The 72,089-nt window shown below is 39.5% G+C and overlaps 1 long non-coding RNA gene across 1 annotated transcript; it reads right to left on the bottom strand.

Annotated features, from left to right (window-relative positions):
• Positions 1 to 35,695: 35,695 nt before the first annotated feature.
• LOC148216643 (uncharacterized) lies at positions 35,696 to 69,217 on the bottom strand. Its single transcript, XR_015795053.1, has 3 exons — positions 68,991 to 69,217; positions 40,169 to 40,487; positions 35,696 to 37,097 (listed from the first exon to the last, which is right to left on the bottom strand). It is a non-coding gene; the product is annotated as an uncharacterized LOC148216643 (long non-coding RNA).
• Between the last annotated feature and the right edge of the window lie 2,872 nt (positions 69,218 to 72,089).

Genomic DNA, 72,089 nt, shown 5'->3' with positions numbered 1-72,089 from the left:
TGGAAAGGCAGAGAAACAGGGAAATAAAACAGCTTAACAGGTCAGGACAAGTGTCACACTGTGCCACTGGGTAGATTTATTGGGTCAGTGGAATAATTTGATCAAATCACCCTTAAACAAAATCACCCACTGACGCTTTGCACAGCCCTCGTAGGCTACTCTGACTGAGGCCAAGACTCCTGGATTTAATTTTTTTTTAAATAATTTTTATTAAAAGAAGATTTTACATAGATTTAGAAAACTACAGAAATATAAAAGGAAAAGTAGGAAAGGAAAGAAAATATAAAAAGGTGAAAGGAAAAGTGAAAGATAATAGAAACGAAGAAAAAGAGACAAGTGACTTCCAAACTTCTTTGCAGCAGTTATGAACCTAGCAATTACCATCCCCACCATCCGAAGTTCCATAACATGGTTCCTTTCTTCCCTTCAACAAACCTTTTTAATCAATAAATCTTGAAATCAACAAGTCTCCTGGATTTCAGTCAGGAATGTTTTCCATGCCTACCAACAATTGCCAGGGCCTGATGTCAGGGCTTTAGCATGGACGGCATTAAGCTATCATTGAGAAACATAAATCTTATAAAAGCCTCTGAAGCATTGAAGTGCCAATGCATGCCACTTTCTCATTTATTACTTAGCACCACTTGGAATATTTTTAAAGCAGGACGTTGTGTGTAACACTGCAATGGAAGGTCTGTAGTTAGGAAGCCTTCTAATTGAGAACCAAGCCAAGGTTGGTGTTTAGCTCCCATTCACATAAATATTTAAGAATACAGCACCTAATACAACTCATAGTGACTACTCCATTTAGTGACTCACTGGTAACCAGAAGGGGAAGTTGCTATATCAAAATACAGGGAAGGTGCAGGACACCAGAAGACAGAAATGCGTAGTATTTTAAAATCTTGGAATAGGTGAAATGTTGAGCAGCAAAAGCCTTGCAGACCTTCACTCCAATCAATTAGGAAATATCCCAAGTGAACTATGTAAGCTGAATAAAGCATTAATTCTTTATAGAGCTGGCAATAGTGCTAAGGCTCAAGTTTAATTCACTCTGCTGCTCTGTCTAATTTTAAGAAAAGACTCTAACCCCTTCCTTATTACCAGGGCTGGTTGCTAGTGGGATCATCTGAGTTTCTAAAAAGTTCGGTGCAACATTCCTGAAGCAAAGGAAGCATATGAACTTCCTAGCAAGAAGAAGAAATGTATTTTGGGTTGGAATCAGACTTACTACTTTACTGACTTCATTGGGTGTAATTCAAGGATAGCTAAGTCTGAATCCAACCCATAATATTTAGTAGAACTTCACACCTCTAAAACACTATCCCTATATATAAGATGGTGGCTGTAACCTCCCTAGTTCTTTCAGGTCCAGGCCTCATACACTTCCTTTTTTGCTACTATCTATTGCAAGTATTGTTCCCTTCCGTTCAAGAAACCCAAATATTTATGCTGCTATTCTTCCAAGAAACACGCAGCAATGTCATCCCACTTTCCTTCAGAATAGCCCAGAGTTATTTTATGGCTGCAAGGGTTTTAACCCAGATCTCCCACAGTTTAATGCTAGCCACCAAACACATGATCCTATCAAGAGAGCTGTTTGGTTAAGTTTGGAGACTGAACTCTGTCTCCTTATGCACACTTCTGATTGAGAGGAACTAAATCAATACAGAGAAGAAATTTAAATAAATGCACACCTATGCACACACGTTTTGTTATTAGTTACTAAGAGAAGACTGAAAAAAATGTTCAAAATGCCTGCCTCTAAAATTTGCATACTTACATATTTTTTATGTGTATGTATCTCATCACAAGTTATTCTATCCTATAAACCATTCACAAGACAGGTCTGTTAAATCTCACTTATAATAGCTTTGAAAATGCTTAACATCTTGATGTAAGAGTATATATTTGTATAGTGGTCCAGGAACTCCCTTAATTTATAATATAGTCCACTGATTTCCAATAGACCATAGCTAGATCTTAACTGGATTAAAAACTGGGGGTTTATTTTATGTTACTTTTATAAAAGAGTTAAGCTATCTAAAGCATGTAATGTCACTTTCAGTTATATTAAGTTGGACATGCTATACTATATATGCAAATGAGGAAAGGTTGATTAATCAGCACCCGGAAAGGAAAAGTCAGTATAATGGATTTGGGAGGCAAACATTAAAAAGGCGGAAAATGTATGGCAATGTTTCTCAACCTTGGCAACTTTAAGATGTGTGTGGACTTCAACCCCCAAGGTTGAGAAACACTGCTGTATGGGGTTGAGAGAGCTCCTTGGGTCCATAAGTCTGAGTACACTTTGCAAATTATCCAGATGAAGTGCTTGTGACCTTACCCAACCTCAGCACCTCTCTAATGCTCATTAATACAGCTTGACTTTTTCCCATGTAATCCTAAAAAGAAGGGTGATGCTGCTTTAAAAATTTCACTAATTTTAATGGGTGGGTTTCGTAACAAGCAGCCCCTTCTTTTCAGGTTCCTGTGAAAATCTAAAAAAAAAAAAAAAAAAGACCAGCTGCTTTATTAAGGAGCAGAGAGGTACTGCATTTATGCAAGTTCACGTTTGAAGGATGCACACCTCTAATAGACCTCCCTACATATATGTGAAGTCTCCAAGTACTTTAAGCACTTGGGAATTGCCAGCCACCTTACTATCCTCTACTCATATTCAAAGCAGAACCCAGGAGAGTTTTCCCTCTTAACAATTCAGGTTTTTTTTAATGAATCTGTGTATAAAGTTATTTGTTCTGGTTTCACTAGTACCTACCAGAATTGCCAGTTCTAACATCTTGACTTCATTACAAATGAGTCTATGGATTTCCTCAAACAGATGCACCAAACGGTTAAGATGACTAGCTGCCAGATACGCACAGGCTTTAAAAAGAATCAAGAATAGTTTGATCCCTGAACCTGAACAAGTTCTGAGTCCCAGGACTGCCCATGGGAACCAGGCAAAATTCAAGACCTTTGCCCTTGTTGTCCTTTTTTGGATTCAGAGAAAAGGGAGTGAGTGAGAGGAGCCGGTTGGTTTTGGAAAAGTCAGACTTCATTGCGGGGGACTTAATGCTTGAGGAGGAAGGTGCATTTATTACGGGGGGACTGATACGACAGCAGAAAAAAATCATAGCAAGAACACTTCCAGTGAGGTAGAGCCATGCTCTTTTTAAGCTAAATAAATTGTTGTGCTGGGAAAAATGCAAAGGAAAGTGGCTATACAAACACACGTGTGGATACAGCCAGGAACAGCTTCCAAAGACTTCATGTGAACTTGGAAGAAGTCAAAGCTGCTTTAATGATTTGAGAAGAGGTATAGTGTATATATATATTGTAGACTGTGAAACACACCAAACTAGGTATATTAGTGCTTGCTAAAATATTACCATATTTTGTAAATGAGAAAATTGAACATTTAATCATTTAGAAAGTTTCTGCCCCAAAGTTCCGTTTCAAGAATGCTCAAGGAGGCTTACATTAAGCAAACATGTACAATAAAAGCAATTTTAGGAAACAAAGGGACTAAAATTAAGAATAAGAGCAGCACTAAAAGACATCAGTGGTAGCTGCAGGCAAAATTAATATAAGCAAGCTTCCAAAGTTGGGATTTAAACTTGGGGACCACTATTGAAAAGGCCTTTAGAGACAAGCAATATCCCCAAGTAAGGACTCCAATTACTATTAGAGAGAGTGAGTGGGTTTAGGTGAGAAAAAGTGACCCTTCAAATTATTCCAGTCAAAAATCAAATCAGTCTTTGGAGGGAGTCCCATGCAATGGAGAGGGAAAATCTTAAATTACAGCATGCTGGCTGGGGAATTCTGGGAGTTGAAGTCCACACAATTTAAAGTTGCCAAGTTTAAAAAAACATTGCTCTAGAATAATCAGCTCTCCATACTATGCAAAAAGCAAGGATGCTGGAAAGGGGACAATGAAGTTAAAGTAGGTGGATATTGCCAGCATATTTATACCCCACCTTGTGTGTTTCCTATTTATTTGACCAGCACTCCCAAAATAATCAGACCATTTAGGGACTTTTCTAGGCATAAGATGGGATCACCCAGTGCTTCTCCACTTGAAAAACTATAGCTGTAATTCACCCTTGCAGCAGGTAGTGGATATTTGCTGGGTTGAGGGGGGAACAGGATGCTGAAGCCAGCTGAGTCCCTGCTGATGAATTAATCACTGGGCACTTGGCAGTATGATTTAACCTGCTTTCTTCTGCAATTTTGAGGTATGTCCAAAGATCAGACTGGCCCTGACCTTACTGGCCTTAAAGATGCGGCTTTGCCACCGGGTCTGGGGATCTGGGTGTATGGCTGAGCCCACACAGTGGTTAGATTGAATGTTTTTATACTTCAACTGTGGAGTCCCTTATATGGTGTTCATGTATGGTTTTATAAGCTTTTTATATGTTCTTGATATTGTATCCTGTTTTTTATATTGTTTTTAATTGATGCAAAGCTGCCCAGAGTCATAATTTGAGATGGGCAGTTATATAAATTGAAATAATAAATAAATGCTGCAAATGGGAATGTAGGCTTTTAGGCAAAGAGTGTTATGTACTTGTCAGAAGTACGACATTGTGCATTGTATGTTTTCACTGCAAAATCATACTGTTTAGACAACGTTTGATTTCATCTGTTAATCTGTTAATCACTTGGACATAATTCGTTATATCTGAAATTTCCATTCTATAAGTGAAGTCAAGTCTTCCTTAAGTCAAGATTGACTCCTGATCACTTTGTGGATGTGACCATGTTCTTTTCTTAGCAACCCCCTGGAATGGTTTGAAGATGCTTTTTTGAAGTTCCCCCATTAGATTGTCGCCCACCTAGTATTCACCATCCTGTTTAGCTTTTTCAACAGTAGCAAAAATCAGCTAAGTAGTGTCATTTCTGGGATTCTGAAACTGGATCTAAATGTAGCCCCTGTGTCTATAAGGGCTTCCTGTTGTTGTTGTTTGGGTTGTAGTTTTCTGCCCTTTTGGATCTCTTTCTCCCAGTCTCTCTTTTGATATCATCCAGTCTGAAGCAAAGCACAGAAGAACTCCAATGTTTATAAGTAATTGCTGGACATTTTGGTTGAGTCTGTACAAGTATTACCTAACAGTGGTTGGGTAGTAATTATTATTTCACACATGCAGAGAGAGAGAGAGAGAACATCAGACTAAAGTAACCTGAACCCTTGTTTCAACTCTGGCTTGAACTGACTTTATTTTAGCTTTGGTTGGTGACTATGAAAAAAATAAATCAAAATAAAAGAAGCTCACACTTTTCTGTTCTATAACCTTGAGGAGTTATAGTCTCCAGGCTATGTGAACAACCCATAAACTGGCTTCTACTAATTAATCCTCTGAAAGATGTATGAAATTGTTTGGGTACTGGGGCTATTTATTTCTTCTCTTGGCTGAAACCATAATTTTTCATATAACCATTAACCCAAGTTAAATGAATTTGTTATTTGTACCATAACAGACCTGCCTGCTCTTATTTCTGCCAACTTTCCAGAGCTAGGATTTGGGTGTTTTGATTTGTATTGGTGTTTTTGCACAAAGATCTGGCGACTCCAATCAGTTTTTGGAGGTTAATAAGGAGCCATCTTAAGATTTAAAATAAAGCATGCATGCTATACAGCCTATGATTATGGAATAAAGATTTTCAAAAGTGATAAATACATAAATATGTAATCTCTTTACAGCAGAGGCCTCAATATGGTTTTTAAAGATTTGGTTGCAGCTGCTTAAGATTCTTTGAATGTTGCTGCAAGTTGTAATGTTGAACATAAGAGAAGGGAGAAATTATTAAACACATAGAAAAACAATCCTATTACTGTAACTACTTAATAGGATGTAATTGTGTTAATTAAATTAAAATTAATATTTTCTCTGGCTTCCGTCTCTCCACTTAGTAGTGCAGCCAGTTGTGCCCGCAAAATGAGAACTCCTGCCTCCTTACTGTTTCTGAAATGTTTTATGTATTGTGGGTCTCCATCCCTGGTCTTTTTAAAGCATGTTCAGATGTGCTTTCTACATCATATAATCTGTGGTCTTGTTTTAAGGCAAAGAGAGAGATTTAATGCGCAGAGAGATTTCTGGTGGCTATTCCAGTATTTCTCTTGCAGATGTCACAAAGTGAAAGTCCTAATAATACTTTGGGAGTGATATAAACCAATATTTGCCTGTTTCTTTTAATCTATTATTCACTTCATCATACAAACATGGGTTAAAGCAGACTTATTCCAACTTTTTTTCTTTGTTAGCATATTTGGAATTTTGAAAAAAAAAGAAAGAAAGCAAATGGTTGTCATGGGGGATGCCTATTTACCACATGGAGAATCAGGACACTTCCATACTTGGAGTTTGTGGTGTTCTTGAACTGGCTCCCCACTCCTGTGATTGCATGCCTTTTCTCTTTAGCAACTAAGCTATTTTACTTCTAGCTCAGCTGTGGTACAAGAGGCACTACTCCAAAATGCAATGTTCAGCCGGAAATGCTAGAGCTCTGCCAAGCCGGAAGGTGAGCCATTTCCCCACTGGAAAACAATTGTCTCCTCCCTACCTGCCCTGAGTTCAGTTACCCCAGATGGTCCTGAAAGGGGAATGCTGGGTTGGCAGCTTTGCATCTCTTCTCTTCTCTTCTCTTCTCTTCTCTTCTCTTCTCTTCTCTTCTCTTCTCTTCTCTTCTCTTCTCTTCTCTTCTCTTCTCTTCTCTTCTCTTCTCTTCTCTTCTCTTCTCTTCTCTTCTCTTCTCTTCTCTTCCCTTCCCTTCCCTTCCCTTCCCTTCTCTTCTTTTTTTTCACAGGGAATCAGCTGAGGGCAAGACCCCAAGTTGCTTTGTTTGTTTTCTTTTCATTTCTGTTCTTTGTGCTTTGCTCTCAGTGTTTCTGATCAGCATAAGGCAAAACAATCAAATGTTGTTTTCAAGCTTTGGAGAGTTTGAGGAATGGAGATGGCGTTGTAGAAGTACCCACAGCACACTCACCTCACAAAAAAGCAACTGCTCAGGCTAAAAAAACTACATATCTTGAAATCCTTGACCAAGAATGGGAATGCAAGACAGAGAGCCTGAGCCTTAGAACTTAAAACCGAAGACACAGTTTTTGTTCCTACAAAAGTCCATTTCATAGAAAAACAAAGGGTTGAGCCTAAATGGTAATTTCCTCATAGGTGGCAAAAGTGGTCTTTGAACTGCTTCTCGGTAGACTGTGGAATCTGGGGGAAGCAGAATGTCTTGTAGATATTTACCAGGAGTAATTTCATTAAAAGCACCTCTATCAAGTAATTGGGGGCCTATTATGGCCATTTCTTGGTTTCCAGAAACGTGACTGAAAATTGATTATGGGATTAGCATGCCATTATTAAAAGCAGCGGCTTAATGACGCTGAAAGTTGCTGGCCAGAAATGGTCAACGCTTCAGCGGTTCGAGTCCAGCCTTCGCGTTAGCAGGGTGAGCTCCTGTTTCCTCCCCAGTTCCTGTCAACCCAACAGTTCGAAAACTCACATGAGTAGATAAATGGGTACTCTCACTCCTGTGGGAGGAAAAATGCTGGCGGTGCCTTGCAAAAAGGAGTTGGGAGCAGTTGCCGTAAGCGCGAAAAACCGTGCACGCCCGCAAAGGGCGCGAAGCAACGGAAACCCCGCCACCTGCGCTCGCCAGCTGGGCTCTGCCCTAGGAAGGAGGCTCTGGCAAACCACTTCCGAAACAATTGCCTTGAAAACTGCAAAGGACTCGTCCAAGCAGTCACTGCAGAGTCGGTAACAATTGAGCGCAGATTATAAAAAAAAAAAAAAAATAACCCCAGTATGTCATGACCAGAAAGATAAAGAAAAACATCACCAGGTCCATGTAATGTGAGGTCTTCTCTTTTCTTTTTAAACCAAACCCATCCCCTATGCTAGTGTTGTCCAAACTTGGCCACTTTAAGGTGAGTGGACTTCAACTCCCAGAATTCCCCAGCCAGCATGTCATCAAAAGGATAAAATGGCTGGCTGGGGAATTCTGGGAGTTGAAGTCCACTCATCTTAAAGTGACCAAGTTTGGACAACACTGCCCTAAACAGAAGTTGTCGGTTCCCCCATCCCCCAGAGGGCAACAGCACAATTTTGGGAAAAGTTGAAGCAGACAGATGCTATATGAGCATCCCTGCACATTCTGAAAATACCATCTTGCCTTTTGAGTTCAGTCTGGGAAGGAGAGTTAGCCTGAAACATTTTGAAATGTTCACCATAGCGTGCTAGAGAGTGTGTGTCTTCATCCTCTTGCAGGGTTGTTGTTATGGGGAAAATAGGAAGTAGTGTATTTGGTACGTTTACTGCCTTGAGTTACATATGAGAAAGGTGGGATAAAAATCTAATAATAATAATTTGCTTCTACATGTACATGAAGAATTAGAAATGTTTGCAAACGGTTCTTTCCTTACAGTATTCCAAGCCTTTTTTTCATTTAAAATTGCAGTTGGCTGGGAACATCTAGAAGTTTAAATAGCCAGAAGTTAAAGTAAATATATATAAGCCCTTCCTAAAATTGTGTGCCAGTGAGACTATTGGGTGGTGGATGTTAAAATACCATCTTTGAGACAAATACCATCTTTGAGACAAATCTCTACCCAACTTCAAATTTCATTAACCTAAAAATTTATAAATTTTATGAGCAATGAATTTTGAGATGAAGATGGTTGTTGTTGTTGTTTAGTCGTTAAGTCGTGTCCGACTCTTCGTGACCCCATGAACCATATTGCGCCAGGCCTTCCTGTCCTTCACTGCCTCCCTGAGTTTGCTCAGTTTCATGCTCATTGCTTCAGTGATGCTATCTAACCATCTCATCCTCTGCCGTCCTCTTCTCCTTTTGCCTTCAATCTTTCCCAGCATCAGGGTCTTCTCCAAAGAGATCTCTCTTCGCATTAGGTGACCAAAATATCTGAGCTTGAGCTTCATTATCGATCCTTCCAATGAGCAATCAGGGTTGATTTCCTTTAAGATTGACTTGTTTGACCTCCTAGCAGTCCAGGGGACTATCAAGAGTCTTCTCCAGCACCACAGTTCAAAGGCATCAATTCTTCGGCGCTCGGCCTTCTTTATGGTCCAGCTCTCACAGCCATACATTACTACTGGAAAAACCATAGCTTTGACTATGCGGATCTTTGTCGGCAAGGTGACGTCTCTGCTTTTTAATATGCTATCTAGGCTTGCCATAGCTTTCCTCCCAAGAAGCAAGCGTCTTTTAATTTCATGGCTGAAGTCTCCGTCTGCGGTGATCTTGGAGCCCAAATAAATGAAGTCTGTTACTGCTTCCATTTCTACTCCTTCTATTTGCCAGGAATTGATGGGTCCAGATGCCATGATCTTAGTTTTTTTAATGTTGAGTTTCAAGCCAGCTTTTGCACTCTCCTCTTTCACCCTCATCAAGAGGCTCTTTAGTTCTTCTTCACTTTCTGCCATTAGCGTGGTATCGTCCGCATATCTGAGGTTGTTGATGATTCTCCCTGCAATCTTGATTCCGGCTTGTGATTCTTCCAGCCTGGCATTTCTCATGATGTACTCTGCATATAGGTTAAATAAGCAGGGTGACAGTATACAGCCTTGTCGTACACCTTTCCCTATTTTGAACCAATCGGTTGTTCCGTGACTGGTTCTAACTGTTGCTTCTTGGCCCGCATACAGATTTCTCAGGAGACAGGTAAGGTGGTCTGGTACTCCCATCTCTTTAAGAATTTGCCACAGTTTGTTGTGATCCACACAATCAAAGGCTTTTGCATAGTCAATGAAGCAGAAGTAGATATTTTTCTGGAACTCTCGTGCTTTCTCCATGATCCAGCGAATGTTGGCGATTTGATCTCTAGTTCCTCTGCCTCTTCGAAACCCAGCTTGTACATCCGGTAGTTCTCGTTTCATGTATTGCTGAAGCCTAGCTTGTAGGATTTTGAGCATAACCTTGCTAGCATGTGAAATGAGTGCAATTGTGCGATAGTTTGAGCATTCTTTGGCGTTGCCCTTCTTTGGAATTGGAACGTAAACTGACCTTTTCCAATCCCGTGGCCACTGTTGCGTTTTCCAAACTTGCTGGCATATTGAGTGCAGCACTTTAACACCATCATCTTTTAGTATTTTAAATAACTCAGCTGGAATACTGTCATCTCCACTAGCTTTGTTGTTAGCAATGCTTCCTAAGGCCCACTTGACTTCACTCTCTAGGATGTCTGGCTCAAGGTCAGTGATCACACCAGCGTGGACATCAGTGACATTAAGATCTTTCTTGTATAGTTCTTCTGTGTATTCTTGCCACCGCTTCTTAATCTCTTCTGCTTCTGTTAGGTCCCTGCCTTTTTTGTCCTTTATCATGCCCATCTTTGCACTAAACGTTCCTTTCATATCTCCAATTTTCTTGTAGAGATCTCTAGTCTTCCCCATTCTATTGTTTTCCTCAATTTCTTTGCATTGTTCATTTAAGAAGGCCTTCTTATCTCTCCTTGCTATTCTCTGGAAATCTGCATTCAGTTGCTTATATCTTTCCCTTTCACCCTTGCTTTTCGCATTCCTTCTTTCCACAGCTATTTGTAAAGCCTCATCAGACAGCCATTTTGCTTTCTTGCATTTCTTTTTCTTTGGGATGGTTTTAGTTGCTGCCTCCTGTACAATGTTACGGACCTCCGTCCATAGTTCTTCAGGCACTCTGTCTACCAAATCTAATCCTCTAAATCTATTCATCACCTTCACTGTGTACTCACAAGGAATATGATCTAAGTCATACCTGAGTGGTCTAGTGGTTTTCCCTACATTCTTCAATTTAAGCCTAAATTTTGCAGTAAGAAGCTCATGATCTGAGCCACAGTCAGCTCCTGGTCTTGCTTTTGCTGTCTGTATAGAGCTTCTCCATCTTTGGCTGCAAAGTATATAATCAATCTGGTTTCGGTATTGACCATCTGGTGATGTCCATGTGTAGAGTCGTCTCTTGTGTTGTTGGAAAAGAGTGTTTGCTATGACTAGCTTGTTCTCTTGACAGAACTCTATTAGCCTTTGCCCTGCTTCATTTTGTACTCCAAGGCCAAACTTGCCTGTTATTCCGATTACTCCTTGACTTCCTACTTTAGCATTCCAATCCCCTATGATGAAAAGGACATCTTTTTGGTGCTAGTTCTAGAAGGTGTTGTAGGTCTTCATAGAAGCGGTCAACTTCAGCTTCTTCAGCATCAGTGGTTGGGGCATAGACTTGGATGACTGTGATATTGAATGGTTTGCCTTGGATACGCACTGAGATCATTCTGTCGTTTTTGAGGTTGTACCCCATTACTGCCTTTCCCACTCTCTTATTGACTATGAGTGCAACTCCATTTCTTCTAAGGGTTTCTTGCCCACAGTAGTAGATATAATGGTCACCCGAATTAAATTCACCCATTCCCATCCATTTCAGTTCGCTGATTCCCAAGATGTCGATGTTCAATCTTGTCATCTCATGTTTGACCACATCCAGCTTGCCTTGGTTCATAGATCTTACATTCCAGGTACCTATACAATATTGTTCTTTACAGCATTGGACCTTCTTTTCGCTTCCAGATACATCCACAGCTGAACGTCCTTTTGGCTTTGGCCCAGCCGCTTCACTACTATTATATTGTAAAATATCTCCAGATTTGCTGTGACATATCTCAAAGTTATTACTGGAACAAAACAGTAATATTAAATGCATTTTTCATATTTCGAGCATATTAAATATATTGCTCTTATTCATCAACCAACAATAATCACATGAAGAAATAAAAAACTATTGCCCAATAGTAGGAGATACTACAAAATAAGTTCCATTTTATCATTTTGTTTTAGATTCAAATATTGCTTATTATTGTTATTTGGGATGAATGATTTAAGCAAAATTTAATGATTTAAGCAAAATTGATCACATGTTTTATTTAAGAAATGTAGATGGGGAAATGTTAAAAAATATGATTTGTACCAAAATCAAAGTCTAAATGAAGCACTTTTTTGAGCCAGCCAAGGTCACCAATCCGATGACCAGCTCATGTCTTCTGATTTCACAATTAAAGCAAAGTAGGACTTGATAGAGCCCTTCTGGCTGTTTCTGGATCTGTAATGATAGTAGAATGCTATGGGGTGGGTTACTTGTTTGTGAATCTAAAGCCAATCAAAACCTGTATCCTTGACCAATGGATGAACACAGAGATGCTTCAGCCAATCAGTACTTGTTTCCCAGCCAGCAAGGAATGCCTTGACACACTTTCTCAGTTTTGCTCTGAAAAAAATATGTTCCCATCTGTAAAACAGTAATAAACAAGTGTCTTGTTTGCATGCTGTTGGGGCCATCAGCCAAGCTCCTTATGCTGTTGTGAACTTAAGCCTCTTTACCAGTCATGGTATTCAGCCGTCACACTGGGAGACCAAGAGCTGAGGTTCCAGTGACGGCATAGAATGTCCCTTGCAACAGAACCCAGCAAAACACTGTTTTCAAACAGTGAGAGTTGCTACAGAAACAAGATTTCTCATAAAGCAGTATATTTACCAGTCAAATTGGGATTACAGCATCTGAAGCTTATCTGAATAAGTATTTGCCGATAGCCAAATCTGCACCACTGTCTGGAAGTGGCCTTAATTAATACAAATTTTTACTGGGACGGCCTAGTATAGAAATAAAAAATAGAATTAATATCTGTGCAGGAGTGAACATATTCTCCTTTCTGCCATCTTACAACACAGCTTTATAAAGTTTGCTGATGTCAAAAAAGTTTGATGTGGATCCCAGCTCTTTCCTTTGTTTGATGGTTGTTTGTGGCAAATTTTGTGAGCGTACAATTTCCCACTGAAATGCATCACAGCCTATAATTTTTATTTCCTGTTCTGATGCAGTATGCTCTTACCAACAGCAAAGAGTATGCAAGTCACAAGGATAATAAACCATGTAAGATCCTGAAGGGTGTGCAACCCGTTCAAACATGCTGGAGGGAGCAGTTCAGGCTGCCCTAAGACACATGGTTTTCCATGGGCAACAGCCCATTTTATGAGTCATGAGACATAATGGTGTATTGTTGAAAGTTTTGGGCCCATGAGAAATTATCTATGGCTGGACATGGAAGTGGTATAAACTGGCAAGAGACTAGGGTTACATTCTTCTGCAGAAATGAAATGAGACAGCTCTGGCCCCATTTCCAGTATACAATGCTACAAATCATGGAGACCTGTTTTTAATTAAAAGTAATTTATTTTAAAGAGCTGCCATCATGATTCAAGCAGGTAAGGAAATTCACCTTTTCTCTGTCGTGAGAGCTGAGGTTGTGTGGTAAAAACAGCAGGGAATAAACTTATGAACCTGAAGCCCTTCTTCCCTTTGCAACATTCTTGTTTCTAAGATGTTATTTGGGCTAATCTTACAAGGCTTTTACTAAGAAGGGTGAATGTATAATTACACATCAAAAAGAGGCATCGATTTTTCAACTCCCAGAATGAAATGAGAAAAAGTGGGTCTTCAAAAGTAATATGGAAAAACAGATAGTTAATGGGAAAGAATATGGAGGTTAGACATAGGATAATATCTGAAGATTTGTCTTTAATTTATTTCATGTGTTAACTAACATCCAAATTCAGGAAGTATGGAAAGTATTTTTCCAAAAAAAAAATCTGTATTTTGCTTCCCCTGCCTCCCCCCGCCCCACCTTATAAATCACAGTAGCCCTGCAATTCTTCAGAAAGCCACCTTCTGCTCAAATAAGTAAATAATTTTCAGGAACCGTCATTTGGTAGGGATTAGCCAGCTGCAGTTAACACTGACATTGGTAAGAGATGGAAGCAGCTGGACCAAACATTAGCAGTGCGTGCAAGAGGGTTGTGCATGCTTCCCAAATGATCTGAAGAAGTGCTTCAGTCCTCATGTAAGTGCAACACTTCTTTCTTACTTATTAAAGTAGCCAGTCTTTTTTCAAGTTTCGACATGGAAAGAATTAGGTTAAGTATAATGAGTGGACTTGAAGATTCCAGTCATTCAAATTAACACAGTGCTTAAAGCAATTGTACCTTTTTCCCAAATTCATGTAGAAATTTGAAAAAAAAGTGGGGCTGCTTCAGTGAATAACAGGGAGGTACTGCCTGTGCACTCATGTAAAGTCTGAAGTATATATTTTGAATTGTTTATGAAGCATGCACAACTGTATTACCCTCAGGCTATTCTGTTGCAGCTCTTTGGAACAGCAACACTATGGAACATGAGACCATCTTTCTGGAAAAGTGAAAGTCTGTTACATATACTGGCAGATTTTTAGAACTATCTTAGTAGATCTTTACACATTTGTTGATTCCCATCAGTGAATCTTATTTATTTTTACCTCCGTTGTACTTTGGAAATATTAGATACTTTCTTTGTGATTTAAAACTAATTTTTTTGGTAATCCTGTCTTTGGCTCTAGATCAGATGAATCTTGATTCAGGCAGATAGCATGGCCAAGGGCTCCATCATTTTATTTAGCTCATGCACTGTCATACTGCAATGTGGTATATTTGACAGTTCACTCCCTGTGGCTGACTGGGTTATCGAACAAGTGGCAGAATAGCTAAATTGCCATTTTGTCAGAAGGCCAGATTGGATAAACATTTGCACAGCTATCATCTTGATGCCCAAACTAACACATTAGTAATAATGGACAAGTTGTCTCTATTTTTAGCAGTTGGTCAAACTAAATGAGAAAGGTTGTACACGGCTGTCTGGGTTTTTTCCTTTGGTTGTTTTTTTTTTCTCTTTGTTAAAAGTAAGAACAACTGAAAAGACTGAGTTTTAGTAGAGGAATGAGTAGAAGTACAGCTGTGTAATGCTTACACTTCTCTTGCTCAGACTTGCTTCACGGTAGGTCCCATAAGAAAAGTTTGTAATTTGGGGCAAAAGGAGAAGGCCAGGATTATCTTTGCTGAAATTATCAAGCGAACATACTGCTAGGTAAGAAAAATAAGAATTCTGTGGCTGAAGAAAGACTGGCTGGGTTCATATAACATGCTTCCCCATGATTAAGTTACCCATGGTTTTCTTAATTAAGCTGATTTTCTGGGTTCATGGGATCTCCTGAAACCATAACACACATTGTGCACACAACACATTAGGTTCTGGCTGAGTCTCCACTTGCGTCTTAGCACAGCACAACCACTCCCTGGCTGAAATCATCAATTTTCTGCCTTGTTCCCACAGTATTGCCTTCATCTCTTCCCCAGCCCATGAATGAGACAGACTTAAGTCACCCTAGGTTGTACTAATATTAAATTAGCATTTTCCCCTTATTTCAATACCATCCAAGGATAGCTTCAAGGTATTTAAACCTATTACAGTTCAAAGCCATTATCATGAAGATGAAGTCAGGTACCCAGTTGTGGACAGAGAAGTACTTCTTGAATGTTCAGGCTGCTGTTGGCACACTTCCTCCCCTCTGGTCATCCTCATCTCCCACAGTTCTGTTCTTCTGTCCTTCAAGAGCTAGACATAGCTTCATGTATGTAACATTATGATGCGCTCCAGAATTTTTTGCTTTGATTTGAAGTTCTCCCCTACCTATAAGCTGCTGAACTGTTCATTTAATTTCTAACAGACCTCCATATTATTGCCAAGAAACTTAGACAGCCACATCCAGGTGGGCACCCGACGTCAAGCTTGAATGGTGCTTTCACTTTTTAAACACATATTACTGCTTGGAGATGGGGCTGCCCTTGTGCTGACATCTGTAGAACATGATAGACTGATCTTCTTTACTTAAATTTAGGACTGGTACATATGAAATAATGCCTTTAGTATCTGTCTTTGTATGTCACTCTGTCAATGTGTAATTGCTTGCCATAGAGATAAAGGGTTCCTCCACACCTTGAACATTTCCAGATGACCAGCAGTTCTTTTTCTTTCAGAACTGAAATGAAGCTGGGCTTAAGGGGACAGTTTTTACCACTTAGTTTCTAAGTTGCTTCAGGTATTTTTGTGCTGTGCACCTGTAACGCTCACTGAATACCAACAGACAATCATAAGGTGTGCTTCAAGGCCAATCAGTGAGTGAGCAATTATGCCTCAGCTAATCAATGCTCAGCTATTGACCTGCCTTGCCCTGATCCTCAGTATCATGCCCTAAAATAAACCAATTTCCCCAAGGCAGCTCACCTGCCCACCATAGCAGAATATATCCTGGCGGGACAGTCTTATGTTTTGGTCCCTCTACCCAGTCCTGCTGTCCTGCCACTATGTCAAAAGATCACAATCTAGGAAGTAGATGAGTCCAGCATCTTTTACAATGGCAACACAGATTGCCTACTGAAATGAAATCCAGCCCCTTCTGCATTTCACTGCTACAAAAGTAAGCTTCCTTTTTACAAAACATCCCTTGCAACTTGCTGGATATTATTATTATTATTATTATTATTATTATTATTATTATTATTATTATTATTATTATTATTTTAAGAATGACATGGACAAAGCTTCCTCTAGAATTGTTTTCATTGCATCCATGAGATGCTGTCAGCATCTTTCCTTTTCCATCCATCTATGCCCCACTGCATTCTTCTGGGAATTTTCTTCTCTACTTTAAAACAATATTTTAAAAGATCACTGATCAAATCACCCATGAAAGCCAAGACAGCCTGATTTGCCTGTATCACCCTTTTGGTGAACTTTATCACAAAACCATTCATGTATAACATTTGCAGCCTCAACCAAGTCTGCTCACCTGGAAAGATTCATATACTATGCCTCCCACTCTGTCAGAGCATAGTGCTAAGGAGTGGTGTATGTATCAAAAAGTCTCCTATTCATCTTTCATCTCTGCCATGATTTTATGAGGAATCTATTCCCTCTCCTCTTCAAATCCCTGTCCCCACTGCAATTAGGAAAGTTTGATTATTTTATTTATAGCTTAGATTTATAAGGCTGCCCAACTCACAACCACTTGAGAAACCAAATCCCAATACATTAAACCAATAAAAAAACAAAAGGTGGCCATAACCAGGAGGAACAAACAACACAAACATACCAGACGCAGTCCAATTCGGTGGACGCATACCCCGATCTAACTCAGAACCTGGGTAAGAAGCCAAGTCTTTAAGACTGCTTTAAAGAAGTGTTGGGCGAAGATGGTTCAAAACTCCGGGGGGGGGGTGCTAATCCAGCAGCAGGTACCACAACAGAGAAGGTGTGCTGCCTAGGCCACACCAGACGGTACTGCTTAACAAATGGGAGCTGCAGCACACCCACTCTGTCAGATCTTACAGGACAGGCAGAAACAATGCGACAAAGGTGGAGAAATGACTGTCAAGCTGACCAACTTGACAGAGCTGCTGTAAAACCTGTATGTGGAGTACTTGAAGTACTACATATATAATATTAATATTAGGGTGTACATAGAGAGAGAGGACTTTTAGCTGAGATAGTATTTTGACATGGGTGACACAGGAATACTTCTTTTGTGAATCAAATAAATAACCTTTATTTCATACATACCAGCTCAGGGTTAGGCACTCCTATTATCCCTATCCATAAGATGCCAACTCTCATAGGTGATCATAGGTTAGCTGGGTCTCATACTGTTTCCAGGAGCCAATGAAATCTATTTTATCAGCAGTGATGGGGGGCTGGTGGGGGGAAGTAAGGGTAACAAATGGGAGGGGTGTCATAATACATCTGTATCACCCTGCTTTCATTTCTTTAAAAACTATAATCTACCTCAAGCCTGTGAGAGGATTGCAGAGATGAAGAATGTCTGAATGTCTTCGACAATACAATGTCTGAATTGCTCACTGAATGAGAGCCATAGAACTCGTTTGTATGCGGGGGGAGGGCAGAACACTATATCAATTTTTATATTTGCCCAAGCCATTAAGCCATCAAGAAGAATTGCTGTCATGTCAGCATAATTTCTGGAAACCTAAAATGTCACATTCACCTACATACTCTTACATGACTGCCCTCATTCTTCACCCATTACAGTGATTATTATGAGGCAAGATTTCAAACCCTCAGATTTTAATCATATCATATCCTTAACTCTTGGCATATCTCTGGTATTTATTCAGTATTAAAAAGCCATCTTCCAGTCAGGGCATGAGGATTCAGCTAAGGCACCTCCCTTTTAAGAAGGATCCTGGAGAAGGCCTGAATTAAAACCACCAAATCAGGTACTCAGAAATTCAGTGTCTTCTAATTTCATATATTTCTGGAAAGAAGACAACATTGGCCAAAGTAAGCAATCAAAAAGTTGAAGTCAAAGCAAACATTATCCTTTATTCCTTGAGGAATTTTAATTTTTTAAAAGCAAATAAATGTCAAAACTGGAATTAGGGAAAGAGAAAGCTACAGCAGTCAGGAAAGAAATATAGCATGCATTGTTGAATACTTGCCTGGGCTCTAAATAACATGAAATTAAGCCCTTGCATTCCCATCCCCCCAAATTTTAGTTTCTTGAAGATCTCATTTTTCACTGGGTGAGTTATTTTATTTGGGAGAAGATTATTTCACTTTTCTTCCCTGTCATATACCTATCTCCCTCCAGGTTGGCTGCACTTGGAACCATGTTTGCTGAATGAGAACCCTTGGGTCAGTTCTATAACAGGGGGAGAGGAGAGGAGAGGAGCCTTTCTTTCATGTTGAGACAGATTTGTCTATGTGTCATTCCTATTCTGCAACTCTGATATACTCCATTTATCTTCACCAGTCATTGGCACCATTCAGCAACTTACATTGTTTTAAGTAGAACTAAATTTATATCAAGAACAAATGAAGGTGTTCTATGAAGGTCATTCCAGAAAGACACGAAATTTTTCTCAGCTTCAAGCTGCCCAGGCCAAGGATTCAACATCAGACAAAAAGATACGCCCTGCCATTAAGGACAAGATCATATAGGAAGAACCCTATCAACACTATATTCCTTTAGTCTTGTCCTGCATGATCCTGCCACTCCCACTCTGTTTTTATATTCTCCATGCGTGTATTATCTATTAGGTACAATAGTCTAGAGCAGTGTTGTCCAAACGTGGCCACTTTAAGATGAGTGGACTTCAACTCCCAGAATTCCCCAGCCAGCATGGCTGGCTGGGGAATTCTGGGAGTTGAAGTCCACTCATCTTAAAGTGGCCACGTTTGGACAACACTGCTCTAGAGAGAGCCAGTTTGGTGTAGCGGCTAAGGCATCAGGCTAGAAACTGGGAGACGTAAGTTCTAGTCCCACCTTAGTCATGAAGCCAGCTGGGTGACCTTGGGTCAGTCATTCTCTTTCAGCTCTAGAAGCAGGCAATGGCAAAACACTTCTGAAATCTTGCCAAGAAAACTGCAGGTTGCAGGGACTAGTCTAGGCAATCGCCAGGAGTCAAGACTGACTCAAAGATACCCCCCGCTCAAAAAAAGTCTAGGGCCTACAAAACTTTTGGGCCCTGTGAAAATGTTATGTGTGTGTATGAAGAGAGAGAGAGAGAGAGAGATAACAGTAACAGTTTAAAAATCATATATCCTAAAATTAAATATATTTAAGATTTTTATTTTATTTTTTGATTCCTTTGAGTCAACCTTGACTCCTGGTGATATGTCCAAGTAATTTTCTTGACATTTTTGGAGTTAGTTTGCCATTGCCTTCTTCCTAGGTCTGAGAAAAATGACCGACCAAAATCATCCAAATGGCTTTCATGCCTAAAGCAGGATTACAGCTGGAGGTTCCCCACTCTTAGTCCAGCACCTTAACCACTAGACCAAGTTTATTATGTATATTCTTACTGTAACTTATTCCCTGCAACTTGCTGAACAATTACAGTAGGTCCTGGGAATACCTTTATAAGCCTGAGCATCTGGATTATTATCACAAAGAGAGCCTACAAAGACAAAGGTCTTCATGCAGGCCTGATGTTTTCTTTATGTTGACAGGACGGTGTGGGACAATGCCACTAGAGCAGCGCTCTCTGTGTCTCTCCTGCAGCATAAGATTCCAATGATTTGAATAGAGTTTAAATTCTCTGTTTCCTTTCCTAGCTAAGAAAGCCTCTGTCTTCCAAGTCACCCTGCTAGCATGACTGGCTTGCAAGTTTCAAGGTTTGCTTGGTTAAAGCAGGAGTCTGTCCACTATGTCTTCAGGTCCTAGTTGAAGAAAGTGCTCAGACACAATAATTAGTTTAAGTGCCTATTTACATACATACAGCTTTGTACAGAAGTTCTGACAAAGAGCATACAGCAGTTCCACAGCGGTCCAATGAGACAATATAACAGTATCCAATCCAAAGTTCAATGTAGAATAGCGAGAGGGAGAGAGAGAGAGAGACAGTTCACAGATACAAGTTTACATTTATACATCCAATGACCAATAGGAACATACATTGCATCATCCAGTAAGTATAATACATGTTTCATCATCTACTTACATCATCTTCCTTTCCTTCTTACATCAGTTTCCGTTCCTTCTTACATCAGCTTCCTTTCAGCTACAATGACACAGCATTATTTCTGCTAATTAATGTTCTGTATTGTAAATTCTGATGTGTATTCTACAAACATCAACAGCAAGGACTTCTTTCCTGAAGGCCCCTATGTGCTGGTCAACTGCTAGTTGAGATCCGGTAAGTATGCCTGGACCTTAGCATTTAGTCTGAGACTGGGACCAGGGCTGGCTTCTCTCTGAATGCTCATGCACGCACAAAATACAAGTGGCCCTCAGTTAACGACCACTAGTTCAGTGACTGTTCTGACTTACGATGGCACTGAACGAGTGGCACTTATGACCGGTCCTTGAAGTTGTGGCTGTTGCAGCACCCCCACAGTCACGATATTGCAATTTACGGCCTTCCCTGCCAGCTTCCCACAAGCAAAGTCAGTGGGGAAGCTGGCAGGAAGTTGGAAGTCGCAGTCACATGAGGCCCTTGCTTAATGACCCATGATGATTCGCTTAATGGCAGTAACCAGGGACTGCCAGAACTGCCATCACTAAGCAGCGCAGTCACATGACGTTGTGCTTTATGACCGTGTTGCTTAGCAATAGAAATTACCATTGTTAAGCAAGGACTACCAGTATTTCCAAATATTCTTTCACACTTACTTTCAACCATCACTTCACAGTGATATTCCTACCTAGGAACATAACCAATAATTCACCCTTCTCACATGCCATCCTGCCCATCACAATCATATTGTCCATATTCTGACATGGCAAATGGGTATAACATGAGTGACTTAAAAAGGAGAATGGGAGAGTGCCCCTTTGTATATCCTTAGGTACCCTCCTTGGATTACAAGGAGAGATGGCAACATTCAGCTGCAAGGAAGTGATTTTGTTTGGACTACGTAGCAGCTCAGGCACCTTCACAGGATCCCCTGGAGATCTGCAAAGATCCCATATGGCTCCTCACCATCTGCAGGTGGCCTACAGAAGATGTTAAACCTGAAACAAAGATCAGGCTGCTCCCAGCAGTTTGCTCTTATGTTCCTCCTAGAGAGAACTTGCTCTCTGTGTGTCTGTATAGGTCAGGCACCCAGCCTAAGGAAGAATTGTTTATATCCTCAAAAATGGACACCAGTTGGTGATTTTGCTGCACTGGGAAATTTTGCTGTAATACATGTTAATCACCATTGAGGTCTGTGATGATGGTAGAGTGGGATAGTAGAGTGGATAGCTCTTGTTAAACAGCCATTATCAATTTCACATTAGTAACTTTAAATACAGTTTCAACCTTGTGGAAGCTAATGAACCCAGCAGGTCAGTCGCATACCTCTGGCTGCCTCATATGCTGTGTCTACTTGTCTGGCAGTAATATTTAATCTTCTGTTTCAACAGCCAGCCTCCTTCGGGGAACTGGCCTAAAAATGCCATTTTTGCAAAGCATAATTGATTCAGCTGTTCCAAGAACAATGCACTCTACAAATATATTATCCATTCTAAAGTTCTGTCCATGCATATTTATTGATAGAGATAAAAGCAATTCCTAGCATTAGTAGCTGATTTAAAAAAAAAAAAAATCCCAGAGAAACAATACATCGCTCAGCCAGGTTACAGTTCTCAATTTATTTTCCATGAATACACAAAATGGGTTTCATGGTGCCTTTTGTTTTAGAGCCACAACTGGGCAAATGACAATAGTAGTGAACTATGAAGGTTATTTTTTAAAAAGTGCAAATTTACCCTTGGATTCCAAACCTGTCAGTTCTTCAACACTCTTATAGATGTATGCATCTGAGTTCCCTGCATCCATCTGTCCAGACAGAACAGTAAACCTGCAGAAATGTTATGGTTATTTTAGCAAAGCACACTCTCTGTGTCCATGCAGAAGAGACTGAATGGATGTGCAAAGTGTTTAATAGTGTTGAGGAGGAGAGAGTTTTGTGTAACTCAATCCTTTAGAGGAAAAAAAACATGCCAGATGCAAACCATGTGCCAGAATGCTACAGTTTGCTGAGCTAAAGCCATCCCCCCGCCATATCTCCAGCTGTTGAATGGTCCACTTGCTTACAAGGTCCCTTGTATTCCCACAGATTGATACACAGACCAGATGCCAATAGTCCCACATCATAAATGATTTCAATCTATGCTTAGCCCCTATTCCCTGTTCAGCTGTCACAACCACTGCTTGTGACAAACCAGACCGGAGGCCAGTTGTTAAATCAGGACAGCTTTAAAAGCTTGGGTTTAATATAACTAATACAATTGTTTTTCTAACACAGCAAACATTTATCTGATGAAACCATAAATGAAGAGTAGGGAACCCTTGTAGTTGTATGTATGCAAGGAAGCAAGCCACATCTTCTGTTTTCTTTTCTCTTGAAGACCAGTGAGATGTAATGGCCAGATCCCCAATCTTTGAGGCCAGTGCATATATTTGGAATTTGGGAAAGAGGATGTCTGCACTCTCATAAAATAACTGTTATGGGAAAGCTCGCATATTCAGAAAAAGCCTGCCTTGGTAGCACAGGAAGCCTCCAAAAAATCTCCTTACCCCAAGCAATCCTGTAAGGAAGCCACCCACTTAATTCTCCAGGACATTCCCTACATCTCCCAGATTTCTTGTTTTCTGCTCAGATGGTTATATTTTCAAACACTGAACTGTAGCCACCCACATTTCCTATTTTCTAAAGAAAATTCATGGCCAGGCAGCAAGAAATATTTCTGAGCCAGAAAGTTTATGTGGAAATTAATATCTGCCTTTGAAGCATGCTAAAGTAAGAAACTACTTTATTATTTTTTTTAATTTACAACATCTAAGCAAAAAACTCAAGGGGGCGAGGAATTCGTCAGGCACCAAGGCCAAGGATACATTATTTAATGTGACAAAAGGGGCAAGCCATGAGGGCGCCCTATCCTTACTATCCAGCCATGCAATCTGGGGGAAAAGGCGTGGCTGCTTTAAGGTATTGCAGAGAGGTATCATGTTTGTGCTCCTTTATACTTAAAGTGCTGCCCATCCCTACAAGACAATGGGGTCAGTGGTTGCTCAGCCAGAAGATCTCTCCTCCTCTCTTTCCCTGCACAAGTAAAACGGGATTGCTTTAAAACATTTGTCATTCATGTAAAATAGGCTATATCAAAGGATGCAGAGGCTTAGCAAGGCTGTCCTTCAGTCTTTTTATGATCATTGCTCTCAAACATACCATCTTTATTCTTGGTCAGAACTATTATAAAACAGATTGTTACTGTTTATACTGTTATAAAACAGATTGAGTATATTCTTACTGTATGTGTGAAGGAAAGGCCAAACTGTTTTTAAGTGGGATAATCTGTTTGTTTTTTTTAAGGGAAAACAATGTATTATACATTCGTGAACAAAAGATTCCTTTTCTCCTTCCTCTCTATCCCCCACCCCACCCCACATTTGAAAATACTGCCTTTCAGAAGTTGCCATCATGTCCTGGTAGGAGTCTCAGTAGTTTTAATAACTCTGCGAGCAAGGCCAGCATGAATGTAATGGTAGGGCCACTTTTGCTAACAAGATCAAAATGGGATGGGTGAAGCTAAGAGTAATTTGCAACAAGGATAAGAACAAATGGGATCTGTGACCATGAGCTAAGCCAACCTATCTAGGAGAAGGAATTCCGAAATCAAACCTGGGAGAAGAAATTTTGATAGAATTCCAAACCTGATGGCAAATGACTTGTTGCAAAGAAAACTGTATGGACATTTCTAAAATAATTAAACAAGCTTAGATGCCAGATAATGAGACATTCCCTCCCGCCCCCAAAGTTAGAAGAGATTCCTGAAGTTATTGGGGAAGAATGTCAGACTTCCACAAGTAGATCTGGAGGTGATGACATGGGCTGACAAAGTCACGAGATATTTTGGTCATGAATGGCACCCATACTGAAAGAGGAAATCTTCATTTCACATGGATATACAGGTGCTCCTTGCTTAATAACCATTTGCTCAGTAACTATTCAAACTTATGACACCGCTGAACAAGTGGTACTTGTATTTACATTGGTCATGGTGTGCCCATGGTCATGTGATCACTAGTTGCAACCGTCTTTGCCAGTTTCCTACAAGCAAAGGCAATGGAGAAGCCAACAAGAGGTCACAAATGTTGACCACATGATGTCTTCACTTAATGACCTGTGGGGATTTGCTTAACAACAGCAACTGGAAATTCCAGAATTTCTGTCACTAAGCAGTGACGTCACATGACATCACGCTTTACAACTGCGTCAGTGATGGAAATTTTGGTCCCAATTACTGTCATTAAGTGAGAACTACCTGTATACAATTGGAACAGTCACTGTGGTATGTATAAATGAAGAAAAATATGAACTTTTCAAATGAAGCATGCAAAATTGGAGGTTGAAGTAAACTGATGGACTGTAATGGGCCATTTTAAATCAGACCCATTAGTGTCTAGGGCATCATGTTGCCTTCTCTGGTTTGGGGGAGTGAAGTTCAACATATCTAAGCTTCCATGTTGGAGAAGCTGCTAAACCTATGTCATTCAGATATGAAATGGGCATGTGTTTTTTCTGCATTTTTTCTTTAGTATAGTCAGTTTTTCAGCCCATTCTGCAGGGAGACTGAAATTGTTCCTACTCATCCCATTAGCTTGCGCAGGGTCCCATTGATTAGATAATGTCATCTTGTGGGACCCAGGAGGCACGCCTTTTCTGTCATGGTCCTTGCCCTTTAGAACACCATACCACCTAAGGTTAGGTTGGCCCCAACCCTGCTAGCCTTTCAGAAACCCCTTAAGACCTGGATGTTTTTCCAGGCATGGGGGTCAGGAGAATAGCTGAGGCCATAGTATTTGTGGGTTGCATGGTTTCCTCGGCCCACATTGTGTTTGTTGCTCTTGTGGTTTCTTAGATATTGTACTGTTTTTAATTTTTGTTAGCTGCCCAGAGTCATGTTGAGCAAAATGGCCAGCCATATACATTTATTTATTATTTTAAATAAATAAAGACATGTTGGGCATAACATCAGTTAAATCAGGGAGAGAGAGAACAGAAATAGCATCACTAAAGCACACTGGGGATGCTCTTCAGTAGGTGCCCCTGAACATATTCCCAAACACGTTCTATTAAATAATGATTCTGGTAGATAGAAAACAAATTTCTCATACATTGCATTTTGAAGACTAGCAAAATAAAAGCCATGTAGGTTTCACATGACTGCTGGGAAAGATAACATTTGCTACACTTCTAATTGAATATCTCAAGAAGCCAATAACTGAGCAATTTTGCATTAGATGGATTGATACCAAAAAGTTTAGCCATTGTATTTATTTCTTTTTCTGTTACAGTTTTTCTTTCAACTTCCTTTTCCTTTTGATAATTCATTTTGAGACTGTTTGGTTAGTGTTATTCATTTTATGATTATCCTTGTGAGACCTCTGTTCATTTCTTTAACTATATTAGAGTTCCCCAACCCGATGCTCTCCAAATGTATTGGAGCGACTGGGATTCTTTTAGTTGGAGTGTTCCATTGGCTGGAAATCCTGGAAATTGTAATCCAACACACCTGGCAAACCCCCGGTTGGAGATGTCTGACCTAGATTATTGCAAGTGTCTCTGAACTGCTTCTTTTACACTCCCCTCATTCTCACTATATCACCCTTCTTTTAAAGTCCTTACATTGATGTCCTGCATGTTGTACATCTCCTGCGAGCTTCTAGCATCCACTTGATCATTTGCTGTTTTAGTTCCATTGACTATCCCTCAGCAATCTCTCTGTCCAGGGATGGCTTCTAAAACTAGCCTCCACGGGGCAAGCAATTAATGCTCAGCCTAGAGAGCATTAGGAAAAGAATGACTAACCCTAATGAAAGGTCTAAATCAGTCTTCTCCATCCTGTCCCCCCCCCCCCAGTTGTGTCAGTTAATAAATACAGTTTTAAAAATATGTATTCATCTTCTCATTGGGATAAAATTTCAGAATGGTATGAAAACTTCTATCTCAAAATTCTATAAATAGCAAATTTATTTATTTATTTATTATTTACATTTATTATAGCCACCCAATTCCAATGGACTCTGGGTGGCATACACCCCCCCAAAAAAAATATCCATAAAAGGAGACAAAACCTAAAACCATACATATACCCCAGACTAAAACAATCTGCAACTGACAGAAATCAAACAAAACAAGACAGAGGCCCTAGACAAGCAATAATATATCAGCTGGGACCAAAGCCAGCTTTTCAGAGCTTTCTGGAACTCCAGGAGAGAAAGCACCATCCTTATCTCTGGGAGGATGCTGTTCCAGAGGGTGGGGGCCACGACAGAGAAGGCACGCTTCCTCAGTCCCACAAGGTGACAACATTTAATAGAAGGGATCTGGAGTGCACCCATTCTGCTGGAACATACTGGGTGGGCAGAAACAATTAGAGACAAGCAGTCCCTCAGATATCCAGGTCCTATGCCAAACTGGGGAAGGCTGGTTTAAATAAAAGGATGTGCATAAATATTTGTATGTCATGTTACAAATGCATGGAAAGAGAGAGAAAGAGAAATGGAGAGAGAAGGTCTTTGTTACTAAGGGAAGAAGTATTGGACAAAACTGATGAAGAAAATTATTAGTTTATCATCCTGACGAACCCTACAGTTCAGGTATGATGACTGACAGAGGTTAATTTCAAGTAGTGATGTGGATTAACTTCATCTTTTGAAGGAGGAAAAAAAAAGTGGAATTGTATGAGCTATCTTTTGCATATGTTGATGTTTCATAAAGGATTAATACCTTGAATCTGCCTAACAAAAATGTGGCAACAACTGTGGATTACAACAGCATCTGTGTCCAGGAACTCTTCCATGTTGTTCTAAATGTGTATTAAATAATTCTCAACAAATGCCCATAAGCTTTCACAAGCATTAGAAAGTTGGCTACCACCTAACAATAAGCAATACTGTAACTACGGTTTATCTAATATTAGGTAGTAACATTGTGCCATTTCTGGGTTATCCCTTTAATTGCTGTCAGATTCTTTGGGGTGTGGGATAGTCACAATTATAGTGTGAAACCCCTATTTGCCTGCATATTTTCATTATAATAAATTACCTAAAATATTAACCCAATTCAGCTGTTGTGAAACTGGTGACAAGCATCTACTGATAGGCGGGATTCAAATTTTAGCTGCATGTAGCATCTGCCAATCATGTCAGATAACAAATCCATCAAATTCTCACAACTATTAACATACGACACATCATGTCCAAGTTTTTCACAGGGTCACTGTGTACCCATAGGTTTTTGCCAAGAGAGTAGTAGTTAATGCAGTGCTTGAGTTCAGTGGCACCAGTCTGTTAATGTAGAGGTAGCTTTTCCACAGATGGCATCCATGACTTTAAAGGGGGATAAGGGGAGAAATCGACCATAAGGTTATCAATATGAATCATTATCTCTCATTATGAATTCATATTATCTCCACTAACAGGAGGAGTCGGCCTCTCGATTCCCATTTGCAAGTGAACTTGAGAGGGAAAGTACAACTGCTTGTCAGTTTTCCTTTGGCTGGCCTTTATAGGAACAAGATGCTAGATGAAATAGACCTTTTTTTCTTATTTCACACACCATATTTTATCAAAAAAAATATTTTTAAAACACTTCATCTGCAAGTTGCTTGTGTATTCATTGCCATGCTATACTTCAGTACATTTTATATGAGTGTCTGTTGTTGATGCAGAAATTCACACATTTCCTATATCCATGTGCTTCCACTTATCCAGAATTGAATTTAGGCATCCATAAAGCCTGAATGGAATGGATTTGTGGCACCCACCCAGCTACATACCATAGAATAACTGTTGATTTAATCTGAAAAAAATAGCAAGTTTTCAAGGCAAAGATGCCAAATTGGAAACTTTCAGGTTCCCTGTAACCTTGTCCCAGTCTCACTTCTCTTTGTCTCAAGAGTGGGAATGTATTTTTATCCTACAAAGTGATAAGCAGCCTAGCACCCCACATTCTTACTTTGATGCAGAGAAAGTTTGTAGAGAGCATGAGAATACTCCCAGAATCTCACAGAGGCTTTCAAGATCTGTCTGGAAAGGCTACATGCCAGATACGAGTGTCTAAATATCCTTTCAACTTGTGTCCTTGGCTAGAGGCCACAGGACCAAATTCCCCATCAGCATTTGCAGCCAGTCTCTGGTCTGAGCAACAACCCTCAACTTCTCCCCCCCCCCCCGCCCCACCATAGAGTTTGTCTTGCTATCCTCTCACTCTGCAATATTTTTGCTAAGGTCACTTGTTCCTTGAGTCTCATCTTTGTTGACTAGCAGGAATTGAGTCTGATAAGCTAGGAAATTAAAGTGTTATTCAAGACTTTCTTAAATAGATATACAGCTATAGAGAAAAAGGCAGAGAGATCCAGGATCTAGTCCATCTTCAGCCTCAAACACTCACTGGGTGACTATAAGAACAATACTCAGTCTCAGCCCAATCTATCCCGTAGGGTGTTTGGGGAAGAAATAGGTACAGGGCCTACTATGTAAGCTCCCTGCAGGAAAAGTGAGATATAAATAAATATTTTGCCAGTACTCCATGGCTATCAATTCCTGGGCAAGGGGGCTATCAATTCACATGTGCGGGGGGGGGGTCCCTGCTACCTTTGTTCTAATATCAGCAAGCCTTAATGTTGAAAATTGCCTTTAACCTGGCATTCACTTAGTCTTACTTCCATCCTGGTGAGTTAAATATGGATTTGCATCAATATACATGAGTATAAAGCCACTGTATTCCTAAGCCAATATGCAGTGATTTCTTTGCAGCCACACTGAAATGGAATAGTAAACACCTATCATTCCATCTATGGTTACCACCAACTTTTGTCCACAAGAATGACTTAACTGATACATATATTATTTTTAGTATTATTTCTGGTTTGTTTTATTTTGTTGTACGGAGTTGTAAAATTGGGGTGGTTAACAAATATATTAAATAAATATAAAAATAATAAATGCCAATAAAATAATAGAAGCATCCAATACAGGCTCAGTGTTAGCAACTACAACTTGCAGTCTGTAAGCCTCTTTCAGAAGTCTAGTTGCCAAAATATCTTAAACTTCCAAGCCATTAAACAAAATTTGTTTCATGCATATTTTTTTTAAAAAAAGCTTTAAAAAGAATATAAAAACACACATGATGAACTGGAACATGAAAAAAGAGCTTAGATGTTGATTTATTCAACAGCTGAAAATACTTTTAAGATTTGAAAGATTTCTGGCCAGCAAAAGCAACGTTTTTACTACTGCCTGAGATTTACAACAGCTAAAGGTTAAACTTTTATAAAAATCTGTTTCCTTTTTAAAACCACTTAATGATACATTTTTGTTTCCTAGAAATGCAACAGCCTACAAAAGGCAGTATCAGTGATAGAGTTTCTTCTGAATATCTCACACTGAGTTTTTGAACTCTTATACCTGGCGTAGGTCTTGGTTACTTAAGGGACTGCCTGTCTCCCATAACACCTGCCCAGCTGATTCAATCTTGCAGGGCTGGTCTACTCCAGATTCCTTCAGTTAAACAATGTCATCTATCAGGATCCTGGAAGTGCACCTTCTCTGTAGCAGCACCTGCCCTCTAGAATGAGGTTTTCCCCCAAGCTCCAGATGGCCCTGTCAGTCTTACCAGGCAGACCAGACAGTAAACACAACCACATAAGCTAATTCTACTTTATTGTACAGCTACATTAACAGAATCTTGCAAGTCTGAAAGTACAGTTCTCCCCCTGTCTCCTTTACACCCCAGAGACTAGGGAAGGTCCCTTCTGAGCCTCTTGCTTAACCCACTATGCAGCTGCAGGCTAGGCTTTCTCTTATCTGACATTCCCTAGGCAGCATCTCTTTGCCCCATCTCCCAAGGTCATTCCCACATACCATTACTGGCCCCCAACCTGCTGTTGTTTATAAAAGCCATGAAGACCTGCCTCTTCACCCAGACCTTCACCCAGACTCCTCACTTCTTTGCACTTGCTGCTTATCTTTATTTTTTATGTTTTATTGATGTTATTGTACAGTAATTTCTTTGATTATTGTAAGACTCCCAGAGTCACTGAGTCAGGAAGCATGAAAGTTTAATAAATTTATTATTATTGTTATTATTATTATGCTTTCTCTGTTACTCAATAGTTATAGGATTGATCTTGACTAGTCTTCCATTAAGCAATTGCAAAGAATTATCAGTTTGAAGCATATTTTAAGTCTTATGGAGGCTTCTGTAAAGTTATGTTATAATGGGCAAGTTGCCCAAATGATCTATTAATCTATGCTTCATCTTGCTCCCCTTAGGACTAGTGGATTTCAACAGGACTGCTCCAAGTTCATCCAGTCCAATAACCAATAAAAATTTCATCTTAATTTTAGAAAATCCCTCAGAGTGTACTACAATGCAGTTGTTTTCACAAGTCTAGAAATCCATGAAAAAGGAATTAGAAGCAATCTGAAAGCAATGTTCATTAAAAAAAATTCCTGATCTGGTATAATTGCCATGCCATTTTTATTTATTTTGCTCATGTGATGCTGCACTATAGAATAATCTGAGCAAATACAGGTTCCAACCATCTGTAAGTTCCCAACCCAGAAGAACCATTTTTCTCTCAATATAAGGATTTAGTGAAGGTTTCTCTTACTATCTTGAGCCAAAAAGAAACTCAGTCCCATAATCTTTAAGAATGTACAGTGAGTCGTAATGGAACCTCTGCCAAACAGTGATCTGAGAACTATTGGTGGATCACAGAAAGCTTATAGCGGAGACTTGGAATACTGAGTCACACAAAATTTCATTTCAATGGAAATGAAAGATTCAGACCATTCAGCTTGGTATAATCTTCCTCATTCATTTTCAGGCTCAAATTATCCTACTTTTGGACACATTATGCAAAGACTTGACTCTCTACAAAAGGCTGTAATGCTGGGAAGGGAGGAAGGAAAGAGAAGAAGAGGACGATCAGCAGCAAGGAAGATGGATTCAGTTACACTGGTGATGGGTGCACATTAAAAGTCTTGGAAGTCAGGCTAGGGACAGATTGTCATGGAGAATATTTATCTATGTGGTCACTAAGAGTCGACATCGACTTGATGACTTGATCAATCAATTAATCGTATTTCTGACAAACTACTGGCAAAAATTGGTTACCATTGTAACAGGGCTGGCAGGGAGAGCATGAGTGTGTTGTTGGTGTCACCATGACATAACAAAGGGCAGAACCAGAGTTGAAGAGAGTGAAATTTCTGGCCTTTAAAAAAAAACAATGCCAAGTTGGGTAAGGTTTTGAGGAGTGAAGCCCCCCCCCCCCATATTTCCCAGAGGTTTCAGGCACCTATATTGCCTTTTAAAATACACAAAACAGGGAAATGGAAGGGGTGGGATGGGATGGGATGGGATGGGATGGGATGGGATGGGGTGGGGTGGGGTGGGGTGGGGTGGGTTGCTCAGGGTTTATAAATATCTTAAGCCTCTACCATTGTGCCTAATCCAATAATTGTAAAATGCACACACACACATACACACAAATTATTCTAGAACTGTTGGTCCTCTCATTCCAAATGGCTGTGGGGACACAAATAGGACAGTGTAGGGTTGCTTGCTTTAGGGTCTTGTGCATAATCTATCTCATTTTAACAAAACGTTGCTTCAGGCACTACCCTTCAAAACATGGAGCCAGGGCAAACAAATATGCAGCCCAAGAAACAGCCCTTTTCATTAAATTTAATTAAGTAAAATTAATATAATTACTCTCTGCATATTTAATCATTTCTCCCTTCTGCTACATTTAAAATTACTCTTTGGAGTTAAAGGATAAGCACCTCTAGTTTTCAGTGGACGATCACTCAGCGACATGAATTACAGGCAGTTGGAAAACTGCCTTCTAAAACGTGAAAGTATATTGTCCGTCTAGCACATTGTTACATTGATTGATAGGTCTCTGCAGAATTTCAGAAATGGGTCTTTCTACTTGTAGAAGCTAAGAGCTGATTCTGGGACCTTCTGCAAGCAGATCATAGTTTATAGTACAGGGCAATGGATCTTTGGGGGTTTCCTTTTCCCCCTAATATCCTTGCCCTTATTAAACTTAAGTGTAAATACTCCAAGACACTGTGTCCAAGTACTTCTGCTGGTAGCTTTGTGTTTCAGCTCTGATAGATGCTTTGGTAGTGTTGATCATCATGTAAAGCAGGGAGTAGAAGGAATTCAGATGTATTTTTAGACATTAAATACAATAACTGACTTGCAGCAAAAACATCCACAATCCTCAAATGAGCATAACATGGCAAAGATGACTTAGAACCACTAATGTATCAAAGTTTACATGAGGGCCTTGATCCAGATGATATGGTCCACATGTGGAAGAGATTTCTGCAAGACCAATCTGATCTGATCGTGCATATTTTTATCCTCAGAATATGGAGAAAAGTTTTAAATCCTCTTCAGTGATTTGGTAATCAGACATGCATATATAAGCTGTTGGTGGAGAGTCACCTAGTAAGGCCAGAGAAGGTATAAGGTTACTCTTCTCTGAATATTTTGAACTATGAATCCTGTGGCCCATTAAATGACTATTACTCATGCCTTTGAAAAAGATTTTGCTGAAGCATATTTGGCAAATATGAATGGAAGCTACACCAAGTGTATCTGAATGCAGCGGCTCTTGCTTATTTCAAAGGGCACCCCATGCATTCCAAGTTGGTATTCAAAGCAGTGTTTATCAACAGGTACATCTGACACATGTTGCCTTTCCAGCTCTTTGGGTCTGAACCAGCCTTTTATTTTTCTCACTACAATCCCTGCTTAGCATTACAAATATAATGGATTTCTGTATACAGATAGTCTTCGCTTAATGACCGTTTAACAACAGTTCAAAGTTACGATGGTCTCAAAGAAGTGCTTTACAATCTGTACTCGCACTTACGACCAAGGCAAACTGTCACACCACCCCCATGGTCACATGATTGTAATTTGCTACCTTTTTTAAAACAGTTGTAAAGCAAATCGCCATGTAGTTAAGTGAATCACGTGGTCATTAAGTGAAACACATGGTCATTAAGCAAATTCTGGCAAAAAACATCCAATGGGGAAGCTGTATTTGCTTTTTGCCCCAGTTCATTTCTATGACATTTTTGTCTTTCTACCTCCTCCATCCTCTCTCAACGCTGGTGAGCTTCTAAGGGCTTGCCCAGATATTCAGTACAAAGCAGTTTTTGCTGCATTTTCCTTTTTCCTTTTCTTTTTTTTAGTTCCAGTTCAACAATAAGACAATATCCAGTCAACATATGAAGCAAAATACTCTTGCTTTAAAGTTCTAAGCAGCCTGAGACTAGAATATCTTAAGAATTGCTTTCCCTATTCTGTAATGTTTTTCATGGATTGAGCTTTCCCAAGGAAAAGCTATTTCAGATTTATATGTATGTATGTATGTATGTATGTATGTATGTATGTGTATATATATATATATATATATATTCATAATTTTATGAATGGCCAGAACTGAATTAAACTAAGGAGATCTATGTAGCAATTAGAGTTGTAAAATAAATTTGTTATGGTTCTCTTTAAGACAAATTTGTGCTATCTATTAGCATGACTCCATCTGAGCACAATATATATATATATATATATATATTGTGCTCAGATGGAGTCATGCTAATAGATATATATATATATATATATATATATATATATATATATATATATTGTGCTCAGATGGAGTCATGCTAATAGATAGCACAAATTTGTCTTAAAGAAAACCATAACAAATTTATTTTACAACTCTAATTGCTACATAGATCTCCTTAGTTTAATTCAGTTCTGGCCATTCATAAAATTATGAGGTTACCGGTTATTCTATTGATCTGAAACAGCTCTTATTTATACACACACAGTACAAACTGCAAGGAGTCGATAAAAGATGAGCAAAGACTTTGCACAGGGCAAAGACATCAGATCCAGAGCTAGCCTCAATGACAAACAAGTGACAGTACCCATGATGATGTCACAATGCAAGCCCCACCCCTTGGTACTTGGGTCTCGATATCAGACACAAGCACGTAAGCCACAGGGTTTGTGTCATTAAGTCTCGAAACACGGTTTGTCACTCCCTCCCGTGCCCCCCCCCCCAGATAGCTACAGACAGAGCACATTAGGACAAACAACAACAAAAATCTTCAAATGTATTTGGAATTGGAAGCCAGCCAGGAAGCATTAAAGGTATGCTAAAGGAGGATAGGGAAAGAGCAGGCAAACAAAATAAATTCTTTGTTTCTGTTTTTACTGCTAAGAACATAGAACATAGGCCCATATCCAAGCTGGCTTTTTCAGGCGGAAGATCAGTTGAACAGAGACAAACAGAGCTGATAAGAAATGAAGTTATAAGGCAAACTGACAAGCTAAAAATAATTTAGTCCCTGGGTCGAAACAGTATCTACCCCAGAGTTCTTAAAAACTTAAATATACGATTGCTATTCTTTTCTCCAAAATATGCAACTTTTTAAAAAATTGTCGTTTGTTCCCAAGGGATGGAGAATAGCCAATATGACCTCAATTTTTCTGAAAAGGATCAAGGGGCAATGAAGGCATTGTTGCGTGCTGATTCTTAACTCAGTCCTGGGGAAGGGCCTGTAACGAGCATGAATCTGTCAAAATAAAGTGTGAATTCTGTTTATTCCAATGGGAGTATGAAGGGAGAAGCCTAAATCTCTTCCTCTGAAATCAGTGCAATTTTTACCAAATGCTTAAGTTTGGCTAGATCTTCATGCTCAGTTTTATGTTTGTTCTAGTTTGTGGATTAAATGCATAATTTATGCCAAGGATTCTTCCTGCTCCCACCTCTCACCACCCCATGATCTTTAGCTAATTTTCAAGAAATATAGAAAAATTATTAAATTTATTCTTAAGCATGATTGTGACGTTGGAGAGCAGTTTTAAAGGAACTTCTGGCCATATACGTAAGAAGGTAGCAAACATCTCTTTCTCACTGACAAATAATTTCAACTTCCCTTCCCGGCTTCCTTGGGCCATAGTTTGAAATGTTGCAGCCTCCTGAGGAATTAGATTACAAGGCAACAATGCCAGTGGTGTTTTGGTGCTCCTTTATCAGGGGGGTGCACCTCCTTGCTAAAAAATATATACCCAAGGAGCACATGCCAAAGAGTCTGCTTACATGTGACCCTCTGGTATGTTCAGCAGGGAAAGATAAGGTCAAAGGTGAGGATGGTAAAGATGGAATGGTATTCAGCTCTTATGAAGGCTAACATTTTCCTGGAAATGTGCTTCTTAGGAAGTCTCAAGGCTATTATTAAATGGAACTGATACATTAGATATAAGGTTGGAAAGACTCATAATATTATAAAAGAAGATAAACAACTCCAGGTTATAAATCTCCAACCATGTCTACAGTTTCAAAGCTTTATAAAAGCTGTGCAAGATTAAAGAACATAAATCCTACAGCTAACTGGGCTCTGAGGTATCACAACAGCCTGTGTGCTAGAGTGGATTCGGATCCTCAGACAAAGAAGCTGACTGGGTAACTGGGGGCTGGTTGTTCTCGCTCAGCCCAGCCCAACCTATCTCACAGGGCTCTTGTTGGGTTGTGGGGGGCGGAGGGGGGAGAATGTTAGAGAAGGTGTGCTCTACACTTCTACTGTGCATTCCAGAAGGAAAGACAAGTCATACATATAGGAATGAAAACAGAAATAAATAAATGTTCCCAAGAAAATGTTCCAGTGTTACAGCTTGATGACTTAATGAACTACTGTCCAATTTAATCACCCCAAAACTCAAAGGGAAGGTATCCTTTTCTGTATCTACCTAATTTGCCTATCCTGGAGTCAGCAGAAAATTATACCATCCAGAAACTGGTGGCCCCTGTTGATGATCCCTACCCTGCCTCTATTGCCTCTATTCAAAGTCACTGCCAAATGGTGCTGAACTGTGCCCCAAAGTGTTTGCCCATCCTTCAGTTTTGATATTGTTTCATTCAGTGACTTATGGAAGCCATGCTTTAGAGAATGCGATATGACTCAACCAGCTTCAGTGGATGTAATTTGATTCTAAGGGTCTTTCCCCACTTGTACCTAAATACTTGGAGGAGTTATGACCACTGTTTGTCCTTGGGGCCATTAAAAAAAGTAAGTATCACAAGAGTAGAAAGGTAGGAGGGACAGAAGAAAAACCTAATCGTTAGAGCACTGCACCAATCTGGAATCAGCTCTGCATCTCTGCAGCCCCATGATTTTCTCTTTGTTCAGCAGCTCAGCAACTTTATTTCTGACTCAGCTTCAGGGGACTTGCAATTGCTGCAAAGTTGGGGTTTTTTTTTTACAACACAGCAGTATTGTGGGTGGCTTTTTTCCCCATTTGTGGAAACTCTGGCCTCATCCAGTCTCTGGGGATTAGCTGCAGTCAAGCCAGGAGATCTTAAAAGATGAAAGGTAGCATCACAGCTTCTCCGTTCCTCGTCCCTTCTCTTTATGAAACACTTTGGCAGCTAAAGAAATGCAACAGAAAAGAAGGAGGAGGGTTGCACATTTATGTGAGCTCCTCTTAGCATGGAAAGGAAGTGAGGATTTTTGGTTGCTGGTAGACCAGTGGCATTTTTTGGAAGAGGTCAGTGCAAGAATTTTAGCTCCTTTTCTTAACACTGCCAGGTGGGCTGAAGCAAAAGTAAGTATGATCGTGGATTTATCATCTTCAAAGATCTGGGGAATGAAAATGGTTAATATTGCAGAAAAGACTAGAAATTAAGAATAACTTCCCCTTCCTGCCCCTAACCCCAAAAAACTCCTTTATGCATAAAGCAGTGGTTCCCAACCTTTTCTATGCCCCACACCCCTAGGAAATGTTTGATTAATTTCGCACCCCCTACAAAAGTAATATCACATTTGAAGATGTGGTGCTCAAGGCACACTGGCAGCTGGCTGAGTGATGACTTGTGACTTGTCACTAAGGGACACAAACCACACTCTTTGTCACACCCCCTGAAACTCCATCTCACACCTCCTAGGGTGCAGGCACCCCAGGTTGGGAACTCCTGGCATTAAGAAAATTAGGATCCTAAAAGGAAACTTAGTGTCTAGAGGAGGAAGGGACTGAAAATGAGCATCATTAAAGGTTCTAAGAAGCACAATTTGTGAATTCAATGATATGTAATTTCTTGCAACTCTCCCTTTTTATGTGTTGAAAACAAAGGCCCTGGCCTCAAATAATCTAACTGCCTATGGATATGGTACAGCCAATGTGGTGTAGTGGTTGAGGCATCAGACTAGAAACTGGGAGACCATGAGTTCTAGTCCCACCTTAGGCACAAAGCCAGCTGGGTGCCCTTGGGCCAGTCACCCTCTCTCAGCCCTAAGAAGGAGGCAGTGGAAAACCACTTCTGAAAAATGTTGCCAAGAAAACTGCAGGGACTAGTCCAGGCAGTTGCCAGGAGTCAACAGTGACTCAAAGGCACATGCACACACATAGCTATGGTGACCAGCCTTCTCCAACTTGGCTGAGAGTGATGGGAGTTATAATCCACCAGGCACTGGGTTAGGTAAGAAAGAAAGTTTCCACAAATCTTGAGGGAGATTTTTCTTGCTTGGCTTTCAGATGCCGTTTCAAGCCTGAGGATGCTCTGATGGCTACTTTGGCTAGAACACAGAATGTCTCTTGCAGTTCTTTATTTTCAAGTTGTCTCCTGCGTTAATGCCCTAGGCAAACAAGCAATAACATAAGCCCCCAGGAATTCATAACTATCTTGAGGATTTGGGGCTGGGAAGCATCTCTCAAGCCATCTGTTTCCAGTCATTTGGAGAATGAGTTCTGAAGAGTCAATTGTTTTCTTCAAGCAAAAATAAACAGGCAGGCTGCTACCCTCCTGATTTCCAGAAATTTTCTGCTGGGCATAGATGCAGGAGAGGATTTTAGAATGTAAGCCTTGGACTGGTCCAAAATGTTTGGTAATATAATTACCTCATTTTTACTAACCACTGTCCTTCAAAGGGGAGGGGGAAAATGTGTATGTATGTTGATCATTTTCTTTCTTTTTGTTAAAGGAGATAATGCTTCTTGACTGTTACTTGTCTTCCTTAATATATCTTAGATCTTTCTTTTTTTTTGGTATATTAAAATATTTAGTAATTTACCAAATGTATTTATTTTGTGCTATCTATCTAAAGATAACATTGTGATATAAAATTAAAAGAAAAAAAAGGATTAAAATATAAACTAAACAAACTATTCCCCCCCTCAAAAAATTGAGCAAACTGTTCAAAAGTCGTCTTCCTATACTCCAGATGCACTGGACTTTCCCCAGCCACTGGCTGGGGAAAACAACTATATGAAATGATCATTCATTTCTCAGGCTAATGGCCAGGACTTGGATTCAGCTCAGCAGCTGCACATAAAGCTTCTAGGCTGGTGATTATTTCTCAGCCACTAAAGATCCATTCTGGTACAGACTTTCCCAAAATATTGTCCTTTTGATATATTGGGGCTGTAACTCCCCAAATTCTAAGATAGAATATCCTTATATTGATTCTATTGCCTTATACTGTGCTTCAGTCATATTAAATAGGAATTCTGGAAGCATTCCCAGTGCTTTAGGAAGACTCCAGAGAACATTTGATCTGATGGGGAAGAGATAGAGAAGAACCAGAAGTAGAGTTTCTTCTGGGCTACCTGGTTATCTGTTTCTCCAATATGTCTTGCGGTAGAGTATCAGCCATGCTGGCAGGAACTGCTTCTATTCCACATTTTTATGTGGGTGAAAGCCAAAAAACACATTGAATGGAAAAGGGTACTTCTACAGAAAGGCTGGTTTAGAATCAGTATGGGACCTATGCATTCACATGATGTCAGCTGATTTTGAGGTCAGTTTTGAGGACACCGCTGTGGTTTATCTGAAACTGAAGCAAAGCTGATGTTTTTATTTCCAGCGCTTCAGCTTTGTTGATATTTTATGTGGTCCGTTTTTCCATTGATGGGAATGGTTGTCTCTCTGTGCCCCCTAGCTCCTATGCAAAGGGTAACCCTTATGTTCCTCCACAAGCCCTAAGCTTCAGCATCCTATTATTAGTGCCTATGTACAGACATTGTTGAATATATCTGCCCCTCTCCACTATTCCAGCTGTTGCAGAAACATGTCACTATGGTTACAGTGATTGGGGAAAACACCTGGTTACAAAACTGCAGCCATGCTACCATTTTATCATCCCCTTGCAAAAGGCTTTTGAATACAGGAGAAGAGGTGGCTTTGCATCCAAAAGGCACTCCTTCCTACCCACAGCTCAGATCTTTCTTCACAAATGATTAGAACATACAACCGATCTAAAACTATGAAGGGGGAAACTAGCCATTTATTTTTATTTCCCTTTCATTATTCCAGGACCAATAGTGGCTCAGAACCAAGCAGTGTGAAATATGAATACCAGTTAGCTTCAAATTGCTTTGGAGAGATTGGAGAATAGAAATGGTGGTATGGAAGTGGCCTGAGGGTATGGGGATACTGACCTCAAATTTCAAAGGAAGTTTATTGAATGACTTATGACTTATTCTTAAGTAGGCTTTAGGGCAGGGGTCGGGAACCTTTTTGTCTGAGAGAGCCATGAACGCCACATATTTTAAAATGTAATTCCGTGAGAGCCATACAATATGTTTAAAACTAAATACAAGTAAATGTGTGCATTTTATGTAAGACCAACACTTTTAAAGTACAATAAGTCTCTGAATTCTTTTTAATAACGTTGTTATGCTGTTGCTAACCAATGATGAATAAAGTACTTCTTACCATTAATACGACTTCTGGTGCTGCATGGTTTTGCTGATGGCTTTATAGTCTGGTTGATACGTGGTGAGGTTAAGCTTCATGCAGGTGTTGAGACTCACCCAACAGAGCAGGGGCAGTGGAAGCAGGATGCAAAGCGGTGCACCCGGATCGCATTCGCGTGGGCCGCCGACGGGAGCTAGGCCAAAGCCGGGGCCTCGATTTGCGGTTGCCAGTGGAGGACGATGTGGCTCCAGGTCCGTTCGGCCGCGGATGCTGCGGGGCAAGGTAGGGTGAGTCCCAAGGATGCTGGATGCGGATGCGATGCGGAGGAGGGCGTGGCCTGCGCTCGGAGGATAGAAGACATGTTCTAAGCCTTACCCCGTTATTTTTTTTATTAAAGATTTGGCAGCGAGCCAGATGCAGCCATCAAAAGAGCCACATCTGGCTCACGAGCCATAGGTTCCCGACCCCTGCTTTAGGGCCTCAGATATACCCAATCTACCATTACAAACAACTATCATGTTTTCAAGAGTACAAGGGTATACGTATGTGTGTATAATCATATCTTCAATTAATATATTCGTTATTTGTGTCAATAGGCCCAAGGAATACAAGGCTGATGACAAAGAAAATGCTGTTTCCATGTGAATATAAGCAGAATCCAATATAATAGGTTTGTGCAAACTGGTCGCGATTTGCCTCATGGAGGTTCAGAGTAACAGCATTTGTCTTTTCAAGGCGCTTTACTCAAATGCCTCCTCCGGCATACCCACCAGCAGACGAGTCTTTTGCATATACGTTGCAGATACGCATGAGTAGAAGCCATTTCTAGCATTTCTAATCACTCCGTGGAATGACTGGAAGTGGCTTCTGTGCATGCACTGCTGAACATACTGGAAATGTCGTTTTGAAAGGCATGAAGGAAAACAGCACGGCAACTTTAGATACAGGTTAGTGTTCCTTTATTACGCAGCTTCAAAGAGATGCCTTGTTCAAGACATGTTTTCAAAGTTAGGCACCCCCGGAAGCTTTGCACAGCCCTATAATACAAAATTAATCTTTAAAATAGGAGCAGAAGAAGAAACAAAAAGGTTTTGCATTCTTTAGCCTCAACAAACTGTTACGAGTATCAGTGATACCAACAGATCATAAAAATATTTTGAACTGGGCCTCTCCTCTTTTGACTTTTTGCAGGTGAGCTGTTTGGACCATAAACAAAGTATTCTTGTGGCTTGCCACAGTTTGCTGGGTGTCTTTAACTGGGACTGTCTTCATTTATGACATTCTGGAATCAATCAAAAGAATAGCCAAGTAAGCAGATCCATTGTGCTCTCCTATTCTGGCTCTAGCAGGACCTAGTAAAGGGTATTTGTTTCAACTCTGATACATCTGGGAAGAATTGGGCAATCTTCAGAATCTTGCACCTGGCCAATTGAGCAATGCCATACCACAATCATATAAAATTGTGCAACCGTATAACAAAAAAAGAATTATAGTTAAATCTCTTTAACATATGAGCTACTGATGGGTTCTTGCCCTAAAGCATTCAGATTGGATAGTGCAGCCCAAAATAATATGTTTTCTTAAGGATCACCTGCTGCTTTTGGCAATCACCCCGGCCCTGTTAGGTCTCATGTGCCTGCCGTGGCTCTTGCCAAGCCAGTTAAAATTGCTACCATCTCATAGGCATGTTCAGACAGCACCCATTCTCCAATAGAATAGGGGTGCTTACACAGCTTCTGGTTTGACAGTAGTAAAATAAGAACTAGCATTCATGCTGCCTGGTAGATGGGTTGTTGGATAGCGAGTGAAATCCTTTTGTTGTTGCATGCCATCATTAACCAGTGCTATGTGACCTTTCCAACCTGCTTCAAAGATAGCTCTGTGGTATGCAAAGGCAGAAGCTGAAGTAGCAAGGAAACAGAGTACAGGTAAAGTTCATTAGCAAGCTTATGCTATTGCAAAAACTGCTACTAAAGGGGTGGAGGGGGACAGTTTATAGATGTATTGCATCTGCAAGCACACAGCCTTCTGTTTTCTTTGGGGTTGTAAGGAGTTGATTCATAACCTTACCACTTTTTCCTTGAATTTGACTACAGAATCCTCAGGGGCTGGTTGTGATTTTTTTTTTTTTAAATGGATAAAGTCTTTTGCATTTAAGCTGGTTTGGATGACACCACTGATGCAAAGTTAATTATGAGGATGCCTACTAATTCCTCTTGTTTCAATTTGTGGCACCCAGGGGTGTGGTCAGATTGTTTAGAAAGGTATGTTCCACTACTTGTCCTCTGGATCCTTGCCCTGCTTAGCTTGTTTAAAGGAAGCAATTGTTAAACCACTTCTAAAATAGACTGCATTGCATCTCTTGAAGATGTACAATTATAGTCTAGTCTCTAACATTATATGGTTGGGGAAGGTGATCAAAAGAGCTATAGTTTCTCAGATGAAGGAGGAAGTAGATTACCACAACCCATTTCTAGTTGGCCCCAAAATGGGCCATGAGATTGAGATTATCTTAGTCACATGATGGATATTGGTTTGGAGATCAAGAGAGGACTTGAGATTCTAATAGTTCTTGATTTCTCAATAACTTTTGATACAATCAACCATGATATCCTTCTGACTCACTGAAGAGATCAGGGATTAGGAGACATTCCTCTTGTAGTGGTTCCATTCCTATCTCTCCATTTTTCTTTTCAATATGTATATGAAATCATTGGGAAAGATCATAGGAAATTTGAAGCTGGATGCTATCAGTTAGCTATTGACATCTTGTGACAAATTCCTAGTTTTGATATGGCATTACAGTGCCCCCTGAAGCATCTGGTAAATTCAGACTAACAAGCCTAAATAAAATGGAATTCTAACTGGGTGAAAACTAAATTGTTCCTTTATCATTCTACTCAAGATCATTAAGAAAACAGGGTTAGCCCCTAAATAATTTCTGATTGGCTGGCTAAACCCAAGACGTCAGTGATGTAGCATTTTCCTTGAGTAAATAAAGCAACAGTCAATGTCTCCAAAGACACTTTCAGTTTTCTACCATAGTCTATCATGCTGAAGATAATGCTCAGAAGAAAAAAAAAAGATGAATAAGAAAAAAGGTTAATTAGTGGGCTTCAATTATCTCTTTCCAAATGACATGTGCTGAAACTCAACAGCATATTCAAGGAGGGAAATGATAAGTAGTTTAGCTAAGTTGACTGTTGACTGAATTTGTAATTCTGCTATCATCCTTTATTTTTTGTATTATGCCTCTTTTCCCAATAGAGTACTTTTTATATGTAGAGATTTGCTTCACTGGTTTAATAAGAGGATTTCTCATTAAATTCCTTATATACAAAACTGCAGTTACACAGCTACCCCTTGTGTTTCAGGATTGGCAGAAGATCTGGTAAGTTCTGTATTCCTGGATAGAAAGATCTGGAATATCTTAGTTTCTGTTTTTTTTTTTCCTGAAACTCATTTGAAGGGATAATAGAAAGGCTAATCATTCCTTAGCTGGACACACTTGCATCAAGAGGTTCAGTGGGTGAGTATTTTTTGAGTAATGGCTCCACTGGGAGAGGGATAATGAATTAAAATTGAATCCAGGCAAGACAAAAGTGCTCATTGTGAGGAGTCACAACTCCCTCTAAATACCTCTGTTCTGAATGGGGTCACACTCTCTAAGAAGGAGCAAATATAAGGTTTTTTCCATCTGAATCTCTCTCAGGTTTCCCAATTTGAGCAATAGCCAGGAAAACATTTTATCAGCTTTAGTTGCTATGCTACTTGTATAATCTTCCTCGATGAAATGACATTCAAATGATGGTGTTGGTAACCTCTGGATTTGACTAATAGACATGGAAAAAAAGGGAAAGCCTTCCAAAAGGTCTCCAAACTCAGAAGGAGGTTCCAACCATGAATTGGTATGCTAAATTATACCTATGGACTGATTCAAAGGAGATCAAACAAAGATGGAAACAGTATCTGAAATTCTGTACAGTAGAGATGTCAATATCCAAGAATATATTCTTTATTTACAAGAACTTCTAGTATTAGGAGATGAAATTAGATCAGCACTCTGGTCATTACCAAGTCAGAAAGCTATATCTTTATTTCCCTTTATTTCCTTTCCTTTCTTTTTCTTTTCTTCCTTACTTATTTACTTACCACTTTTCTTTACTTCTCTTTTTCTTTAAATATGTATTATTTTTACTCTGTAAAAAAATTCTTCCGTAAAAATTAATACTAAAAAAAAGAAGGCAGCTGTGGGAACTGATGGAATATCTAGAGAAATATGGCTAGCAACACAAGAAGAATCTTTAGGTTTCTAAGCAAACTATGCCACCAAATCTGGAGAATGACATAGTGGTCAACACAATAGAAGACGTCAATCTACATACCAATACCAAAGAAAGGAGGATTAACAGATTGTGCAAACTACTACTCAATATCCTTATTTTAACATGCTAGTTTACAGTCATCCAATGCAAATTACAGGTAGTCTTCATTTAGCAACTGCCTTGTTTAGTGACCATTCACAGTTACAGTGGTGATGAAAAGATAGCTTTGCAACCAATCCTCACATTTATGACCTCTGCAGGTCTGTAAAGCAAAGGAAAGCTGAAGTAAGATCATAAGCACAGTCATGGTTTCACTTAACAACCACTTTACTTAACAACCAAGCTGCCAATCCCAATTGTGGTTGCTAAACGAGGACTACTTGTAGTGCCTTACATGTAAAGGGAGATGCTATATATTCAAGCTAGTTTTAAGAAAAACTGAGGAATAAGAAACATTATTGCTGGTGCATACTAGATAATTGAAAAAGCTTCATTGAATATTATCAATGAATATGTGCATTCATAATAGAAGGGTCTTCACTTTTGCCAACATATCAAGCTGTGGAATGTGCTTGGGAAAATGGGAATCCAAGAACATATCATTGTCCTCATGCTAACCCTTTACTTGAAATAGGAAGCCACAGTCCAGATGTAAAATAACAAAACAGACTGGCTCCAGGTTGGCAAAGGAGTGAAACAAGGCTATATACTCTATCTTTATTTATCCAACCTATACATAGAATATGAGAGCCAGTTTGGTGTATTGGTGAAGGCACCAGGCATGAGTTCTAGTCCCACTTTAGGCACAAAAGCCAGCTGGGTGACTTTCTTTCAAGAAGGCAATGGCAAACCACTTCTGAATATCTTGCCAAGAAAACTGCAGGGACTAGTCCAGGCAGTCACCAGAAGTCAATACTGACTTGAAGACACCCCCACCCCCGCAAAATAAATTGAATGAGGGAGGCTGAATTGGAAGAAGATGAGCATAATTCTAAAACTGGAGGAAGAAACATCAATAATCTGCCCTATACTGATAACACTGCTCTAAGAGCTGAAAATACAAATAATATGGAAGCTCTAGTACTGAAAACAAAGGAGCAGAATGAAAAATGGGACTAAAATTAAAGAGGACGAAACTAATGACAACAGGTACAGCAACCAGCCTTAGGAATGACAAGGAAGATGTTGAAGTGGTGGATAGCTTCTGCCTTTGAGGATCAACTATCAAAAGTAAAGGAACCAACAGCCAAGAAATACATTGCAGACCAGCATGTGGTAGGGTAGCAATGAAACAATAAGCATCTTGTAAAATATGTTCAGTTGTCATTATACATGTCTTATATAACTACAAAGATCAGAATCAAGCAGGAAATTATTTTCCCTGTGACAGTCTATGGAAGCAAAAGTTGGACTGAAGAAGCAGAATAGAAAGAACATCAACCCCTTTGAACCTTGGTGTTGGAGCAGACTCTAGAGAATGCCATGGATAGCCAAGAAAACAAACACATGCTCCATAGAACAAATCATTCAGAGTTCTCACTTGAGGCACAAATGACCAGGCTCAAATTGCCATATTTTGGACACATTCTGTGAAGACCTAACTCTCTTGAGAAGTCTATAATGCTGGGAAAGGTGGGGGGGGGGGGAGAAGAGGACAACCACCTGTGAGGTGGATGGACTTGATTTTAGCAGCAATGGGTGCACTGTTAAAAGATCTGAAGGGCTGGGTTGGGGACAGATCATTTTGGTGAAGGTCTACCTAAGTGTTCACTAAGAGTTGCCACCAACTTGATGGTACATAAATCAATCTATCTGTATGGTCAACATGAGGTTGCCTTTATATCTATCTCAGAAGCTTCACAGGTTGGTCTCTGTGAGAATTCAAAAAGGCCACATTAAGCCTATCGTAAAAGCATTGTATTGCTGCCAGTTTGTTTCTGGATGAACAGAAAGCTTGGGTCTAAGCTTGGGTCTAGGCTACTTGAGAAAACACCTCTTTCTTTATGAGTCCCTTGATTTAGTGAGGTCATCTGAAAAGGTTCACCTACAATTACTAGTACTGTGGTGACTTAGGATTGAGCCTTCTCTGTACCCACTGCAGGCCTTTGGAACTGACTCCCTACTCCCTACTGAACAATTTCTTTGTTGGATTTTAAAAGAACCCTGAAAATACAGCTTTTTAAGCAGGCTTTTAATTGTTAGTTTTGTCTACTGATTTTTATTTTAAATTGTTACCAATATCTTGGATTTCAATTTTACTTTTCTTTTATTGTAAGCAGAAAAGACATTTCAGGAGGGAGGGAGGAGAAGTTCACAGGCTGTGAGAGACTGGGTCAGCCAGTGTTTATATGATTCAAATGTTAAAACACAATGAAGTCTGAAAGGTTTGGTGTAGAGAGTAGATTGTTGGCAATAGAACTTCAAATAATTAAGGAAAAAATACCAGGGAAGTATTACTCTGTGAAAAATGAAATCAAAAGGAAAACATGAAATCCAGTTGCCTAGATCCAGATTAAATTAGTCAAGATTACTTCCTACTGAAATCAATGAGATTTATTCATGATAACCAGTTATGCTGTTCCAGATGTGCTGGGCAGCAATTTTTCTAATTCCCTAACCAGATTGGCTGGGACTTATGAGAGCTGTAGTCCACCGTATTTGAAGGGGCCAAGTTAGAGGACAATCATAACAAAGTTGATTCATTGATTCCAATGGCATTTATTTATTTATCTATCTATCTATCTATCTATCTATCTATCTATCTATCTATTTATCAATCAATCACATTTATATAGCCACCCATCTCACAAAGCAACTCTGGGTGGCATGCAACAATTGAATAAAATAACAAATGGGTAAAAACAGTCATTGTAAAAGATTAAAAATTGATTATTAAAATGCAAACATTATAAAAAAAAATTAAATAAAAAACTTTTAAAATTAAAAAAAACTTTTAAAAAATTAAAGCTTGATTTATTCAAAATCCAACCCATTTAACCCTAACTCATGCTTGGATCTAGGAGTATATCAGAATCAAATTCTTTCAGACCAATTAAATTGTTATGGCTCTTTTCAGAGGTTCCCAGAATTTATCATTGGATGAGTGTGCTGATAACTTTGAATGACTGTTAAGTCATTTTAGATCTGCACTATCTGCATGCTGTACTGATCAGCAGTGGCCCAAAAAGAAGCAAACAAGCACCGAAAGAGCTGGCATAAAATTTGAGTCCATATTCCTTTCTAGATTATTTGAGCACTAAAACAGCCACGTTAGTGATTCCAATAATACATTTTTTTTGTATTGTGCTTTTCATTTGAGGTACAAAACACTTTGTAATAAAGATTTGGTGATCAGCAGAACTCAGTGAGACCCTTTCATTCTGTTCCTACTTCTTATCATGCCATCGCCCAGCCTTATGCACAGAATTTTACAAGGAGCCCGGACAATATCTTCTTTCAGTTTTAACCCTCCCATGTTTTCCCATCACTTTTCCCACCTTCCTTTCTCTCCTTCTAAGGAGAGAAAGATGGAATATTTTGAACAATGCCTTTGATGTGTTGTTCTTGGAACCTTCATCTGGAAGCACTCTCTCCTGCTTATTTCCCAAAAGGGAACCAGGTTATTGTGCCCATCAGGAACTAGCAACATACCATTCCAATCCCTTCCTTATTTTCCCTATTTTGTTCATTTCCTTTTTCCATACTTTGAAAATGGTTCAAGTGTTTCTTCTGCTGATTCATATAATGAAAGGCATAGACTCAGACATTTTCAACACAAAATCCTCACATTTCTAGAATTACAAAGTTTTCCAGTATTTTGATTTTTGCCTTATAAAGAAATTATATTAAACTATGAGGAATAATTTTTACTAGAAGAGATATAGACATAAGGAGAATGACAGATTCTACAAGTCTGTGACCTGAATGTCACAATATGCTAAGCCAAGGTTAAGTTTAGCATGCTACAAAATGTGTAGCTAACGTTTGTGATTGGACAGCTTACCTGAACCATGAATGTTGTGTCATCTGAACTTGGAGGGGGAGGGGGTATTTATATTTATATCTATATTTAAAGAAGGAATTGTTGGCCAGCAAGTAGATACTGGACAGCATCAAAGTGTTAAGATTAGCTTAGCATATTATGTGAAGAGAGAGAGAGAGAGTTTTAAAACAAAGGTAAAAACCAATACAAACTAATATAGAATAAGGAAAAAAAAGAAATCAAAGAGGAAGCTAAAAGTGGAAGAAAGAAAGAAAAAGAAAAAGAAAAATAGAAAAGAAAGAAAAAAGATACAAAGAAGTGGCTTTTGATCCTCTTTACAGCAGCTATAAGTACAATTATAAATTTACCTCTTTCTCTAAAGGTACCTCTTTTTTTTTATTAAAACTTTTATTAAGATATATAAAAATACAGTTAAAATACAAATCGAAAGGTACCTCATGAATCTCTTCTTTCCATAATCTATCCTGTCTAATCATAAAAACCATAAAGCATAATTTCATTTTTTCTGTTTTACGCAAAAAGTCCATAAAGGGTTTCCAGTCAGCAATAAACATAGATATTGTCTTTTTTCTAATCAAACAAGTCAATCTGGCCATTTCAGCAAGTTCTATCATCTTCACCAACCATTCCTCTATTGTAGGTATTGCCAAATCTTTCCATCTTTGTGGATATAATTTATTTATTTATTATTAAATTTGTATGCCACCCATCTCCCCCCAGTAGGTGACTCTGGGCAGCTCACAGCTAAAATCAAAAACCCCATCAACAATTAAAAATACCCCATAAATAATAAAAAATTAATCCATTAAAATCTAGTATAAAAAACAAATCCTATACATAAATACTAAAAACATTCAAGATGACCAAGGGGGGGCAAGGTCAATCACCCCACAAGCCACTGGTGCAAGCCCCCATCTGGCCCCAAGGCCTTCTGGCACAGCCAGGATTTCACCCCTTTCCTGAAGGCCATGAGAGTGGGGGCACACTCTCTAATAACCACCAATTGTTTGCACTCTTTAATAGTAAACAAATAACATTCTCGTGAAGGTCCGGTCTGCTTATCTGTTTTAATTTCAAATTGTTCAAAAGCACTTTCACCAAAAATTCAAAATTACTGTCCCTTTTATCCCTTTTAAACTTTCTTACATCCAATCCTTGTTAAGCTTTTTGCTAAGTTTTTAAATCTTTGAAGCCCCCCCTTTTTTCCCTTTTTTTAATCCAGAAAGAATGTTGACTCACCAAGTAAATTTCTCTTATCCTGCCATTCAGAAAATCTCTCTTTAGCTATAAATTGATTACATCCTAAAGTGGTTAAGAAAGTAAGGCTTTTGTGAATCTTATGTCCATATAGGCTGCATCACAGCTGTGAGCTTGATTGAAATCCCTCAACTCCCAGCCACTCAACTCATGAGCGAACTGCAAAAACCTCAGTTCCTGCAGTCTATTTACGAGGAGCAGCTGTCTGGAGTGCAAGTGGGTGATCTCATGATCTCTCCTTTATCCAGAAAGACTGTGCCAGCCAGAAACCACCATCTGGCTGCTGATCTCTACTACAATGCTGTCCCCGCTCCTTCAGGGACATCTAGTCTGCCATAGATCCTCGCCCGCAGCATATTATGTGAATATAACCTGTGAGTATGTTACATAGCAGTAGTGGTTTAATTTCTTTTCATGTGCCTATAATTAAGCACAGTAAAACTGGTGAAATACAACATGAACAATATGCTATAGCAACATATTACATTGCAATTTGAAATTACATCTGAAAAAGTAGATTCTCAGTGACCTGAATGGCCACAGCATTTCTAATGGGCATTGGAAATTACATCTGAACATCAATAAAGAGCTGATACAAACAATTTCACAAAGACCCAAACAAGGGAAACATTTTAAATATTTTCTTTAATTTAGATAAATCAGATTCCAGTTAAAATACTTATACTACTACACCTACATAAAATAATCAATTCCCTCTTGGTGGAGGCATTGACAGTAAAAATGTTTATGAACATTCTGTCACCAGATGTGATGGAATGTATCTATGAAGAGGAGGGTGATGTGAGAGATCAAGGCTATCAGGAAGGAGGGGGTGCATTCCAGGAGGGGAAAGGAGACAAGAGACAACACAGTCCACAGGGGGAGTGTGGGAAGCTAAAGAGGTTCAGGATAGCCACCCTCTAGAATATCCCAGGATATATCCACTAGTTGCAATAGTATAGATTTAGTCTGGCAAGATTCTGTCTATAAGGTGTAAGCAAATAAAGGAACTTTACTCGACTGGACTGTTTCACTGTTGTTCTTGGGCTAGGCCTGACATCATAACAATAGTTCAAAGACTTAAGGGAAACTTAGTATTTACAGGAAGCTCCAAGTGTACCTTTCACAAACAATTTCTGTTTTTGTTTTCTCTGTTGCTTTTTATTTTACTCCAAGATAGCTATATTCCCTGTCTAGAATGACTACATTATGTGATCCATATCTTTTTATACATACATATTTATTCACCAATAATAGCTTTATCACTTTTTTGCTTTGCTAAAATCCACCAAAAATCTGAAATGTCAATTGTTTGTTTACTCCTTTTATCGCCTGCCTTTCTGTCCAGAGCATATTTATAAAACAACAGAACTACAAAATGATACAACCAAAGATAAAACCAAGAAAACAAGAAAAAATAATAATAAAACACTATTTTAAATTATTGCAAAGCCACCATTAACATGAGTGTTTTAATGTTTTCTGAAGTCCAGAAAGATGAGGATGAATCATAGTTCTGGAGAAGGTGCCCCCCATAATTTGGGAGTAATACCCATACACCCAGTAATGGTTCTCTATCAGCAGTACCCTCAACAGAGCTTCTTCTCTTAATTTTAATAACCAGCCAGATGTTTCATTCATTCATTCATTCATTCATCCATCCATCCAAGCAATCCCTTAGACTGCCAAATTTATATTATTTTGGACTTTAAGCTTTAAAATCAACAATTTAACAAAAGCACAAATATAATTTAGCAAATGTGCAGGTCTTTCAGTACTTGTGTATTATGATATTAATAATATGGACCAATCAGCCACTTGTTGCATTTTGCATCCCTGGAAACCTCCTGGTGTTCTTCAACAGCCTATAGCCAAGACTTGACATAGCCTTGGCATGGATAACTACTGTATTGCCCAAACAGAATGAATTGGGACAGGATGAATTTCTGTATCACATAACACTGAATTAATACAACACTGATCATTATTTAAACATCATTTATTGTTTCAGTTATAGTGTCACATATCCCATTAAACTATATATCACACTCTACAGATTACATTGCTTGGATTCACAGAACACAGTGAGTCATCAATAAGCAAACCATATTTGGGCTTAGATCATTTATAGCACCTTCTAGAGTCATCTAGCCATTGTTGCACCACAATAGCAGTAATGAGGACGGACTTTATCTCATTTCAGTGATGGTTAGGTGATACAATGAGAAGCTATAAGTCACTAGTGGGGAAATGTCCTATATATGTTGCGTGAACCCAACTATACAAATGCATGTCTTGCTATTTCTGTCCCTGGCAATCAGGAACAAGTTTAAAGAGCCAGCTCATGCAATAAACCTGATAGGGAAAGCATAACATCTTCCAGAGCAAAATAAATTCCAACTTCTAAGCCAGACTTTACTCATCGAGAATACTGGGCCTGGCCTAGAATGAGAAACTCAGCACCTAACTAAAAGTCCAAGCAGGGCCAATGGCTATGCACTCCAAATTTAATCAGTATGATCATCTCATCCAGATGTTTCTGGTGTTCTGATACCATCATTGGATTGCAATTTACACAGGTTGGGCAGAAAGCTCAAACACTTTCAGTTTCTCAGCTTTTCCGTATCACTTTGGTCTTCTGCAGAAAGCAGAGATGGTATGCCTGGGAAGTGCTGAAATCTCAGAGCTGCATGGCAGGTGAAGAAGGTGGAGAATTGCACAACCAAACATTTCCTGGAGGAAGCCCGGTCTCAGCAAGGAAGAGGCTTAAGTGTAGTTCCTCTCTGAGTGAGGAAAGGGCTTAGTTATGCATCCCATTCAAAGTCTGGCTTCAGATGTTCTCTTCAAGTAGAACTAATGGGCAACACCTGCTGTGACAAAAACAATTTCCGCCCCACAAGCCCAACAGAAGTGTTTATCTTTTGAATTAGAAAATGTTCCACTAAATATCTGAACAAGACTCCAGGGACATGAACATATGCCCAGAATTGATGTTTCTATGCATTAGAATGCTTATAAAAATGAGAACTGAGACAATGACGAAGGGGGAAGAAAAATAGATGGTCAGACGGATCCTCCAGTAAAAGCCATTAAATATCAATTATAGTGCTGTCCCACAAAAACACTCATTTCCTGTCTTTCTTGCTTATGGCTTTTTTTTTTTTTTTTTGATCCCAGGCTTACTGAGAAAGAAAGCTACATGATATTTTAGTGTGCTACAGTTCCTCAAAGCAAGATGAGGGCAGCCATGGAGTCTCTCTCACTCTCAGCTCACTCGGGCAGAAGATCTATTGACACCCAGCAGAAAGAACAGCATTTCTGCTCAGCATATCTGGAAGTCACTGGGCTGTTCTGAGGTTACAACAGGCGAAATCTTGTCCCTTGGAGTCCCAAGGAAACATAGATATTAAAAATGGAACTGAAAATTAGAGTTCATATATTTTAACTAGATAACATTCTAAACTGAGGTCTTTAGCCCACTTGCAGTTTAAAGTGCCATCATAATATGATGACTACTACAGCATTACCCCTCAGTCATACAACATGGCCACATCTCACTACCAATCCAGGATTTAAACAGTCTTGTATTATCATTTTGGTATCAAAATAAAAATAATTGATCCCCATTAATATGACATTGTCCATCCAAACTTCAATGTATCTAAAATCTAAAGTGCTTTGCCTCCCACTGACATGCAGTCTTTCTGCCAGCCAGGTGGAGGAGAAGAGAGCAAAATTACCTAGGCCTCCAGACGCTCTTACTCAGGGAAGAGTTTCCACCTTTGTACAACTCCAAAGAAGCGCCATCATAGTCATAACAGCCCAACTCTTCTGCATTGCTGCATCATGAAAATAATAAATTGTGTCAAACTTGGTCTCAGCTTTTGTGCCCAGATTCCCTATTTTTCTCATTTTCAAGCACTTCCCATTTTCTTCTTTCAGTAAGAGGTTCTGTTGCACTAGCATTTTTGCCAACATCTAGTCAGTTCCATTAGACCACCTCTCCTCTGTGTGTGTGTGTGTGTGTGTGTGTGTTTTCAGTCATCGCATCTCCTTTCCCAACTGCTCCCTCCACTTTGTAAAAGTCCAACCTCCAGGTGCCTTTTCTGCCAACCATACTGAGGGAGAGCAGAGCTCCATGACCCTCCAGGCAGAATTATTTTGGAAAATGGGTAAGAAAGATTTGCACAACTCCAAAATGGCATCTTGGTGGAGATGCAGCAGCCCCATTCTGGCGAAGTAAAAGTGGATCTGCAGTTTGGATTGTCCCATTCTACAGGAAATAGCCGGTAGAATGCCCCTCTCTTTTCTCTGGATTTTATTTATTTATTTATTATTTATTTATTTTATTTATTTATTTATTTTTGCCAACACAAGGAAGAGTTAGGCAATTCACCCATCTAGGGAAATTCCCATCATGCCAAAGCTTTGTAAGGTTATTTTCACAAGAACTCTTGACATTCTTTTGATAACATCAGCCCAAATGTCCTGGACACCTTGGTTGAAATCAGATTTGGGAGCATTTGTTCACTGTGGTTGCCACTCTTAAGGGGGAAGGGAATGATTTCAGAAAATGGGGGTGAGAATCTTAATTTTGACCCCTGCCCTAATGAAGGGATGGTGGGAAAAACACATTCTAAGTCTGCACCAACCTCAAGGAAATGACATGGATAATTTTGGAACTCTGAGTTGAGACATACAATTTTTGTGCTAAAATTGCTACTAAATCAAACAGCAATAAGTTATTTGCTGTTTCTCTCTCCCCAATAATCCCCTCATTTTATTTATAACATTGATTTTCCCCTGCACTAGCATAAGAAAATAAAATTGATTTGAGATAATATAATATTAAACATTTACTGTATATTTAAACACAAATTCATATTAAAAATCCAAGGCTTTAATGTAAACATATCCATAGAACACCCTTTTTGTTGTTACATTTGTTGTCTTATCAGTAAAGACACTTTCAGCAGTCCTGTTATCAGGCATTCTGACCATACATAGATTCCAGCTAACAAACATGTGTTCACTTTAAGGTTAATTAATTTTGTAATTAATGTAATAAAGTAGTACTGTAATGCATTTAATTTGATTGCATTGACTGAAATTGAGATTACTTATATATCAATATACAGAGAGAGAGCACTGTATGTATGTATGTATCCATCCTGGAAGTCTCAAGGATTGTAGATATTTTTTTTCCTTCCATCAGTTCTATTGCTAATTTGTGCACTATACATAAAATCCATGTTTCAATTACAGTATATTCAAAGAAAAAAAAAGGCCAATTATGATTTAACTGAACTGGATGCCTATCAAAGTTAACATAAAGAGTTAAATATTAATTTGCATTAAGAAATGGAAAGGGTCTTAGGTATTCTACTAGACTGAAATACATTGACGGGATATGATAGAGTCTTGTCTCCGAGTGCACCACCCCATATTTTTATACAAGGCAGTGTATTTCTAAAGCAACCTCTACTTGAAAATATTCTAATTATCACAAGTAAATGATTATGATTTTATTTGATGCTATAACTTGAAGATATACACATAGAAGCTAGCACAGATCAACATTACCGGGTCTTTGCCTGTGAACTTTCCACCTTCCAAATGAATGTATGAATAGGCTTTCAGAAAATGTCAGCCAATCAATACATTGTTCTGCCTTGCAAAATCCAAAAAAGCTTCTGTCTACTCAAGATTTTGGCAGTACTCCAAGGTTCATAGACACTCTCTCTTTCCTCCATTAAATATGCTTTCTAAGAATTCACCAATCACTGGGCTTTTTTCCTCCAGTGATAGCCAAAAAGCTCAGAGCCAAGTCTTTTAATGATTAAATCCCATTTTTCCTGTTTTACGGCAAAAACAATGCTTTATATTTTGAAAAATAAATCTTGAACATTATTGAAATTTAAAGTGGCTGCACAAAAGCATTTGTTTCTCATACAAACTGAGCTACAGAACTCAAGAAAAAATTATTTCTCCTCCTCCTGTCTCTGCACACATTTCTCTCAATATTCTGTTACTGTATAAGCAAAGTCCTGCAAATGGTCTAAGTGGGTTGTAAAATGGGATTATGGAATGCAGACTTTGCCCTGCACTTGAGTCTAACCTCCTGCACTGTGGTCATTTACTAATCAACTCCTGGAACTGCACTTCTACTCTTCTGTGCACTGGAGTGACACTCTGTCATACTTTAATTGCCTTGCTTTAGCCTTGACCTTGCACACTTGCTTTAAAAGTTGACTATCATAGAACTGACTATGAGGGAACCTGTGTTCCACCACAGTTTTATTTTATTTACCATGTTACATCACACAAGATGAAGAAATTGGGAACATTTGCCAAAGGTCTATCACTTTGTCTAGACATCTGATTATCTGATGGAATCTAAAGTTGTTGCCAGAGAACACAGAAATGCCAGGGAAATAATGGAACAGCTGGCACCTTAGAGATGGAAGATAGGCCCTGTAGAAAAGAACCAGTAGATGGATGGAGGACCATTTCAGAAATCAGAGGGATTGCTTTGAACCATGTAGCATTCCTCTTCCCTTCCTTCCCCATCTTCAGTTACAGAAACCAGTAAACTTTCAGAAAATAAGCTTGAGTTTCTATCACATGCTTGAATCATGCACTTTATCTCTTATCTTTACCTTTTCTTACTAATATTTACTTCTATTTCTGTAGCTGCTACAGAATCTTCTCTTAATCTTAAATTCAGCTGATCCAAAATGTATTACTTGCCATTTTCTGCACATCTATCTTTTCTTCTCTCACACTGGATATTTATATTCCTCTGTTTTCCCACATGCAAAACTTAGAAGGTAACTCTTTTAACCCCTCTTTCTTCTTTTCTTTATATTTCCAGGAGCTCAAGGCTGAACATTTCCAGAGCTTCCTTTTTTTTCTTTCTTTCTCTGCTTTAAAGGACTGGACGTGGGAAAATAAACTGAAGCATATACATTGCTTTTGATCCTGGGGTCTGGTTTTCAGAAAGTGGGAGGCATACTTGTTTTAGATGACATGCCTTAAGAAACAGGTTTGCAGTCTGGGGTGGAGTCCTCCTGGATCCAGCACTGATGCTGTACAGCCTCATGACTTCTATGGCAGTGAATATTCAGCTAATAACATTGTGTGTCCCTACCAACCTAATTCATGACTCATGTGCTAGTTAATTTCAAGGTTCAGTACTTGTAATGCACCCTTGAGGTGGGGGGTGGACACTTGAAAACAGTCAGAAATCGCAGTTGGGCCAAAATGTGACAGCTGGGCCAGGGCAGGGGGTGTTCATTGGTCCTGCATTACTTCCATGTTAAACAACTTTGCTGGTTGCTCTTTGACGGCAATTGAAAGAGCTCCTGATGGTATATCACACCTTGCACGGCTTGAGCTTGAGCTACTGATGTAACCACCTACTCCTAATGTTGCATATTGTGGAACAAAATACCTCTGAAGTTGAAGCAAGCCCCCTCATCATTACAAAGCTTTTAATGTTATTATTATAGCTGTTTTATATTTCTCATTATTTTAGAAGTGAGGTTTGGCCCAGCTAGATGGAGGCACCTTGCCGATCTTGATGGTTTTTGAAAAGCTAGACAGGGTTGAACCTGATTAGTACTTAGATGGGAGAATAGAGCAAGTACCTAAGGCTGCAGGCTAGGCGAAGAAGTTTTAAAATATCATTCCAGAAGAAGGCAGTAATAAACTACTTCTGTATTTTTGCTTAAAAAAAAAAACTGTATGGATGTGCCCATGAAGACACCAGGAATCAAGTGCACCATGAAACTTCCTTTAGCTCCAATGTTATTTCCATGCATGACTTTCTTGTATTTTACTAAATCTCCTCCAACAGTTAAGGAAATAGAAATACACATGTCCTGCTGTGGAACATTGCTTCAATTTGCTTGCCCATTTCATAGTGGTGCATGGATCCCTGTTTTTTTGTTTCTGCTTTCACTATTGCTATTTTTCTGCTTTTGCCTCTTTTTCATCTCTTAATTGTATTGCTCATTATTCCAGCACCAATATTATACTTTGCTCTTCTGCACTTGCTTTATTGGCTTCTCTCTTTTTATTAGCTCCAGTTTCAGTTAGTATTTCTTTCTTTGTTTAATTGGTAATCGCTTGATGTCATCTAGGCTCTCTTCTTCTTGTTTACTTCCCCTCTCATTGTCCTTACCAAGACAAGGGCTCTTGGCTGTTGGTTCAATCTGTTCCATGCCTTCCTACTCGGTCTTTTCGGGGCCCTTTTCTTCGCCTCTGAACCCTTCCCCACTCACATCTAACTTCAGTACTAACATGCGCTATCAATCTCTTTATTTTCACATGTCCCCATTATCTTCATCTAGTCCTCAGCATCAAATGAGACATGATTGTCATCCTCAGCTGATCCATTTTAAAGTTTTTTTTTTAAATTATCCCACCTTTATTATTTTTATAAATAACTCAAGGCGGCAAACATACCTAATTCTCCTTCCTCCTCCTATTTTCCCCACAACAACAACCCTGTGAGGTGAGTTGGGCTGAGCGAGAGTGATTGGCCCAAAGTCACCCAGCTGGCTTTCATGCCTAAGGCGGGACTTGAACTCACAGTCTCCTGCTCTCTAGTTTAGTGCTTTAAGCACTAGACCAAACTGGCATAAACTGACAGTAACCCATGACACTTTCAAGGTATATAATATTTGACACTCTTCACTGACTGCTGGCTTGGTATAACAATCTGGAGACCCACTGAGGGTGGAAAATGCCTGGTCCCCACACTTTCCTGTCCCACCATGATTTTTTTTTCCTATCAGAGGAAAGAACTGTACCCAATCCTCAGCTGGTTTGTTTTGAGGGCGGGTTTATTGCTCTTTTAAGAGTTTTGAAGGAACACTAAGCCCAAGTTTTTAAAAAAATGCTAATCACACAGCTGTGCAGCAGGATGCTGGGTTTCGGAAAGCCAGCTCTCCTGTATTACCATGCAATTTTCAATGTTGACAGATGTGCTTTTGTTTGAAGTACATAGTAAGACAGAAGATGTACATCAGTCACTTGTCAGAACCAGCCACTTTCCCAAGCCCTGTCCCCACATCACTATGTATCCTGTTTCACAGAAGGTTTCCCACCAGGTGGTGACATTCGGAAATGGGAAGTCCAGCACATCAGAGAGTTTGACTGTGTTGTTTGCACACATAACCCTCATGAAATCAGGCCTCACCAGTCAATGATAACCCAGGACAGAGACAGGAGATGCAAGATTGGGATCAGCAAGTAAATTATATCCCTGTTTAGTTTTCTGAAAATGCAAGGACAGATGGATAGCACTTTAACTTAGCTGTGGGAAAATGCCCCATACTCACAGCTTTCCCTCTTAGCTGCTATTATACATATTTGAAAGTGACTCTGTCTTTAGCTGCCCTTCCCCTTCCCCCTTTTCTTGTTTCTTCTGTTTCTAAGTTAAGTGGTAGCAGCTGGGAAGAGTTTTCTCTTCTTACTATAATCATTGTGCCACTGATGGAATGATCAGAAAAACTCATTCATTTGTATCCAGGGCAAATCCCATGTTGGGATAAGGGGGAAAGGAGTATTTTGACACCAGTCCAGCTATCGACGCTGTAAGGCTGCCTCAGATGTGGGCTGGAGCTCAGATGAAGAGAACAACATGATGACCCTGCAGAAAAGGGTTTGTACCAAAGTTAAGAGCAGGAGAAAAAAAGGCTGTCACCCCATTCGTTCGCCAAGACAAAGAGGACAACTATCTCTGGTCTAATGTTGAGATTGCAGCTATCAGGGTTCCCAGTTAGCTTCGGGCTGTCACATTCTGGAAGCTGCAGCCCCAACACATTTAGCAGTTAGCAGCTGGGAAAGTACAGTTTAAAACAAATGCTAAGGAGAGACAAGATTTCCCACCCATCTCCCATTCCAGCCTGGCTTTGCAGTTAGGTCACTGCTCTAGGCTACTAAGCTATTCCTCTCATCCATAGTTTCTTTGTTCCAACTCTAGATAGCCTGCTTACTATTTCTGGAAGACTTCTTCTCATAATGGAGCTACCGTCATGTTACTAGCCTGCTGCTAAGGCAGGCTGAAGCCAAATCAAGGCGATTCAACCAGAAATGGCTTTTTTCCCTTGGGAAATTAACAAAATTCTTCATGTAAGAAGGAAAGGGCTAGACCTGCAGCAGGGCAATTGGAGCCCAGCAGATAACCAGCTTTTAGAGACTCCTCATTGGTGAGATCTAGAATGTCTGCATGGGAAGTTTTCTCCCATTTTTCTATGGAAAACATCACTTTCCTGCCAAATCACCTTGATCTAGCATCAGCAGAGGTCTGGCTGTGAGATGAAGCTTCCATATGAGAAAATCTATATTCTCTATAAAATGTAAGTAGAGCATCCTGGAGCAGGGGCAAGGCGGTTGTGCAGATGAGCTGTGGGGAGCAGCACTTTTCGAACCAACGCACTGTCGCAGGGGCGGGAGGAAAGATGTGGACCAGGCTGTGTGGATGAGTCCACAGTTCGCTAGGTTGAACGAGCTATCGAGGCTCCAGGAAAGGCCCTCTCTGGCACCTTCGGGGAATGGTGGTCAGGGAAGTGAGCTTTTAATACCGCTTTCCCCGGAACACGCGCTCTGATCGCCGCTCCCGGAGAAGCAGGCGACCTCCAGTCGGCCCCTCGCCTGCAGCCCCCCTGGCGCGCACCCAGCACAGCCCACGCCGTCCTTGGGCGCACGGCCTCAACAGCTGCCCGGAGAGACGCTGAGGCACGAAAGAATGTGGTGCCACAGGGCGGCTCAGCGCTGGGCAGCGGCACGTCTCCGCCTCCCGATTGGCTGAGCCCAAGGGGTGTGTCGCCATGAAGGGCGGGCTCGGGGTTGCACACGGAGAAGGGGAAGGCGAGCCCACCGCGGGCACCCACGTGCTTTTAAACGCCATTGTGCGGCGTACCTCTGACAAGGGGACCCAGCCGGTTCCTGCTTCCCCCCTTCCTTCTTGGCAGCCGCGCGTGCGGTACGTGCTCTGCCAAGCCGATCGGCTTTCATTTGAGCCGGTGGGGGAAGGGGGTGGCTCCGAGTTGCAGACAATCCCCCATAGCACAGGAGGAACCGTTGCCCGGCACCCGTTGGGTAAATTAAAAGAGGGGAAGGGACTGTAGGGCGGGCGCTCGAGCATGCGAGTGAACGGGGAAAGGTTTGATTATAGGCTGAGAGGGCGAGACAGGAGGTGGGGTGCAATTACTGTATGGCCAGAGCCTCAGTGGGAATCTTAGGTGAAGTAGCAAAGCGGAAAGCGAATCTCTTTTTCCTTATTGCCTTCCTTCGGAAGCTGTCATCAGTTCAGCGCCATAAAATAAGGTAGCAATAAAGGGAATATGTGAAATATGGCATGAATGCTATTATTCTAAGAAAAGCTAAATAAACATACTACACACTCCAGGTATTTGTTCTACACATTAATTACAGTATTCCAACCTCCACTCTAAAATCAGTACTAAAAATCACTACCAACAGTGTTATCTGTTCACACCGAAAAATAGGGAACAGAAGTGTGCTTTAATGAGTAGCATTTGTTTTCTGCACATTAGTTGGTTCTGGGATGTATAACATCATTTTTCCAATGCATGTTTACATGCAAAAGGGGGATTCTTATCCACGTTTTAAACTGGGGCTATCAAAGGAAGAGTAACTGTACATTAATATTTTCCCATAAAATATGTAATTATGTATTACTAATGCATGAAGTGAATATGCTTTCTCCTCCCCACTCTGTCAAAAATATTAATATGTTCAGTGTCAAAAGGGAACCCCCTTCATTTGAACCTATTTTAAATGTGGCTTGCCATACTGATTGGCTGTCTGTTTTAGTATATGATGATTGATTGATAAAAATAAGCACCATCTGTGGGATAAGAACATTATTAGCTATGCAGTTCAGTGGAATATAAGCATCTCAGAGAGACAACTTATGTTCTCACATCTATATGTAACAATAAGAATATTTGAAAAATACACTAATATAGCCAATGGAAATGTTTGTTGGTTTCTGATGCAAGGATCACAATGCAGATGCTGGAAACTGTGTTGAAAACCTTGAAGGGACTCATGTCAGGAATAATGGGTTCAAGAGGTTGTCTCTTTCAAGAATAGCCATTGTAAAATCTTCCAGCACTACTACATTTACAGTTTGACCCGTATTATTTCCAGAACCCCTAGCTGCAAGGAATTTTAATTTATCTGAGCCTTTCTATGACTAACAGGCTTGTGAGCTTAGAATTTAGACAAAGATGCCTCTACTTCAGAAGTGTGGAAGAGACATAACTCAGCAAAGGGACTGGTCTAAAGCCTCTTCCCCACCTTCTTCAAACCGTGGCATGAACCTCTTCTGATACTCTTCTGATCAGCTGCAACCTCAGTTCCTGATACAGGGGGAGGGGGAGACCCAGGCAGTCCCTGCCAGGCTGCAGATCAGCTGCAAGACCATTGCTTGATCCTGGAGTGCAGAAGGACTATCTAGTAAAGCAAGCTGCTTTATTGGACAGACACACACACACCCTTCATATCAGTAGGCCTAGCCTTCTGTGAAAACCATTCCACCAATCATAGCATTGCTGTGTTTACTGAGTGGTTTCCCATTGGCTGTTGACATTCTGAAAGCCAGAGAGATCTAAGGGCTTTGCATGCTCTAAATCATTTCATGGCCATCCGGCAGCCAACTAAAACAGAAACTATCAAGTCAGCTAGTGATCAGCAGTGAGGATAGAAAATTTAATGCCAGTTTAGTTTTCTGCCAACAAAAGGACGGGTAGAGAGGGCTTTAACTGAGCCATGGAGAAAGGCTTTCTATCTAAGTGTCCAGACAGAGATATGCAGAGGATGCAAACAGAAGACCTGAAGATGCAAACAGAAAACTTGAGTGAGGAGTGTGTAAAAAGCGGGTGATTCTGTTTGCCTTCATTTCATCTCATAATTCTGAGATAAAGACATATCCAGTTCACCTCAGACCAGAACCACTGGCAAGGATGTAGTTTGCTCCTGAAGATTATCCTATGATCAGAGACACTGAAAATATAGTTAAGAAATTTTATGTCAGTCATCTGCCTATTCATTTGTTAAAGATGTCAGATATGACAAGCTGGGTATTTACATTTCTTTTAATTACCATTTCAGAAGTAAAAGCGGCAGGATCTTTTTTAAAGCTGAATTATGAAATCTAGCCATTGCAAAATAATGGCTCAAGTGAGTTAATATGCACAAAGAAGTAAGAAACTGGGTACCTTCCAGGAATTTGTGCTCAGTAGCAAAATCCCCCCCCCTTTTTTTTGTCTTTTTTCTCCACAGAAAACCTAGATATTTCTCCCCAAAGTATTAAGGGCACCACCAATTGTCAGTTACTGCTGTAGTTAAAAGTGCCACAGCAGATGGTGACACTTAGCTGACCTTGGCAGATCTTGAAACAGCTAAGCACTGATTTTATGAGCATTTGGTTGAGGAACCATCATGAAACCCAGAGCTATAGGCTAGATTGGGAAATTGAAAAGCAGAAGAAGAGAATGGCCAACGACTTCTGTTCTCTTGCAAAGAAAACAACATGGACATGCTCATAGTTAATAGCAGTTAAGGAATCTTTACTTTTTATCTTATTCTGAGACAACTGGGTGTCAAAAAACCTGACCGAGTTATTACAAATCTCCCAGCCACCTAGCAGTAGTTCCCCTCCATAGTCAATCCATTCTTGACAAATACTGAATGATCAATCAATTAATCAATCAATAAAAAGTGGCCTTATTTTGCATTAGGGAGGGAGATTACATCACTGTACTTTTTCTAGATCACTTGGCACAATCAGACATTTCCAATAAAGCCCTCATTTCCTGTTATCTCCTTATCTTTCACTCCATCCCACACTAATGGCCAGGGACAATTTACAAGGTACAACTTTTCTAGTAATAATATGTTAGGGTGGGTGGCAGGCCCACTGTGTATTATATGGCCTTTTTAAGAGATTGTGGTTTTTTTCTGGACACTGGATATTCTTTTATTTGTATTTAAATTGTTTTAATATTATACAAAAAGCCAGTTTGGTATAGTTCACCAGGCTAGAAACCTGTGAGTTCTAGTCCCGCTTTAGGCATGATGCCAGCTGGGTGACCTTGGGCCAGTTTCTCTCCCTCAACCCTAGGAAGAAGAAGGCAATGGCAAACCACTTCTGAAATCTTGCCAAGAAATTGCAGGCACAATGCCTAGAGTTAATTGGGCACCCTAATAAATAAATAAATATATAAACAAGGGGTTGTCACTTTTTTTATTTTTTGGGTGCCTTTGAGTCATTAAATTACTTCCTCTCCAAAATTATGATTCCAACTTCAATATTTTTTTGCTAATTTGATTAGAATCACACGTCACTGAAAATCATATTAAAATATTATCCTGTAAATTAATAGAAGGAGATAGGGCAGGAACAATTTCTCTGAGGATGTTAAATATAAATCCCTATATCTAATTTCCTGTCTCATGATGCAGTAACTTCTAGCAGGAAGCCATATATACTTTCAGATAAGAATACATTATTTTAACCAATCCAGAACTCCATAAAAGCTGCAGCATTCAGAAATTCTTCCCCCCATCCTCTGCATTTCTGTTAACTGTGCTCTCACTATTCTAATCTCATCAACAATAAGCATAGGCTTATATTACTCATAACTTAGAGTTTTTATTCATCTGATGAAATGGGCTATAGTCTATGGCATATCTGGCTACACAGATGTCCTTGTGCCATTTCTGAATCAGCTCTGGACATTCCAGTTCCTAGGATGGTGGCTCATTTCAAGTTTGAGTCAGCATTTTTCTAGCTCCAAGCCAGTTACAAGCTCCGCCCACCCGCCCCTCCTCCCTCCCTCCCTCCCTCCCTCCCTCCCTCCCTCCCTCTTTCTTTCTTTCTTTCTTTCTTTCTTTCTTTCTTTCTTTCTTTCTTTCTTTCTTTCTAATAGGGCTTCTGGCTGGTCTTTGTTCTTTCATCACCACACCTCCCAGTCTCTGGGCACAAGCAACCTTTTGACTTTCATTTATATTTAAAGGTTGAGCCTTCTTACACTTTGCAATATTCTCATGGCTATCACTAAGCTCCATTTATAGAATGCTTCTATAAATTTTCATAGAATAAAGGTTTATCTCTGCCTTTTTTTAAATATACTTTTATTAAGAATTTTAAACAAAAGATAAAAACTAACAAGAACTAAAATAACGTTAAAAGAAAAGAAAAGGAACAAAGAAAAATTCAGAAGTGCAAAAAGAAAAAGTAGAAAGAAATAGAAAGAAGTAGCTTCCTATTTTCTTTACAGCAATTACAAGTACAAACACAAAATTACCTCTTACTCTATAGTTACTAAAACAAACTCTCTTTTTTCTATTATCTATTTTTTTCTAATCATCAAAACCATAAGTCATGAGTTCATTTTTTTCTGTTTCACGCAAAAAGTCTATAAGGGGCTTCCAATCAGCAACAAACATAGATACTGTCTTTTCTCTAATCAAAAAGTTAATTTAGCCATTTCTGCAAATTCCATCATTTTCACCAACCATTCTTCCATAGCGGGTAATGCCGAATCTTTCCACTTTTGTGCATATAATAATCTTGCTGCAGTTATCATATAAAAACAAAATTTCATGACTTTTTTCCAACTGTTTGTCCATCCCAAAAGAAAGGCCTCCAGTTTCAATTGTATGTTAATCTTTAAGATCCTCTGAATTAGTGTATGTATTTATATCCAAAATTTTCTGGCTTTTTTACACTTCCATCAAAGATGATAAAATGTCCCTTCATCTTGTTCACATTTCCAACATAAATTTGAAGTGCCTTTATTTTTAGCCCATTTTCTTATAATTTTTTTACTTGTTTTTCTTCTTTTCATATTTCAGTAAATGTTTATACATTTTAGCAATTACATGTTCATCATTTGTGCACAATTCTATTTCAAATTCAGTCTTAGAGTGTTCAAAACCACACATTCTTTTATCAAGGTTTACCTCTGTCTATGGCATTAGAAATGTTACTGTTTTAAAAAATCCTACATTTTTTAAAGTTTTTTTTAAGTGAGTTTTTAATAGACTCACTTAAAAAAAATCACTAGACCAGGGTTCTGAATCAACAGTTAAAAGCTTAAAAGCTGAACTCATAAAATTTGATTGAATTGGAGGTCTTTGTAATCAATAAACTAGCTGTGTTTCCATTTTTTTTCCTCTATGCCACTGTCCACTGTCTTTAAATAAAGACACATCCACGCTTATTATAGTTCATGTTTTAATGGTTATGTTTTTTAAAAAATTATTCTAAATTGTCCTCCTAAATGCATGAAAACAATTCCAAGTTATTTTCTCATTTTGATTATGAAATAAGGGCTTGGAATAGTATTTTTTCTAAATGTTCCTAATTGTCTGAGTCTGCAATACTGCCAGTATTTGGTTTTATTACTCTACTGCTGATCCCCAAAAGAATGATAGCTTATTTACCAGTCTTGAAGCATGTATGGTTTTGAATGCCAAGACAAGCCAAATCAATTCAACTGGTCCTTTGGTTCTTATCATAAAATTTAACAGACCATCCAAGGATACTCAGTTAATTAATGTTCAGGGATATGAACATTTAATACAAAATGAACATTTTGTATTAAAAATCAAAAGGCTGCTTTCTTCTCACAATTTCTCCTGACATAATAATGACAATAGTTAACTGTTAGCTGTCAGTGTTTTTCTACCAGATTTCTATCACTAGTTGTCCTGAAGTACTAACTGAGTAGACTCAGGTTGATAGCCATAAAGTCCAGCTGATGTCTTGAAGATGACCCAAATAGTCTCAGTGATGATAAAAGTAGATAACTCCTCCAAGTTCCCCCACTCTAGTTAAGTGTCGGGAGACAGGATAGTCTTGCATTAAGAGCTAACATTTGTTTCTATCAGCATCCTAAACTTAGAGATGTAGTGTACCTTCAGAATTATACTAGCTGTTGAAGCATTTTACTTAAGCAGCATCATTACCCTGAGGTGTTGCTTAGGGCTTAGCTGATTGGGCTTGAGCTCTATCACTATTTTTCAAGGCCCTACACGTGCCTTCACTGCCATTTCCCTTTTGCCACTCCGATGCAACATTCCACACCAATTTCTCATTTGATGGTGGTTGTCTGGCCCTCCACAGTAGTAGCTGCTGCTTCAATAGAAATTCCATGACCAACAACTATTCTTGCCTACACAAAGGAGCCAGGACATTTGGGGACAGGCCTTACATGAGCCTCCCCAAGTGTCATCTGACTTGTCAGATTTCACAAAGTCTTACAAAACTTCACACAAGCCAGTAGCCCTGCTATATGCCCTTCAAAAACAATTATATATGAGGAAAAAAGAGAGACTCCTGTTGATGTCAGTGGAAGCTTTTCTTCTTAATCTAAATATCAGGTGCACATAATTTGGAGGCTTCACAGCTTGGGAGGAAGGGCTTAACCATTTCTACCCTCCCCTGCCCCCCCTCCACATTGTGATTCCCTAAACATCTCTGCCCACATGACAATTAAATTTAAAGAAAGGTTTTATAGGCACCAATGGGAAGTGGCTTCCTAAGTGTAACTGGCATGTAGATTTTCCAGGGGATTCCTTCTCAGAAAGAAGAGATTACTCTTCCTCAAATTGTTCCCTTGTTCCCCAAGCCAACCACATTTAGAAAAAAGCTTCCATGGATACCAATAGAAGCTCATTTTCTAAGCCGAAGTGTATCGCTTATGGATTTCTTATGGATCCTAGAAGAAGAAAGCGTGGGACAGAACATAAAAAGATGACTGGGGAAAAAAGAAGGTGATATACTGCCCTATTAAAAGTTTATGTAATTTGGGCAAGAGATCCTTATTCAGATTCCCTGCGTATATCTTAGATCCTGGTTCTGTGTATATGTCTGTGTGCATGTCTACACGTGTCTGGTTTGTTCCTCTTGAACTTTATTTCTCTGCTCTGTATTTGTTGTGTTATTTGTCTTTCCTTTGTGTGCATGTATATTTTGTGGCAATGGGGAAAAATTACAAATCCTCATAATGGAGACTAGGGATTGACAGCTTTTTTTTTTTTTTTTAGTTGATGATCACATTCCTTCAGGTAATCTGTTGGAGGTAGCACAGTTAATGGTGCTGAAACAAACAGTGAGTGGGGTTGGCTCCAAAAATAGGTGGGCTACTGTACTCTGTAACACTCCAGTTTTGCTCTTTCAAGTATTCTCTTTCCTCACTCCCAGAAGGGGAAAAAAACAGACAGCCTTTACCAGAATTCTCTTGCAGGGTTTTTGAAATTAGTTTGGGATTGCACGGGTGTAAGTGTTTTCCACCTATGGAACAGACAAACAATGATACAAATTAGCCTTTGTAATCTAAGACAGTGTTCCTCAACCTCAGCAACTTTAAGAGGTGTGGACTTCAACTCCCAGAATTCCCCCAGCCAGCATGCTGACTGGAGGAATTCTGGGAGTTGAAGTCCACACCTCTTAAAGTTGCTGAGGTTGAGGAACACTGGTCTAAGAAGTCCCCCAAAGGATTAGGGTTAGGGCATGTACTGGGTAATGTTCTGAGTAAGAGGGGCTGATGACCTGAACAATTTTTAATATTATTCCTCTGTGCAGCATTCTGCTACATACCTGGCCAATAAATTCTCTATCATGTGAGTTGTGGGAGTTTTTCATTTTGTTTGGGTGTGGTAAAAAAATATATCTTAAAATGTGGTAAATATGTATCTTTTCTAGTATTGCCTTGCTGCACTGAATTCCAAACTCAAAGCATTATGACTCTTATGAGAACATTCTTGTTTCTGTTGTTCTGGGAGAGTAGGTGGATTTCCCTGAACTTGCTAATATCTCCCTCATTTGTTTGTGTGTGTGAAGCAATTTTGGCTCCATAATAGCCACATTATGAACACCAGAAACAGTGGAGTGGCACTATTGAACCAATACAAAAAAGGAATGAAGTGAATTCTGGCTAAATCAAAAGATTCCCATAGGAATCAATCCTGTAGGAGTTCTGAACAAGGACCTTTGTGCAATCAGTACAAAAAAAATATCAAATCTGGCCTACAACTGCTTTATCGCCAAGTTTTTTTTCTTCCTTTATTAGCTGAATAATTGAAAAGTAAACATTAAACAAATTATGAAAAATAAAGCAGTTTATCTGGCTATTAGCTGAGGATCAGCTCCAGAAGTAGCAACCAAAATAAAATATATACCAAAACACACCACACAATTTACACTTACCACAACTGGCACACAGCATAATCTGGTAGCCCTTCAGAGCTGCTAGAAAGCTCTGATGAGAAACAGAAATACTTAATATATTTTCTGGTAGCCACTAATCTTTGCTGCTTTAACCTCCCTTGGCCATTCATCTTTGAGTTGCAGAAACTATACCAACGGGAAATGAGCTGTCCCCGTTGCCTCGATCACATCTGTTCTAAGTCATAGCAAAGTGATGTTGTCCTGATTCTATGTGCACAATGTGTGATAGGCAAAGTGATTCGCTGATTCCTTCACTTTGCTACTCTCCTGTCAGCACACCATTAGCCAGCTGGGACGATATCCACCAATCATGGCTCTGTAGCAGGAACAGGATGTGTCTAAAAACAGGACTCTGGAAAGGAACTTCTAGGCTGCTTTGTCTGCCTCTCCTCCTTGACCTCATCCTGTCATAACATGTTGAATTAAATGTGAGGGGGAGGGGAAGATAAGAATTGTGAAATGGTGCTGAACTGAAGGCAGCGGTTCTTGGGGGAAAGCATTTTTATTTAGGATTTCTCTCCCTTTCCTTTTTTTTCTATGTAGCCACCAACTGCTGACTGCAGATTATTCTATGTTATGTTCTGAAGGCAACAGGGAGGGAGACGAATCCATTTCATTGTTAAGTCATTTCAGCTTGTCTGCACTGTTTTACTATTATTCTATTTCAGGCTCCAGTCACATTCTTTGCCACCATGCCCTGTTCTTTAGGGAGTGAGTAACGGAAGAGGCTGATTAGGGACTAAAAAGGAGGGAGACCATGCCACATCAGCCTGAAACATTCAGTTGTACCTCTTTGATCACTCCCACTATTGGATCACTTCACCTTTACCTCAGGATTAGTAAAGCAAAATAGATTTTTACAGACTCTGAGGCTGCTATGGGATAGTGAAGGAAAACACTACTTAAGACTGGTGCAGCTAAAGACAGTTTAAATCTGCCTCACTCATAGGCCAGGATGAGACGAAAGCAATGTTTCAGGCATGGGGTGCGGGGGAGGCATTGTGTTAAGTGCAAGTGGGGGCCTGGCCTACATCAAACAAAAGAAAAGTGTTTACAAAAGTGATTGAAACAGCATCTGCCTAATTTTCCAACTATAAACTAAGATCTCATGTTAACAAACAAAATTGTTATATATTTCTTAGGAGACTTTTTGCTGAACATAAGGTTCACTGTGCATTATCAGAATATCCACTACAAATCATGGCTTGAAATGAGAGGGAAATTACATTCAAATTCAGACAATCTATAAAATGCCATGTGAATCAACAGTGACACTATTCACAAGCAGCTACTCACACCAGAGTCAGTGTTTTTGAATAAATGTTCCAATAATATTATCTAGTTCTGATGTTTAAACATTAGATGTAATAAGTACTCTTAAGACAAAAACAGAAAACCATTACCAAAGTTTATTACTTCAGAATATACTGAATAGTGGATATATTATCTATAGCTTCCAGATGGTCAGAAGGCTCAGTAGTGTCGTCCTTTATTTATTTATCTGATTTATATCCTGCCTATTTTTTTTTTTTTTTACAACTTAAGGTGGCAAACTTCTGCAACCACTTGCAAAACCACACAACTGTGAAGACAGTGTTTGAAGTAGAGGATGGGTGTAGTATCAAAACAGAGTCATGCTGGAAATTGTTCAAAAGAAGGACACTACTTAAGGAACTATTAGTTGGGTGCCATTGAGTCCAGCCCAATTTCTGGTGACTATATGGACATATGCTCACAATCCCAACCTGTCCTTGAAGACATTTTATTGATTGCTTTGATCCTGTCCATCTGCCTTCTGTTGTTTTCCCTTCTACTTGCCTCAATTTTGCCAAGCACAGTCATTTTTCTAGTCTCTCATATGCTTGTATTACATGCCCAAAATATGAGTTTCTGCTTGCCAATCATCAGCTCAAGAGAGCAATTGGTCTTTATTTTATCCAGAGCCTATTGATTGGCGGGGGTGGGGGGGAGTGCAGTTGATGGTACTCTTAGTAATCATCTCCAATTCCATAATTCAAAGATGTCCATCTTAATTCTCTCACTGTTTCTTTGTCTACTTTCCATGGCCATACAATGGAAAGTTCATTGCTGTAATTATTCCGAACCCCACTGTCATAGAAATTCCCCTTACTTCATGATCTTGTCTAAATTTGGCATTACCTTAAGAAACTATTATACATTTCTCCCTGTTTCTTTAGATCTAGACATGATTGTCCTCCCATAGAGTCCAGCAAGCCCTTGTGAAGCCTGATGCAAAGATATAAATCTGCTGAATCTCAGCATGCTTTTACACAGCAATAAATAATCAGCTTGTGGGAAATGTCTTCATCTATGCAGCCAATTTTGAAGACTCTTTTATGACAGGCTGTCCTCAGCAGAGAAAGCAGCAATTTTCCTCCAGTTAGGGCAGCAGTTAGTGAAATCATGCCTGTTTATCATTATCTGCCTCATATTAGTTGTAATCGCATCACATTTTTTGTTTATATCTACAAGTAATGCAAACCATGCATAGCCCAACTTTGACTCAAAACATTAAAGGAGATGCATAATTTTGGCAAATTGCTTGGAATTATGGTTTAACAGCATCTGGTTCAGATATTCTGTAGTAAATTGCTGGAACCAATGCTACGTTTCTCCTTTTTTTCCTACTTGAACCAAAAATGTATTAAGAAACACGTGTCCTCATCCAGTTTCCATGTAATGGCTATATGAAACCCACAAGCTTACAAGGCCCTTGAGAGAACTGGGTGGAACTGAGATGGTTTGCTCAGCCAGCTTCTTCCATCCAAACCATGCAAGGCTCTTCAAACAAGCAGTTGTTCATAGCAAAGTACAAAAGAAAGTAGGTTATTATAAGAAACGGGTAAGCATACAAAAATTAGCACCATTATGAACAAACCCAAATGCTACTCATTGTATAGCCATCTGTACATACCCACTGAGTAGCCATCTACTTTCATGCCCCCTGATTATAGGAAGCAGTCTTATATTGATCCACCTCATTCAGTAACGTCTACACTGACTGGCAGCAGCACTTCCAGTGAATTATGCATTATCACTACAGTGGGCCACAGGCAA

This window comes from Python bivittatus, unplaced genomic scaffold, assembly GCF_059951505.1.
Source record: "Python bivittatus isolate LINGU-HERP-01145 unplaced genomic scaffold, Pbiv_v1 ctg000080_np1212, whole genome shotgun sequence".
NCBI classification, from domain to species: domain Eukaryota; kingdom Metazoa; phylum Chordata; class Lepidosauria; order Squamata; family Pythonidae; genus Python; species Python bivittatus.
The sequence above is the reverse complement of the archived record's forward strand: the minus strand, read 5'-3'. Positions and strand labels throughout refer to the sequence as shown.